Genomic DNA, 72,089 nt, shown 5'->3' with positions numbered 1-72,089 from the left:
ATGCGGCCCGTGGGCCGCGGGTTGGACAAGCCTGCTTTATACGGATTTCCCTAGCTTCACATACCTGAATCGTCTCTTTTGCATCGTCTACAGATGTTGTTTGTTACTATCTATGTGCCTGTAGACTATGGAAAAGAGACAATCAACCAGCCGAAAAGAGAACAAAAAGATTGCTCCACCAGTAATCAACAACCAAATCAGTAGAGATTAATTCCAAGGTCAATTTCAGACCGACAATCAAGGGAGCAATACCCCAATCGAGAAATTGCCAAAGAGCTATCAGTAAACAGCCCAACCAAAGAATCTGTAAGGCTGCCCCATCCACACAGGCAGGCGAGACGCCAGAATATAAAATGACACTCTTTACTAACACTGATGATGTTATCTAGTTGGGTAATGAAATGTCTGCGAGAAATCAAGGAAGCTCAGAGGGCACCAAGAACCCAACAGTTCTCCTCCTCCTCCTCCTCCTCTTCCTCCCCTAACTCCACCCCCTTCTAGCACTGATGATGTTACCTGGTTAGGGTCATGAAATGTCTGCAAGAAAACAGGTTTTTGTGGGGCTGTTGGTGCTGCCTGAGCTGGGCTGTTTTCTTCCAGACATTTCACTACCCAACGAGCTAACAACATCAGTGTTCAAAGAGCTGTAAGAGCTAATATTAGTACTAGAAACTAAAGTCCACTTTTTTCTATCACTGATGATGTTACCTAGTTAGGTAATGCAATATTTGTAAGAAACCCATCAAGCTCAGAAAGCAACAAGGACTCCAAAGTCATTCTCCTCCTCCTCTTCCTCCTCCTCCTCCTCTTCCTCCTCCTCTTCTCTACAAACCCCACTCCCTTCTGAAACTGATGAACTTACATAGTTGAAACTTCTGCAAGAAAACGACCAAGTTCCAGAAGCACCAAGGAACTCGCAGTTCTCTCTTCCTTTTCCTCCTCTTCTCCTAACTCCACCCTCTTCTACACTGATGATGTTTACCTAGTTAGGGCGATGAACAGTGGTGGGATTCACAAATTTTTACTACTGGTTCTGTGGGCGTGGCTAGGTAGGCATGGCCAGGTGAGCATGTGACTGGATGGACATGGCTAGGTGGGGTTTTTTCCACAGCATCCACACCACACAGCATTTTTTTTTTTTGCCTACTGAGCCTCAAGGAAGCCTCCTGGGAGCAAAAATTGGGTGGGGGGAGGCGTGCAACACTCCCCCCTCCTCCATATTTTGCCTACTGGACCTCAGGGAAACCTCCCTGTGGCTTAAAAAAAGAAGCATTTTGAAGGTAAAAACAACAGCAAGGAAGGGGAATCAGCTGTGCCGCACGATTTAGATTAGCTAGAAAGCAAGAAATCTGTTGATTTCTTGCTTTCTAGATAATCTAAATTGTGCGGCACAGCTGATCATCCGAAATACCAGTTCCGCTGAACCGGTGGCATTTTTTATTTTTTTTTTGGCTACCCCTTTGCCTGAACTGGGCTGAACCGGTAGAATGCCACTGAAATGTCTGCAAGCACAAAGCAAGTTCAGAGGGCAGCAAGGACCCTTCCTATCAACCCTGAGCTACAAATATTCTTTATTGCTTCGTGGCTTGTGCCAGCTGAAAACTCCATGGTTCAGCAAACCCTCTTCTCACATATATAAATCTTTCAGCCTGGCCCACGGCTCTTCAGTATATATACTGTATATATAGATATATATGTAGTCTGGTCCAATTTTCAAAGGCACACACACACACATATATATATATATATATGGAATTGCCATGCAGTAAACCCATCCCACGTTTCCCAGCCTGAACTGGCTTCCACTGAAACAGAATCTAACCCCTTGCAACCCTAATTTGCAAGCAGCCTTGGTATCCTAGGTTTCAAGTGTCAGTCAAAATAATCTTATATTCGCACTCCCATCATCAAAATGTCTGAGACCTATTGTCAGCTTCCCATTAGCAGGGAAAAATCTGTTAAAACGGAAGTTCTCCTCTGCTCTGTGAATTATCTTCTATTTTAAACAGGTAATTTATATGGCAAGCGATCTGCGTGACTTTTATGTTCTCCATCGTGGTTTAGCCTTAATTGGGGGAGGGGAGGAGAGGACAGGGAAGTCTAGAAGTTTAATTAATTAATTGATTGATTGATTGATTCGAAGTCAATTAATTGCTAGAAGTACCTTAAGGAGCACTATTTCTCGGCTATACTATTTTTTCCCTAGGCTTTGATGAGTAAGAGCATAAGAAAGCACGAGGTTGTATGGCAGATAAGCTCAGAATCGTTGTTGAAAAGATGGTCTGTTTGGTTCTTGAGTCTCTATGGCATCCAGGAATTTGAGAATCCTCCAGCTTAAGGCTCAAGTACAACACAAGAAGAAGAAACAGCGAACAAGCAGCTAAGGGAGGAGTTTAGCCAAATTGGTTTTTGTCATGTCACCGATCGCAAAAAGGAGACGCGAGACTCAGTGACCTTTTTTAAGCTCTTTTATTTAGTTCTGAGATCAGCTCATCTTTCCTCGGATCGGTGGCGGCTTATATTGAACTTGCCTTGCCAGCCACGGCCAATGACACCGTTTCGAATCCCCTACGATCGGTTTCCTCCAATCGCGGGTGATTCGCAACGGGCCAATCGCTGCGGCTCACTCAGCCAATCCGAGTGCCGTGCGTCCTGGCCAATCAGGACAAGGGGTTAAAAGAATGCTAATGTAGCAATACAGAACAGTTTTACCAATAGAAGGGAAGATTTATAGCACAGAGTTGAACTGTGGGGTCCTTGGTGCTTTCTGAACTTAGTTGTTTTCTTGTAGAGTGCCTTTTACCACTGATGATATTAGCTAGCTGGTTAATGAATTAATGAATTGTTTGTCAGAAAGCAGCTTCCTCCTCCTCCTCCTCCTCCTCCTCCTCCTCCTCCTCCTCCTCTTCTTCCTCCTCCTCTCTTTCTCATTCCTCCACTCCCTCAACCCCACTCTCTTCTAGATTAATTATGTTCCCTCATTGGGTAATTAAATGTCTGCAAGAAACCAGCCTCCTCCTCCTCCTCCTCCTCCTCATCTCTTTCTTATTCCTCCACTCCACAAACCGCACTCTCTTCTAGCACTGATGACATTCCCTGGTTGGATAATGAAAGGTCTGCAAGAAAACATCCAAGATCACAAAGGGAGGCAGTCGCATGTAGAGGACATGGAAGAGGAAGAGAGGGTCCAAGGTGACAGCTTCTTTATATCTGTTATTTTTTTAAAAAAAAATCCCCAAACAACAGGTGCTTTTTACAGGCTTTGTTTTATGTCAGTTTTCATAAACAAATGTGGGAAAATGTGTAAAAAGAAAAAAAAAAGAAAGGAAAAAAAAAAGCCAAGATCAGAGAGCACCAAGGACCCCACAATCCCTCCTTCTCCTCCTCCTTCCTCATGTCTTCTTCCTTCACTCCACAAACCCCTCTCCCTTCTAGACCTTATGATATTACTTTCTTGGGTAATAAAACATCGGCAAGAAAACAACCGAGCTCAGAGAGCGCAAAGGACCTCATTATATGATGATGATTATTTATTTATTTTTGCTGATTCTCCCCCATAGATCCCAATTTATTTCAAAATGTTGCTTTTAGGCCAAGTCAAGGCCATCCACAGCCTTCATGGAGCTCTTTATAAATTGCGGGACAGCCTACATAGAAGCCCCAGTGCCTCATGTATTTCAAAGGCACGGTTGGTTAGATGCCATGTAGCATGTGATAAAATCCAAGAAAGGTATCAATTACTGGGACTGAATGGAATTTGGCACTGGGTGAATAGTCACTTCCTAAGCCCAGACCCAAAAAAAAGATATATCCAATTAATAAGTGAGAGCTACCTGGATTGAAAGGGATGTGGTGGCTCAGTGACTAAGACACTGAGCTTGTCAATCAGAAAGGTGGGGCAGTTCGGTGGTTTGAATCCCTAGCCTCACATAACGGAGTGAGCTCCTGTTACTTGTCCCAGCTTCTACCAACCTAGCAGTTCAAAAGCATGTAAAAATGCAAGTAGAAAAATAAGGACCACTTTGATGGGAAGGGAACAGTGTTCCGTGCACCTTCAGCGTTTAGTCATGCTGGCTACCTGACCACAGAGACATCTTCGGACAGCGCTGGTTGTTTGGCTTTGTAACAGAGATGAGCACCACCCGCTAGAGCCAGAAACAACTAGCATGTATGTGCAAGGGGAACCTTTATCTTTACCTTACCTGGATTGATGCTGTGTTAACACTGCAAGAACTATCCTGGACCAATATTCTGAGTTTCTGTGTGAGAGCTATCTGAGATTCAAACACCGTTTGCTACTATGCAAGCAATTTTCCCTTAAATCCAAATAAATAATGAGTGAGTGCTACCCTAAAGTGAGACTGAGTCAGAAGGGTAAAAAAGCTCAATGGCCTTTATAAAATTTTCAACGTTTGCAGAGTTTATTGCAGACACATCTCAAAGAGCTTCCTTAGCTGAGCCTTAAGATTCTTCAGCGATGGTAAACATTGAGAAGCGCTAATAATCCTTTTTAGGATTATTTTAATTGGGTTTAAAAGCACCAAAACTGTATGATAATTGCTGCCTCTGAATGGCACCTGTGCTTTCTATTTTTTAATATATGGATAAGCACCGTTACTAATATATAGATAAGCACCATTGCTAAAGAAAGAATTGATTGCTTCCTAGATTCAGGCTTACAACATTCATTTAGAGGACTGAAACTCTAACTTAAAAATAAGAAAGGTATCATCTACTTAATTTTAACAGCTCAAATAATATTTGCCCAACCTTGGAAAACTTTAGATAATGCAACATTTGAGATGTGGATTACTATGCCTTCTGTAACTGTCACATTGGGGGTGGGGAGGAACAGATACACAAAGCTAAAATAATAAAGTATCAGAAGCAGGGAACACAATTCCATCAAATCTGGGTGGGTTTTATAATACTCAGGACAGCCAACAAACCACTGGATCATTGAACAAATTAAACTTAAGAGCTCTCTTTCTTTCTCTCTCATAGCATAAATGACAAGTTTCAAATTTTCCTACTTCCGACACATTATGCAAAGATCCAGTCGTCAGGAGAAAGTTCTGATGTTGAGAAAAGTAGAAGGAAAAAGTAGAAGTAGAAGAATATAAATGCTTCCCTTCCCTACGATGAATGAATGAATGAATTCAATAATTCATTCATTAATTCTTTGTTGGCCAAGTGTGATTAGAAACATAAGGAATTTATCTTGGTGCATGTGCTTGCAGTGTACATAAAAAGAAAAGATACATTTGTCAAAAATCATAAGATACAACACTTGATGATAGTCATAGGGTACAAATAAGCAATCAAATCCTATTAGGAAACAGCCAATGTAGATTGTAAGGACAACAAACAACAAAGTTGGCGTCATACAGTCACAAGTGGCAGGAGATGGGTGAAAGGAATGATGAGAAGATTAATAGTAATAGTAATGCAGACTTAGTGTCATAGCTGAAGAAGCTTCTTGGATGAGAAGCAAAACGTCTTCAAAAGAAAAAAAAAACCAAGAAAGTCCAGTTACCTCCTGAAAAAAGCACCTTTTGGGACAACCGTGATCTGGATGACTGAGACTCTCTACAGACTTTTAGAAGGAAAGAGAAGGAGAGGAGAAGCAGCAAGATGGATGGATTCAGTTACCATGGTAATGACTGCAAAAACTCAGTTCCTGCAACCTCCTCACGAGAAGCAGCTGTCTGGAGTGCAAGCTGGCAATCCCATGATTTCTCCTTTTCCCAGAGAGACTTCTCCAGTCAGTATTTGTGGTGTAGCTCCTGATTTCCAGCATAAAAGCCATGGCGGTGCCGTGGTTAGAATGCAGTATTGCAGGCTACTTCTGCAGCCTGTCAACTGCCTGCAATGTGTTAATTCGAATCTCACCAGGGTCAGGGGTTGACTCAGCCTTCCCTCCTTCTGAGGTGGGTAAAATGAGGACCCAGATTGTTGAGAGGCAAGAGGCCGACTCTGTAAACTGCTTAGAGAGGGCTGTAAAAGAACTGTGAAGTGGTATATAAGTCTAAGGGTTATTGCTATTGCTATAACATTGCCTTTGCTCTTTCAAGGATGTCCAGTTCACCACAAATCCTCACTGGAAGTTCCCTGCCCTTCTCTTAAGCTTGCCACTATTTATGAAACCCACCATGAATCACCAAGATAACACAACAACAACATGACTGGCAGCTTTCAGGAAGAGACTGGACAGCTATTTGTGTGAAACGGTGTAGGGTCTCCTGCTCATGCAGAGGGTTGGACCAGATGACCTCCAAGGTCCCTTTCAGCTCCGCTATTCCATGAACATGCTTCAGAAACAGCATCAGTGTTGCCTTTTTCAGGTGGCTTACAAAAAACTGAGTGTAAATTCACGACATTTTGCTTGGATTTCCAAACATGATCCTGAACAGAAAGCACCACTTTTGGAGAAGGTCAGTCATATGAGGACCTAAGCCCATTTTGAAGATAACATTTTGAACAAGAATTTGAAAGAAGGATCATACCTAGGGAAGAATTACTTGGCAAGGGTTAAACACCGCTTCAGCCCAGTTGGCTTTCACTTATTAATGTGACATAGTTTTGGATTTAAGGGAAGACTGTGTCCACATCTGCAGTTTCTGTTTGTTAATGTTTCCTTCTGCATCCAGCTTTCCAGTAAAAAGATAACCTTGAAGAGCTTATGGCATGTTATCCCCTTCTTGAGATGCTCCAGAAATATGATTGAGAGAGAGAAAGAGAGAGGGAGAGAGAGAGGAAGAAGGAAAGGGGAGAGAGAGAGAGAGGAATAGATGGTAGATGATAGATAAGATAGATAGATGATAGAGAGACAAATAGAGAAATAGACAAAGAGATAGATAAAGATACCATGTAGTATTTATATATAAATTTACCTTTTAAATCTATTTATCACCTATCTACCTATCTACCCACCTTATCTATCTATCTATCTATCTATCTATCTATCTATCTATCTATCTATCTATCTATCTATCTATAAATTTAGAAATAATGTCCTCTTCTGCCTCTGTATGTTTGTATGTGTTTGTCCATCTGTACTCACGTTGTATGTGATGAGGTGTGATGAGTCCAGAAAGGAAGCAGTGCAGAGAGAGAGTTTAGATGTCCACCAACCGTATCACTAACCCTACCACTAATTACCCCATCCTGACCAGATCTACCCCCATCTGATTAATTTTCCTTGTGAATCGATGACCCTTCAGGGGACATCCATCGGTCCCCTGTTCCGCTGACCATTTCTCCTAAAAATCCCCGAGCATCTGCCAAAGGATCCCATTTCTAACTCCAAATTAAATTAGCCTCGCAATTTCCTTGATGGATCCTCCGGCGGTCTGTCCTCCCTCGGAAGGGCCTAATGGTGGCCCTGCAAGCAATTTGGGAGGAAGGGAGATAGCTCTGCATTAACAGTTTACGGTAATTGCTTTCTTTAAAAAGCTTGTAAATAAATATCAAGTGCCTCATTTCTCTCCGGGCTGAATGAATCTCCTGATGGGGGGGAACTCCAAATACGGAAAATAAACCTCCAAAATTAAAGCCTCATCAACTTCAACCCTCCTCCCCCACCCCTCCTCTCCATTAAGTCTTTCCTCAGATGGGAAATACTCCACACAGTCACCCAAGGAAATATTACACGTATATAAACAGCTAATGGTTGTTGAGCAAGCACAACAAGAACCAAATCCAGAGGCATTCAGTTTCCTTCACCGTCTTAAAACCCTTCAGGGTAACTTCAGAGACTCCCAGAGAGAATTCAAATGAGCCTTTTGCTCCTCTGAACTGTTTGCACTTTGAGAAGAACAACTTGTCTCGAGTCTCATGGAGCAGACAATTAGGACAAGAAAGAATCTCTCTGGAAATAAATTAGGAAGCTGCTAATGAAGGCTGCCCGGTTGGTGATGGGTGTGCAGAAATGCAACAAATGCTGGAGATGTAGGAAGTGTTTGAATTGCAACTATTTGTTGAGTGATCGTCTGAAGTTTCAGGGTGGGGACAGCAAGGTTCTCTGAGCTGGGTGGTTTTCTCACAGATGTCTCATGAGAATATCATCAGTGCTTGAAAGGAGTGGGGCTTGGGAGGAGGAGGAGGAGGAGGAGGAGGAGGAGGAGGAGGAGGAGGAGGAGGAGGAGGAGGAGGAGGAGGAGGAGGAGGAGGAGGAGGAGATCAATGACTTTGGAGTCCTTGTGCTCTTTGAGCTTGGCTATTTCCTGCAGATATTTCATTACCAAGCTAGGTGACATGATCAGTGATGCTCCTGGAGATGTTGAGTTCTAGTCCCACCTTAGCCATTAAAGCCAGCTGGGTGACTTTGGGCCAATCATCAGGAGATGGAGAGTTCTAGTCCCTAGCCTTAGTCATGAAAGCCAGCTGGGTGACTTTGGGCCAATCATCAGGAGATGGAGAGTTCTAGTCCCAACTTAGTCATGAAAGCCAATTGAGTGATTAAGGGCCAAACACCAGGAGACAGTTCTAGTCCCTCCTTAGGCACAAAAGCCAGCTGGATGGCATTGGGCCAATCAATAGGAAACAGTGAGTTCTAGTCCTGCCTTAAGCATGAAAGCTGACTGGGTAACTTTGGGCTAGTCACCAGATGATGCTGAGTTCTAGTTCCATCTTAGCCAGGAGGGCCTGCTGGGTGACTTTGGGTCATTCACTCTCTCTCAGCCCAGCCCATCTCAAAGGGTTGTTGTTATGAGGAAAGCAGGAAGAGGAAGTTCTGTTGAACATATTTGCTGCCTTGAGTTATTAATAAGAATAATGCAGGTGAGATATATATGAATGAATGAATGAATGAATGAATGAATGAATGAATGAATGAATGAATGAATGAATGAAATCTCTACAAGCAATCAACCAAGCTCAGAGAGCACCAAGGACCTCACAATTCAGCCCGGAGCTACCAAATTTCTCTTCTACTGTATTCGTTCCTCATTGATCATTGATCACTGTCAAGGATCTTGGAGTATTCATCTCTAATGATCTAAGTGCTAGAGCCCACTGTAACTACATAGCCAAAAAGGTGTTAAGAGTTGTTAACCTAATCCTACGAAGCTTTTTCTCTGGTAATATTGCACTAATAACTAGAGCATACAAAACATTTGCTAGACCAATACTCGAATACAGCTCATCAGTCACCCACATTACTTGTCTGATATTAACACAGTTGGGAAAGTCTAGAAATATTTCACAAGAAGAGTTCTCCTCTACTTGTTGCAGAATACCTTATGCCACCAGACTCGAAATTCAAGACCTAGAAAATCTAGAACTACGCCGCCTTCAGTCTGATCTAAGTATAATATATAAAATCATACATTGCAATGTCCTACCAGTCAATGAATATTTCAGCTTCAACCATAGCAATACAAGAGCAAACAATAGATACAAACTCAAGGTTAATCGCACCAAACTTGATTGCAAGAAATATGACTTCAGCAACAGAGTGGTCAATGTCTGGAATACTCTACCTGACTCGGTGGTTTCTTCCCCAAACCCCAAAAACTTTAACCTTAGACTGTCTACTATTGACCTCACCCCTTTCCTAAGAGGTCTGTACGGGACGTGCATAAGCGCACCAAAGTGCCTACCGTCCCTGTCCTATTGTTTCTTTTATATTTTATTTTATTTTTCTTATATGTATCCATGCATTCATAACTATGTTTTTACTTTTACCTATTATCTTGTAAGCAATTGACAAATAAAAATAAATAAATAAAATAAAATATCTGTAGGGCCAGCGGAGCTCGCTATATTTCTTCCACCCCCTATCTGTATTCAGCCTACTTTCCTCCAGCAGCTATTCATTCTTCACTCTTTTGTTCTTACGTGACCTGTTCTCATTGCATTCACATTTTTATATTTTTTTTCCCCTGCCCAGGCCATTCTCTCTTCCTTTAGTAGAGCAGGCAGCACAGTTCTTTCATTCCCTTAGAAAAATATTTGGCTTTCAAACTAGATCACATTCAGGCCATGACCTTTCTTTTGGCGTTTGCACACTTCATTTTCTCTGTCACGGCACTTAACAGAATAGCAGAGTTGGAAGGGACCTTGGAGGTCTTCTAGTCCAACCCCCTGCCTAGGCAGGAAGCCCTTACACCAATTCAGACAAATGGTTATCCAACATCTTTTTAAAAACTTCCAGGGTTGGAGCATTCACAACTTCTGGAGGCAAGTTGTTCCACAGATTAATTGTTCTAACTATCAGGAAACTTTCTCCTTAGTTCTAGGTTGTTTCTCTCCTTGATTAGTTTCCATCCATTTCTTCTTGTCCTGCTTTCAGGTGCTTTGGAGTATTGGAAGAATTATCCTTCTGGGTTCAGTTCCAAGTGGGGTAAAAGGCACTGGAAACATGGAGGCTGTTTGGAAAGATGGTTTAATGGTGGACAGAACCACATGCCTTGGAGCTCCAAAGAAGGAAGGGCCGAGATGTTGAGAGTGCCTGGGTTTTATACCCTCTGTTGGGATTTGAATTTGAACTTGTGTTCTGATTGGCTGTCAGACTCCCATGAGGGTTTGCAGTGGCAACTCTGTAGGCTGTTTTGAGTCCCAGGCTTGGTTGAGCCTTGCTGGATGATGATGTAATGAAAGGGCTTTGGGCAATTTCTATAATTCTACTTGGAGAACTTTGTTATGTATAATATTCTGGCCCAGGCCTTAATAATGGTCCACCCATTAACAAAGGTGGGGGTGAGCTTCTGCTTCTGAGTTTCTACTCTTTTGAGGGGAAATATTCTGCCTTTTTAAATATTTCCTATGATATTTCAATTTTCTAGGAGAGAGGTGGGTTTTAATGTCCAACAATAGAACAGCGTGACTCCCTTTCCTTTGAGGCAGTCACTCAAATACTGGAGTACCACTATCATGTCTCCCCAGTCCTTCTCTTCTTTAGACTAGACATATTCAATTCCTGCAACTGTTCTTTATATGTTCTAGTCTCCAGGCCTTTAATAATCTTACTTGCTCTTCTCTACACTTTTTTTCAAAGAGTCAACATCTTTTTTATATTGTGTCAAATCAGTCTCCACCAGAAAAATGTTGAGCCTTTTTGGAAGTCATGGAGGGGGCCTAGATGTTATCCCCTTTCATAATATTTCAGGCAAAATTCAGACACTTTTCCAGGCATGCTTAATAAACTCACCTCCCTGTCATGGTGTTGCTATTTTCCCCTTTCAATAGAAGAATGTTTGTCAATTTTGGTGACTTTAAGATGGATGGACTTCAACTCCCAGAATTCCCCAGCCACCGCTAATTCTCCTTATTGTTCAACATAGGCAAAGTCTTCACATCAATTTAAAGCAATTCCACACACTTCTTCATGAGCAAACCCCGTTTATATTTTAACCATTCTTCAAGCACACGACTATACTTGCAGTTTTACTATATCTCACAAGAGATATGATATCCTTTTCATCATTTTCCCCCTGAGGTAAAAGATGTCAGTTTCATTCCTTTAATATGTTTCCCTTCAAGATCTTAAAAAGAAAAAAAAATCTTCCCATGTCCTATCATTTCAGTTTAATCTTAAATATTGTACTACTTTCTTTCATTAGTTAGAACTGATGGTGTTACCTAGTTGGGTAATGAAACATCTACAAGAGAACCACCAAGCTCAGAGAGCACCAAGGACCCCATAGTCCTCCTCCTCCTCCTTCTTTCCACAAACACCACTCTCTTCTAGCACTGATGATGTTACCTAGTTGGGTAATGAAAAGTCCACGGGAAAACCACCAAGCTCAGAGAGCACCAATGACCCCACAGTCCTCCTCCTCCTCCTCTCCACAGATCTCACTCTCTTCTAGCACTGATGATGTTATCTAGTTGGGTAATGAAATGTCTGCAAGAAAACCACCAAGCTCAGAGAGCACCAAGCACCCCATTTCATTCATGTGCTTAAAACATCTGTACAAGCCATTTATCCGAATACCAAACTCTGGATGGCTTGCGACCAATGAGATCAATATATATCTTTATAAACACAAAAAGGCATTAAAAAATGTTCGTATTTAATTCACTTTTTGAGTTCCTTCTCTTCACCCAATTCTGCATTTTTCTGTCTCTTTTAATCTTCAGGGATTTGGGTTTTGTTTTGCTTTCCTATGCACCATCCTTCACTAGTATCCTTCTTCTACCTGTACACCTTATACAGGTAATCCTCCACTTACAGCCACAACCGAGCCCAGAATTCCTGTGGCTGAGCGAGAAATTTGGTGACTTTGTCCCCATTTTATGACCTCTCCTGTCACCGTTGTTAAGTGAGCCACTGCAGTGGTTAAATTAGTCACATGGTTGTTAAGTGAATCTGGCTTCCCTATGGACTTTGCTTGTCAGAAGGTCCCAAACTCTGGGACACTGCGACCATCGTAAATATGAGGCAGTTGCCAATCGGCTGAATTTTTGATCACCTGACCAGGGAGATGCTGCAATGTTTGTGTGAAAAACAGTCAGGAGTCACTATTTTCAGTGCCGTTTGTAATTTTTAATGGTCACTATACAAACCCTTATAATTCAAGGACTCCCTGTAAACATATTTTAGATACACATGAAAGGGCTTCCTATCAGCCTCCTTGTTTTTGCTATCCAGAGCTTCTTATCACTCTTAAATCCTTCACTAATTCTCTCCCTCTTTCATCCCGAACAATTAAATTTATCAAGCTTGTAGGTTCGTAGTTGTTCTGTGGAAGGGGAACTTCACCAGGGCAGGGGTGACATCCAAGTAGGAAAAATGCGAGGGGAACATCAGGCTAGCCATAAAAGCAAACTTGCATAGGAAAAGAGATTTGATAAAAGGTATTGAAAGAAGCCCCCTAGACAAAAAGCCAAGTAATTAAGAAAACTAGGGAAACAAAAAGAAATCCCTTACAAACAAAAGGCCATGCCAAATCAGCAAAACAAATAGAACAAAAGACACATAGCAGACAGGAGATTGCCACTAAACAGATATAAGAAATGAAACTAATAATCCAATCAAACCACCCCGCAGAGTTTACCCTCTGACGGAAATGGAGACAACCCCCCCTGACAGGATTTAAGCACTCACACACAAAAGGAGAACAGGTATAAAAATCAGGAGTTTATTACACAAAGCTGGCTAGCCCCAGGAACGCAGACTTCTTGCTATCTCTCGCCTTCCTGAAAATTAAAGAAACTTGCTTCCAAATAGCTGCCTGTCTGTGTCCTTACTCTGAAAGCACTCCCAGCAGGAAAAAAGAACCCTTGGAAGAAAGGCATTTGCAAGCCTTTCAACAGTTCCTTTGCTGTCAGGAATGTATGAATAGACATCTGTTTAAACTATGTATTTAACTGAGCTTTTCCTAGGCAATTACCCACCAGTCACTATTCCCATGCTTTCATCCCGTAAATCACTTTTCCTGTAAATTTTTATTTCATTCCTCCCTATTTTTACAGGTCCTGGTAGAATAATTTGTTTCCCCTTGGGCCACATGCATTCTGAATATGGCACATTTTCTGTCAAAACAATAACAATAATAATACCTGGCTCTTCTATTATCAATATTCACAGAGTGTAACAGGCAGCTATTACCAATCTATAGGTTTCCAAATTTTCTATATGCCCTCAAAACCATGAATGACACACGTTCACACCTACAGTACTGGTGCATGTCATAACCCTCTAATTCTTAATTAAAACTATATTATAACCCTGTTATGCTTAATTAAAACTGTGTCTTAATTGCCCAGCAGTTAATCAATTATACTCAGTTTCCGTTACGTCTTTTGCTTTTCTCTTAGTTTTCACAGGCTTTGCCATCTACTTTTCTCCTCTCGCTTTATTAATTTACTTTTATTAGATTAACCTGCCTTTATTATTTTTATAAATAACATATGAGGAACATATATCTTTCCTTCTCCTGTTTTCCCCACAATAATAATGCTGTGAGGTGCTAAGGGCTGAGAATCAGGCCCAAAGTCACCCAGTCAGCTTTCAGGCTTAATGCAGAACTAGAATTCACCATCTCCTAGTGATTGGCCCAAAGTCACCCAGTCAGCTTTTGTGCTGAGTACAGAACTAGAACTCACTGTCTCCTGATGATTGGCCCAAAATCACCCAACTGGATTTGTGCCTAAGGCAGTACTAGAACTCAGGGTCTCCTGGTTTGTAGCAGGATGTTTTAATCACCAGGAAACTGAATTCTAGTCCCCCCTTAGCCAGCAGGGTGACATCAAAACAACCTGTCTTTCATGGGGTAAACTCAACTAAAAATAATTATTTTGCATATTATCAGCTTTGTTTTCAAAGCCAAGCTATGTGGTTCAATGCTATTTAAAACAGTAATAAAAGATATTTCTTAGGTATCTGGGATCCCACCTCCAAGACAATGGTGATATCAGTGATGAGGTATGAGCAAAGATGAATGCAGCCTGGATGCATTGGCAGAAACTTATTGGTGTGTTATGTGACAGACAAATGCCAACCCATCCTAAATCTAAGATTTACAAGACAACTATCTGCCCTGTTGCACTGTATGGCCCTGAATCCTGGGCAGCAACAACAGGGACCGAAAGCTCTCTCCATGCCATAAAAATGCAGTTGGGTATCGGGCATCTTCCTTCTTGACCACATCACAAATCTCACCATTTGATAGCATTTTGGTGTGCACCAATTCTCAAGAAGACGAGAGAAGACCGATTCCACTGATATGGACACGTCCAAAGAGTAGCACTTTCTACCGTGGCCAAGACAGCCTACCAACTAGAAGTCAATGGCCGGTGACCTCGTGGGCATCCAAAATAGAGATGGCAAGACACCAACAACAAAGATATGCAAGCTGCCAGCCTGTACCCTGGAGACACAGCTGACCATGCAAAGTGGTGTTCAATGATCTGAAAAATGGACCCTGAGCCTGCAGGAATATACTAGGAAGAAGGAGGAGGAGGAGGAGGAGGAGGAGGAGGAGGAGGAGGAGGAGGAGGAGGAGGAGGAGGAGGAGGAGATCATGCTGCAATTTTTGTGCCTATTTTTTTCTTCAAAGTAATGAAACATTATCATATATCAAAAAGTAAATCATTTAGCATCAGAATGATTTTTCAGAGCATAGAGTAAGCTGAGCATCACCCACAATTTGAATTATAGAAGAGACAAATTGTCAAGAGTCATAAAATATACGTTTCTTTAATGGTCAACATAATACTTCTTGACCAAGTAAGGATCCTTTGATTATTTTGCTTAGTAGGACACTGGATTTTTGCCCCCTGATGGTGTCACTCTTTTGGAAAGAAAATGAACTCATATCTCCCTAGATCCAGAACAAAACTGTACTGTTGTGTGTGCATCAAAGATGCCTTTTCAAGATGTGTTGCTTCTCATCCAAGAAGCTTCTTCAGCTCTGTAAAATAATGTGATTCTCCAGAGCTGAAGAAGCTTCTTGGATGAGAAGTGAAATGTCTTCAAAGGAAAACCAAATAAAGTCCAGTTGCCTCTTGAAAAAACACTCTTGGGACAGCCACGATCCAGATGGTGGAGAATCTGCATAGACATTCTGCTATGTACCATTTCTTTGTTTTCCTCTCAATTATCCCCATTTAATTATATTATTGCTGTGGGGGTCACTGATGTTCTCTGAACTTGGACATTTTCTTGCAAACGTCTACAAGAACACAACCAAACAAACTCAGAGTCATGCACGCACAAGGACCCCATTGTTCAATCCTGAGCTACAAATATTCTCTCCTCTCTTGGTGCATTATTGCTCAGTTCCAAATGGTTTTGCAGCATAAATTGATACCACCACGATTGCCAATCTTATTTCTTCATCTTGTTTGCAATCAAATCCAGAAGTTGTGGGTGCTCTAATACGGGATGTCTATGGACAGTCCTCCAGGACATGGTTGTGCCAAATATGTTTTTTTGTAGAGGCAACTGGACTTTCTTTTTTTCAAGACATTTCACTTCTTGTCCAAAAAGCTTCTGACTTGAAGTCAGAACTGAAGAAGCTTCTTGGATAAGAAGTGAAATGTCTTCAAGAAAAAAAAAAAACAAAGAAAGTCCAGTTGGCTCTTGAAAAAGTACCTTTGGAATCTCTAACACTGGAGGTTTTCCCTAAGAGATTGGACAGCCCTTTGTCCAGAATGACATAGAATCTCCTGTTTGAGCTGGGGGTTGGACTAGAAGACCTCCAAGGTCCCTTCTGACTTTGTTTTTCTACATTCTGTAAATAGTTTAGCCACAGAACTGCTGTGCAGGCAGTGGAAAATGCTTCCTAATGATCACTAAAGCTAGAGATACACTCCACATCTGCCCCGCCATCAGGCCCCCACAAAATGACTCCAGAAGGAGAATCAATTTTCATAGAAGCAGCTTTAGGACATCCATCAACAAGGCCTGAGAAATTTAGGCCTTGCCAGCAGCAAAAATAGCAGGCCAAACTACCCTTTCTGGCTAGCATTCAGGGTGAGTAATGGGATAATGCAAGGTTAGGGTCATTATCTTATATCTGACAAGGGATGAAGGGGGGGAAATACAGCTCCTATCCAGACAGGCCAATATTTTCATTTCAAATGCACTTGGACTGCTGTGGCAGGTTCAGTATTTTATAGCAAATGGCATTGTTTCCAGAGCTTCTTTTATCGTGCTTGCTTTGGCACAGCGCTGAGAGCAAGAAATATGAATCAGTTACTTTCATTTGGTCCACCAAAGGCCAAGGAAGTAAATGTTAGCTGTGGGAATTGGACCCAGAAAGAATGCAACCTGCTGTGGAACTTCTACGGGGAACTTTTGAAGGCCAGTAAGGAGAAGAAAGGCGAATCTGAACAAGGAAGAAACTATATTTGGTTAGAAGGGGGAATATGGTACAGATTCTGCGATTACACCCATTCATTTAACAATACCAATAGTACTTAGAACTTATCTATCACTTTGCAGTGCTTTACAGCATTCTCTAAGTGGTTTACATACAGTCACCGTGTTGCCCCCAACAATCTGGGTCCTCATTTGCTGACCTTGGAAGGACGGGAGGCTGAGTCAACCTTGAGCTGGTCAGGATCGAACTCCTGGCAGTTGGTAGAGTTAGTCTGCAGTACTGTATTCTGGAAGGAAGGAAGGAAGGAAGGAAGGAAGGAAGGAAGGAAGGAAGGAAGGAAGGAAGGAAGGAAGGAAGGAAGGAAGGAAGGAAGGAAGGAAGGAAGGAGAGACAGAAGAAAAGAAAGAGAGAGAGAGAGAAAGAAAGAAGGAAGGAAGGAAATGAAAAGGAAGGGAGGGAGGAAGGAAGGAAGCAAGCAAGCAAGGAAGGAAGGAGTGGTGGTATGGTACCGGTTCGGCCTGGTTCTACCGAGCCGGTAGCGTCGGTGAGCAGCAGAGACCGAACTGGTTCCGCTGCTCTGCTGTTGGGCCCACCTGCCCACCCGGGCTTCCATACTCAGTTTTATCTTCTGCTTTTGAGGTGTAGCAACTTCCGAAGACAAATCTTTTCACTGATTACTTGTTCTCACAGTTAGGAAGTTTCTCCTTAATTCCAGGTTGCTTCTCTCCTTGGTTAGTTTCCATCCATTACTTCTTGTCTTGCCCTCAGATGATTTGGAGAATAAGTTGACCTCCCTCTTCTTTCTGGCTTCACCATCAGTTCTAAAGCTGGCTGTTCTACCTGTTCTCATTTGTTTGCTCTTTTTGATAAGTTAGTCTTATTTTTATTTTTTTTGCACACAGCTCTTTGACATTTAGCACAAGAGCTTGTAGAGCTCTAGTGTTTGATAACCTAACTTCCAATAATTGTCGATTTTAATGGCACATGCCATCTTTTACATCTCTACCTGTGACATTTTCCTTTGGTCTCTGCAATTCTCCCAGCTGTAAAGCTTTACTTTCTGTTTGGCATGGCTATAAGCCATCCAGAAAGTATCCATGATTGTTAGGGATACACCCTAGCAGAATCCGCACGGCAGTCAGGCAGGCAGGCAAAATATGTGAGATAAATGTTTTTGTAGCTTACACTCAGTAAAACAGATACACTGTGCCAGTTAAATAGTTTATTCCAGTAATAGTTTTAGCATAGTCAAAACAGTCCATATATCATTCACTAATTCAGTCCGTCCGGGGATTATTCAGTTGCAAAGTCCAGTGTCGAAAAAGTGAGGTCAGTAAACTTACAAATATCAGTCCAGTAATATATCTCCTCGCAGTGGAGATATGAAGAAGTCAAACCTCCTTTCTTCCTCCAGCAACTCAGCAGTAGGGAAAACACGCAGTTAGCAAACCATCAATCCATCAAACCAGCAATCGTCAGGAATCGTCAGGAATCGTCAGCAATCGAGCAAGTTCTCTTGCTCCCTCTTATGGTGGTTCAACACCGCACCCAAAATTACATGCTTTGCAGTTTAAAGTGACACACACTTAAACTTACAATCATAATTTATAAATATTATTTTACCCAAACCACATTAGGTAACCTTGTTATTCCTAACAATGATATCAATCACTCCGAGACATTTTCTCTTCAATTGATTTATTTAGAAACAGATCTGACATGTCAAAGGAAATTTCTCAAAGTGAAAACTTTTTGTGCGTTACACAGAATCCACCTTCTCTCCTCCCTTCTCTCCTCCCACTTCTACACTTCATAAACCATGAGAACCAATTAACTGCCACTGGAATTTCCTAATATGCCATACAGAATAACCTTGAACTTTTCAACTCCTCCAACTCTCTTAAAACAAATGTGGCAGCTGAATTTCAAAGCTGACAGGCATCCCCCCCTTGAAAACTCCTCCTCCTAAAAGAAAAGAAAAAAAAACAGATAGAGGGGTTAACACATTGTCCTTAACCCCCTGTCCCCTCCCCATGAGGATCCTTCGGTTTGTGTGGAAAATCCTCATGGAATTGGTTAACCAATTGATCAGCATGAACATCCCAACTCTTTACCCATCTAGCATCTGAGAGGGGGTATCCTTTCCATAAGACCAAATATTGCAATCGGCCATGGTGTAATCTAGAATCAAGAATTTTTTGAATCTCATAATGCGTTTCCCCCTGTACCATTAACAGTTTAGGGGGAGTGATTGGTGGTCGTCTTATCATTGATGTAGTAGCTGGTTTTAATAAACTACTATGGAATCCTGGATGAATTTTCCCCAATATTCAAGGAAGACATAATTGGATAGTGACTGGATTGATTATCTTTGAAATTGGGAATGGACCCAAGAATTTTGGACCCAGCTTCTTACTGGGCAGTTTCAACCTAAGATACTTGGTCAACAAATATACTTTGTCCCCTACTTTAAAAGGCGGTTGAAGGGATCTATGCTTATCCGCCTGTTTTTTATAATTTTTTGCAGCTTCGGTCAAAGGTTTTTTTTTTTTGTATCTTCCCATCCTTTCTTTAATGAGTTCATCCATTCTGTTAGGGACATAGATGAGGGAGGTTGTCTAGGTAACTCTGGCATTGGGACAAAATCCATTCCAGTGTTGATTTGGAATGGAGTCAATCCCACGCTGCTATGTACTGCATTATTGTAAGCAACCTCTGCAAAAGGAAATAACTCAGCCCAATTAGTGCCTCGGGCTCTAATTCTATGGTGCAATCAGTGGCTTGATGGGGAGGTAATGCTCTTCTTCACTGAATGCTTCAGCCAAGTCTTTGCTTTGGTTGGGTACCTGGGCGTTATCTGGGAGAAGGTGAGATGCCATGGATGCTGGCTCAGGCTCTGGGTTCAAGCTGACTGGCTTTGTAGTGGGTGGAAGAGGGGGCAATGGGCCCAGTCCAATGAAGATTTTTCTGAATCCATCCTCCCATTTGATGTTGGGGCCCATTTGTCTAACCAAGCAAGTCCCAGTATGATTGATTATGATATCTTGGGGGCCACTATGAAGCGTATGAGTTCTTGATGGGGCCCTAATTCTATCTTGATCAATTCAGTCATCTGAGTGGCTGGCGGGGCCCCAATTAAGGTTCCATCCACTTGCTCAAATCTGATTGGGCGTTTTAGTGGGTTAGTCTTTATGCCCAATTGTTCAACGATGGGGAGTCCGACAAGACATCTAGAACACCCAGTATCAATGACAGCTTCTAACTCCCTGGCTTCCCCTGTGTTTGGTACCACTAGCTTGACCTTAATTGTAAAAGGCATGATGGAATCACTCACCATTGGGTCATCTTTGCAGGTCAGGTTCTTGGGGACATGGTGTTAGTCCGGTTTCCTTTGGTCCCATCTGCACAGAGGGGGCTTTCCCACCCGTGTTTGGCAAAGCCCCCTTACCCAGAGGTCTTCCTTGATTCTTCCAACCTCTAACAGTTGTACTAGGCTTCAACTGCAGAGCTTGTGGTACAGGAGTGTCGCGTTGAGCGACCGGTCTGTTGTTTCACCTTTCTGGTTGATTGCTGAATTCCTCTCAGAAAATAACCCTCTCCAGGGTGAGATTTAAAGTAGCCCTCTCAAGGGCGAGACAGTGGGACCCTCGCAAGGGTGAGGCTAGGCAAGACTCACAAAAGAGTGATTGCCAAGCAAGCACAAGAAATAAAACACACAAAACACAAGAAATCTTCAAAATGAGGCAGCACTTTGAGCCTGGGGGAGATGGGATTCCCTGGCTGCCCTGGAACAGATGGAAAAATGTCCGGGCTCTCTGCTTCTTCTCCTGCTCCTTTCTTCTGCTTCTCCTCCCCAGGCTTTTTGCTGTCCTCTTTTATTGTGCTAATTCAAGGGAGGGGGTCAGAGAGGAAATTTACAGAAAGGTAAAGAGATACAATGTTAATCTTTTTTGACCAGTTTACGTGACATGAGTCACATACTCTATAGCTGCTATAGACAGGCATATCTTATTTGAATACACATTATTGTCTCGGGTTATTCTTTTATTTAACTTCCTTCTTGTCAGTGCTTTCCTGCTGAGCTGAATACGTGCTTTCCAGCAAGATTTCTTCTTGTGGAAAAATACAAGACAGAACCAATGTAAAATAGTCACACAGGAGCAGGGGCCAGACAGTCTGCTGCCCTATGACCAGCTTGTCCACATCAGTAACATTTCAGCACCCTGGTGGGTTGGGCATAAGCAGTTTCGGCTGGTCTGATTGGCAGTCTCCTCACCACAATTCTCTTAGTCGGGGCTGCCTGAAGGGGTTTCCTGTGCGGGTTGATGATGCAATCTAAGCTGAGCAATGCGACATACCATGATTGTAAGGTCTCTGGGATTCCTCTAATTTCACAGGCCTTCTTTACTTCTGGATCAATGGCTTTTTTAAAAATAAATTGGTAAAGTCATTCTTTCAGGCTGATCCATGAAGTGGCTTGCGACCCTTCTAAAGTCCCAATTCTGACAAGGGTTTCTTCCCTTGCCTCATTTCCATTAACTTCTCTTCATTCTCTGCTACCCTGTCTGAATCTTCAAATCTGAGTCTTAATAATTGATTAAATCTGTTTACATCATATAATTTGGGGGCTTGTTCATTGTGTAGTTGAGCCACCCAATCTGAAGCATCCCCTTCATTCATCCCATTTGTTATGGCCATAACCAAATTGCGCTCTGTGGCGTATTGATCTCCAAATTGTTCTATATGGGATCGAATTCAAGTGAGGAAGTAATTGAAATGTTCATGGCAGCCATCAAATGAAACCTTAAAGGTATTTGGTCCAACCTAGGTCGTGGTTGCAGAGATGGTACAGGCCAGGTCCCTGCAGGTTGTACTGGAATGAAAGGAACTGGCCTGGTGGCGTATGTAGGCTGGGTAGGCCCCCTGTATCCTGGCTGGGTGGTGCCTCTCTGGAATAGGGGTCCCTGTGGCCTCACTGCCGGTTGAGGCTGAATTTGTGGTTGCCAGGAGGAAGATGGGTGTGGTCTGGTTCCCTGGTTGGGTGGAGGGGAAGTGGCTTTTGTCTGCTGTCTGGGCAACCCCCCTTCAGACCAGGGCTGTGTTGGTGCTGGCTGCCATTGGCATTGAATCCACTCCTGGCCTGGATAAAATCCCCACCCTGGAGGGATATTGTCTGCAGGGGGCAAAATTCCTTCTGGAAGATGAGGGGATTGCCCGAGGGGCTGCAACATACCTCTGTCAGTTGATGCTTCTTTCTGGCTTCCACTAACTGGCATCTGTATAATCTCCTCGTGATATTTGGGTAAGTGAATATGGGTGGTCTCAAGCTTCCACCCATCCAAGCAGACTGTGAGACCAAACCTGTCACCTTTAAATTCTGGAACTGTTGATGTAACTCTGCCCTTGATAGACTTCCAGGAATAATCTGGGGGTTGTCTTCTTGAGAGAAATCTGACCCCAATTGTCTCTCTTCCCTTCAATTTGACGGAATAGCCATATGCCTGGGGCTAAAGAAAGATTTCTCTTCAGACAGCTGGGTTACATCTGGGTTATCATAACTTCTTGAGTTGAAACGCTTCGGTATAGCTCCCAAATCTCTTTCTCCTACTGCCATCCTAAAAGCATCCATCATCTTCTCCAAACAAGGGCTGGCAGGTTCAATTAATGCTCTGGAGGGAGGGCCCCCACACGCTCCCCCCTGCACATCTCCAACTTCAGCTGATTGTTGATCTCTCTCCATTTCTGGGAAAAGAACTTCAGGGTATCAGCCAATCCTTTCAAAAAATAAAAAGTCACTTTGGGAAATAAATGTCAGGCATCCAGAAAGTATCCATGATATCAATCACTCCGAGACATTTTCTCTCCAATTGATTTATTTAGAAACAGATCTGGCATGTCAAAGGCAATTTCCCAAAATGAATTTTTTTTTTTGCGCATTACACAGAATCCACCTTCTCTCCTCCCACTTCTACACTTTATAAATCACGAGAACCAATTAACTGCCACTGGAATTTCCTAATACGCCATCAGAATAACCTTGAACTTGTCAACTCCTCCAACTCTCTTTAAAAAAATGTGGCAGCTGAATTTCAAATGGATAGTGGCACCATCCATGTTAATTTGGGGTGCTGCTAATTGATAATTGCACACTGCACATTGCAGTGGTTACAAAGGCTGCTGTTCTACCGTGAATCAAGATTTTCCACGTATCTTCAGATCCGCCGATAAATATTTGAGCAGCCTGAGCTGGCTTTTCTCTCATCATTCTGTAACAACATCATTTGCGTTAATTAGATTTGAACTTCATTTAAGTCACAGATTCTTGCCATTTGCTTTAATTTGCTTAACTTATCTTAATTCCCCTGATCTGTTTAATTTATCAGTAGGTAAATGTAAGGGAAGCCAAGGCTTTCCAGGAAAAACACTGCTCCGAGCTCATAAATGTCATATTTATTTCCTTTCCTTCGCAATTAATGGTGAGATCACAGCTGACCATAATCAACATAGCAAAAATGATTAAATCAAGCTAGGTTCAAAATTCTGATCTGTTTCTTTTTTCCTATGCTAAGTATCCATGATGTATGAGCTTTAGCCATCATGTATTTATAGTTCCAAGAGCTTCATTTTTTAAGAGTTATAACGTAACTATTGCAAGGAGATCAGTATTATTACCCCCTATAATGCAGATGGAAGACCATGATTAAAATCTAGCATTGAGGCCGACATTCAAAAGCCTCGGGCATTCCTAGGAAACCTTCTGATATTTTTCCAACAGTTATATTGTGATATTCGATAAGCGATAAAGGAGGAAATAATATTAAGTGCCTAATATTAACCGGTTGTAAAATCAATCTATTCTATAAACGAGAAGACAACCGTATGTAGATTTTACTTCAGGTACATTCTAGAACGTTCTAGTATCCAACCCTGGCAACTTTAAGAAAGACTTCTGGCCTTCAATCCCCAGAGTTTCCCCAAATTCCCACAGATCTTAAAGTTCCCATTCTTCCTGTTCTAGAATGTTCTGGCTGGGGAATTCTGGGAATTGAAGTCCACCATTCTTAAAGTTTCCCCATTTTAAAAATCAAGGTCCTAGAATCTCAGTAGAGTACCAATCTGACTTCTATCTGTAAGGTCCCAGAAGTTTCCCCAAGCCACTGAGATGCTAAAGAGAGGCTTGCAAAAATAACAGCTTTTTTCATTCTTTGGCCAAAGCAAAAAGTCTGGGTGAATACTATGTCCAAAACATACAGACAAAATGCATGTAAGGAATAGCCACAGCCTGCGAAAAGGGCTCAGAGTATTATATATATATATATTATGCTGATAGAAACAAAGTTTATCCAATTAGAGACAAAGGTTCAAAGGTTATTCAATGTGGGCAATGTCTTGCCCGTTCCCTCTCCTTCCTTATCCATGGAGCGTTCTTTGTCCATGCTTTGTTATTTTACACAGTAGCCCTTGTCCTTGTGTGTTCGTGCGCCTAGGCAGCCCCCTTTATCTATGGCAGCCCCCCTTATCTATGGATGTTCCTGGGAACTATCTCCAAGGATGTGCCTAGCTCTGAAGCATATTGCAGAAATGAGAAACCAGATAGAAAAGGATACAATTCTCTTACAGAATGAATTCCTAACAAATGATTCCCAACCATAGCAAAATGGTACAAGCAACTTCTTTAACAGAAGCAAAGAGCAAAGGTTATATTGATTCATGTCAATATGTCCCTTCATACTAATCTTAATGATTCCAGGATTTCATATTATCCACCCTGCTTGGGAGCCATCAAAAATCTTCAACTTTCTTGTCTGTTTTCTGAAGCCCATTTAGCCAGAAATGTCAGAGACTACCTAAACTGGTGTCATGCCCCTGTCAGAATCTGATTCTGAGGGGGATGCTGAGCAGCTGACAGCGAGGGGGAGTATGGCTCCATTGGCTGTGGAAGAAACTGGGGAAGGGCAAAGTCCAGCTGGGCAGAGCAGGGGAGAGGTAGAGCAAGGGAGAGGGAGTTCAGAGGCCCACCCGCTCTTCATCCCAGGGCATGCAGGGAAGAATGGAGAAGGGAGCAAAGTGAGTTGCAGGACTTATGGGGGAGGAAAGGGCCCTGATTCCCTTCATTAGCTGCAGCTGGGAACACAGTGTATAAAAAAGGAAGGTGCACACAGCAAGCTGTTGGGAGCAAATGTGAATTATCTTGTATCTTCGTGGCTTATCTGTGTTCCTGGCATCTTCCCAACTGTGTGTGTGTATGGTTTTTATATATATATATAAAAATTTTATTAATTTTCAATAAACAAACATACGCAAACAAAATACAAAACATGAAAAATATAAAACTTCTTTTTGGAAAATGGCTTAGTCCCAGGTTACATCTTTTTATACAGACATAAATTCGAGTTCATGCTCACTTTATATACCATTTCATATCTTATTCACCATTCTACATTTTCTATATAGCTTCTCCCCTCTTTTCACTCTCTGAATTCTATTTTATTTATTTCATCTCAATTTAAATCATTATGCTTATATCTTTTGTCTGTTCTGTTTCAATTATCTATTATCTTTTCTCATTAACACAAAATTTCTCCTGTAATCACTGATTGAAGTATGATGCCTTTATATCTTTCCCCTAAGTTTAACACTTAAAATAATATATAATTTTCATTCTGATTCTGCTTAGTACATTCTAAAGCTACATACTAAATTTTAAGATAAGGAAAAATAATAAGTTTATAGTATAATTAAAACAATAATCCATAGCAAATTAAGCTCTATCATTAAATCTTAGACATTTTACACATTCCTTTTGGTATTTTATCCCATTTTATAATCATATAATGTTCCAGTTTTCCAACATTATTTCAAATATAGATACAACAATACAGTCTTATGTACTTTTGCAGAATCTCTTTTTTAATTATATTTTTACCCATTATCTCTGAAAAAATCCTGTTTCTTTACATCTTGTTTCAAACCTTTGTAACTTCTCTTCCCTTTTTCCCTTCCTTTCTTCTCCAATCTAGCCTTTTTACCCCCTTGCCTCTTGATCTCCACCCTCTTAATCTCCACCCTCTTCTGTATTCCTCTTTTCTGTTGCTTTCTGACATTGTATCAATTTTTCACCTTATTTTTCCCTTTTTGGGTTGTTTTTTTAAGCCTTAAATTCTCCATTCTCTTTCCCTTCTTTCCCTCTTCCCCAACTAGAGTTGCTTGTTCATTAAAGATGGCTGCTTCTTCATCCCAATCTTCTTGTTCTTGTAGTTTCTGGTAGGTAAAAATCACCATTTCTAAGAAATGGAAAACAGATCCAGAAGAGCCCTTCTCTTCTTGTTCCTCTTCTTTTAGCTTTTTAAATTCTATTTTCAGTTCATCAACAAATAATGACATTGTGGAAAAAATTTTTAAACAACCCAAATGTTTTTAGTCTTTCAAATAATAATTTCCAAAAGTCCCAAAGTCACCAAAGAATCCAAATATACACAGACTATTTCATTTAGCACTTTCTTCTTTTTATACTTTCTCTTCCTGGGGTTACAGTTCAGTTGCAAAGTTCCAATTAAAATGTATCCTTTAGAAGTCTTGTTACAATTTAACTCTAGTATTATAAGTTCCAAGCAGCCTCCTCCAGCAAAATTTTAATATAAATTCTTTTCCTCTCCCTTCCCACTTATAGCAAAGAAAATTTTCTTTTTCCAGTGTTCAGAAATCTTTATTGTCCCCTTGGCTTAATTTTCCAATTTAATTACCTGCTGTTGCCAAAACGGGTTTTTCCAGTTTCTTATTCATCGGCTATCACCATAAGGAAGGAGAGTGAGAAAAAACAAACTTTCCCTTTTACTTTCATCCACCACTTTTTCCAAGTCTTTGGGAGCGATGTATCTTTAATGAAGTTTAAATTCCAGGGTATTTAAATGTTACTTGTTATCCCAGTCAGCCAAAAACTTTCACTTCAGCTTCCTCCTGCACATTCTTATCTGAATGAAAGCTTCTTTGTGGCGGCCATTGCTGAACCACTGCTCCACTGCTTTAGGAAAAGGGAGTTAAGCCAGCTGAGGAGGAGGGTTGTGATTCTCCCCAGACCCCTGGTGGATCTCCCCTGTCTTCAGTTACCTCTACAGGGTAACTATAACCCTCAAATCCGGCTGGATCGGGGGTACTCCAGCAGCGAGCGCAGCAGAAACTGTGCACGATCACGGATTCCTGCCGCCGCTGAAGCCTTGCAAACCGGAAGTCCAACTGTGTGTGTTTTGCTGGCCTTTCAAGTCTGCAATTCCTTCTCCTGCCCTGTCAAGTTAATTACTTCAGCTTGTTTGTTTGGATTTTAAGTTACAGTTTGTATGTACCTTGTTTTGGACTGAACTTTTTACAGTTAAAGGCTGTTCCTGGGAGAGTTTTTCTCCAGCCAAAGGTAAACTGGACATTGGGGGCAAAGTTTGAGATAAGGGACTCTTATTGCTTATTTGACTGTGTTGCCTTTGTGCCATGCCCTGAGTCATCACAACTGGGTTCCTTGGACTAGGTTTGGATAAGAATTAATTCATCATCAATTTAGCTTTTCAAAATGGTGTAACCTCTCTCTCTGATATCCGGTGGTTAACAATCTATGGGGTAGCACTGATTATTTTACCTAGTTTGGTCATGAAACATCTGCAAGAATGCAACCAAGCTCAGAGACCACCCAAAACTCCTGAAATGACTCCTATAGAAGATCTTCCATAATTTGTCAACATGACCACCATCATCTCAGACACATTTCATTGAATAGTTAACACTGAATTTTGAGCTACTTTTTCAACACATTTTATGATCTAGGTGCAACACCTATCATGAAAATGCTTTAAAAAAAGTGTATTCCAAGAAAGCAATTTGGTTCCTCAACCTTCTCAAGAACATTTAAAACACCAAATCAACATAGAAAAGCAAGTGAAATTTGGCCTTTTGCTCCTGGGGTTGAATTCTATAGAAGTGACTCATCCTTTGTGCAAACAGCATGTTTAGAAGATTATCCTATCTTGCTTCAAAGACTTGTTCATAGAGCAGAAAGGGAGCCAATGGCCCACTTAATACATCAAGAAAATGTTTATGATATGTAAATCTTTTAGACAGCAGTCAAGAAAGGCAGTTTCTGCTTGGGTTAATGTGTTTGGAATTGGGTCAGTTACCAGAAAACCATTAGTTGCATCATCAACAGTATTTCAGGATTAATATGGAGGAGTTAAAAGGTGAGTAGATGAAGGGGGGTGGGGAATGCAGAATGGACTAGCCATTTTTCATTATGGTAATATTAACAGCCTTAAAATTCCTGGGTGGCTCGGTTTTTATCAATCGAGTTTTATTTTATTTCTCTTCCATACGTAGCTATTTGCAAATCATCCTTATTTTGCAGCTACAGCTTTCCTAATGTAGGAAGCCTGTCTCACCCCAGAAGTATAGAATAGTTTGGGAAATATTTAAAAACAAAGGCAGGATAGAATATTTCCTCTAAAGGAGAAATAAAACATCTTAAGGGAGGCAGAAACCACTCCCAGTCTCCCTGCCCCCCTGCAGAAACTGAGGAAGCCAGCTTTTAGAAATACAGATTTGGTAATCCACTCAGAAAGACTGGGTCAGTCAGAAACTCCAGATAAGCAACAAGCCAAAGATGGACAAGATTAGCTCAGACAAATATCTAGGATTTGCATTTTATCTTTTGCTTATAGAGCCAGCCATGACCCCATAGGAATCAGATAACAGCCAATAGAATATTAAAAGGCATGTTCCTGCACAGGAACAGGAAGCTCAAATACAAAGCCCAAAGAAGGTATAAAAACCCACCCACTCTCAACTCCATTTTGTTCAGCTAACCCAGAACTGTCTTTGTGGTTCTGTTCAGTAAACCATATTTCCAATCAGCCTCTGTGTTGTTTCCACTGCCTTTCTCCCAGATTGGAATCGAACCAAATGGATTTTCCTTCCAAAAGTTTGTAAAGGTTTACCTCCAAGTTTGGTGCAACCTTTCTAATGTTTCACTTTCCTGCAATTAATGCAACCCAGAAATTGGCAAATAAGTTGAGAAATCAATTTGATTTCAGTTGGTACAGTCATGTCAGGGGAAGCAAAGACATGAATTTGGGTAAGAAGGAACTGGTTGTCTGAATCAGAAAAAGAGTGAAAAGGATCATGGGAAGAGACACAATAACATAGTTGGAAGACACCTTGGAGATCCCTGCTGAAGTGGGAGATCTTATACCACTTCAGACAAATGGCTGTCCAATCTCTTCTTAAAATCCTCCTGTGTTGGACTTCCGGTTTGAAGGGCTTCGGCAACAGACAGAAATCCGTGATCGTGCGCGGTTTCTGTCTGGGCTCGCTGCTGGAGCGCCCTAAGCCAGCTGGTTTCGGGGCTAAGCCACCCCGTAGAGGTGGTGAAGAGGGGGGAGACCACCAACAGCCGCATCTCTCCTCCTCAGCTGGCCATTACTCCCTTTCCTGAAGGCGGTAGTAGTGGTGGTCAGAAATGGCCACCAAAAAGAACTTGACCAGAAAAGAATGTGCAGGAGGAAGATAAAAAGTGAAAGTTTTGGCTGACCAGGTTAAATTGTAAAAGCAACAACCAAGGTACCCTGGAATTTAAACTTACAAAAAATAACATTGCTCCCAAAGAAGAGTCGGAAGCAGCAAAGAAAAGTGAAAAGGGAAAGGTTTGGCTTTTTTTTTCTTCTCTCTCCTTCCCTATACTGACAACTAAGAGACTTAAATAAGAAATCAGAAAAATCTGCTTTGACATCAATAGGCAATTAAGCTGAAAATAAAGCAAAATGCCAAAGGGATAATAAAGATTTCTGGACATTAAAAACTTTCTTTTTCATAAGGAGGAAGGGAGAGAAAAAGAATAAGGGCAGGATCTGGAAGAGGGAAGAGACTGCCTGGAATTAAAAAGAATCTAAAGTAAAACTTCAACAAGACTTCTAAAAGATACATTTTAACTGAAACTTTGCAACTAAATAGTAACCCCTGGAAGAGAAAGTGAAAAAAAAAGAGCAAAAAAGAAACAGCTTGCGTGTATTTGGATTATTTAGTGATTTTTGGATTTTTGGTTATTATATTTGAATGAATAAAATCAATCGGGTGGTTGTTTAAAAATTTATGCAATGGCACCACTTCTGGATGAATTGAAAATGGAACTTAAAAAGTACAAAGAAGATGCACAAGAAGGGAAGGGTTCTTTTGGCTTCGTTTTTCAATTCTTAGAAATGGAGATTTGGAACTATGAGAAACAACAAGAAAAGACTGCAAAACAAGAAGACTGGGACAAAGAAGAAGCCATCTTTAATAAACAAGTAATTCTATGTGGGGAAGAAAAAGGAAAGGGGAGAAAGAGAATGGAGAATTTAAGACTTAAAAAAAACAACCAAAGAAAAGAAAAATAATTAAAAAAATAAGTATAATACTGGAAAGCAACAGAAAAGGGGAATACAGAAGAGAGAAATAGAGGTAAAGAGACAAGGGGGTAAAAAGAGGAGAGAGAAGAAGAGAGGGAAGAAGGAAAGGAAAAGAAGTTACAAAGGACCGGGGCAAGATATAGAGAAAGGACCTATTTAGAGATAATGGGTGAAAATCTAACTGAAAAAGGGATTCTGTAAAGGTACATAAGATTGTATTGTTATATTAGTAATAGAAATAACTTTAGAAAATTGGAAACAACGTATGATGAAAATGAGGGATAAAATAGTTAGTGTAATTTAGTGAAATGTTTGTGAATAAAATAAGTGAAATAAAATAAATGAGAAAATAGAATTAGGAAGGAACGGGAACATTTTAATTAGTCAATGTTTTATAAAATATAAGTGGGGGGGAATTAACTATGGAAAGTTTATAATTGTTCCCGTAGAAGTATGATATTTAATTGAAAAGTAATGTTAAAGATGTTAAGACTTTAATGAATATTAATATTAATGATAGAATTGAATTGGAATGGAATGTTGTTTTAATTATATTATACATTTATATTTTTTTCTTTTTTTAAGAATACAGTGTGTATTTTAAGAATGTACCAGGCAGAATCTGAATGGAAGTTATGTATTATATTGAATGTTACAACTTTAGGGAAAAGATATAAAGGTGTCATACTCCAATCAGTAACTAACAGAGAAATTTTGTTTAATGAGAAAAGATAATAGATAATTGAAACAGGACAGACCAAAAATATAAATACAATGATTTGAATTGAGATAAATAAAATAAAACTGAGAAAATTAAAAGAGGGGAGAAGCTATGCAGAAAACGTAAAATAGTAATAAGATATGGAATAGAATATAAAAATGAGGATGAACCTGAATTTGTGTCTGTACAATGAAATGTAACCCGGGATTATGCTGCTTTCAAAAAAGATGTTTTATTTGTATTTTTTTTCTCTTTGTGAAAACTCAAATAAAATTTACAAAAAAAAAATAATCCTCCTGTGTTGGAGCACCAAATTCAGTTCTAGATTATTCTGTCACGTTTTTAAGAAGAGATTGAACAACACTGTGTCCGAAATAGAAAAATTTAGGGATGGAAAAATATTTGGATTACGTTTAATTTCATTTGCTATAATCTGAGGACAGAGTAAATTTTATCTTAATGTTTCTTCTCTCTCCTCCTCTTTTTTTGCCACTCTCATCACCCATCGTGTCATAATTTCTCTCTTTCATAAAATAGGTTGCTTCCAATGTCCTTTGTGGTGGTCTGGCACTTGAAATGAGACACAGGGAAAATGTCTGAGCAAATGCCAGCTCTGAGCGAACTCAGGTAGCAGTATTTATTGAAGAGAAATCGAAAGTACAGAAAGCATATTCAGAAAACAATGACCTCAACAGGATATTACCTCAACAGGATGAGAACATACAGCCACGGAAAGTCCCATGAGAACATACAGTCACGGAAAGTCCCATGGGAAAGTCCCTGCTGTGTACCTTGAACTTTCACCCATTTCCCTGTTCCTTCTAAGCCCGCAGATCACAACAGGATGAGACACTCACTGCGAAGGTACTCCTACCCCCACCAAGAATGCCTGCATATCCCTAGATCTATGCAAAATGGCTGTACAAAGGACTTACAGAAAATGACCAATAAAATATATTACCACAGTCCTTTTAACTTGAAGGTCATGCAAAGGTTCTTTGAGGCTAGACCTGACTTTTCCACTGATGGTTGATAATTCACTCCTAAGGACACTGACAGAATAACAGAGTTGGAAGGGACCTTGGAGGTCTTCTAGTCCAATCCCCTGCTCAGGCAGAAAGCCCTATCTCATTTCAAACCAATGGCTGTCCAATCTCTTCTTTAAAAACCTCCAGTGTTGGAGCATTCACAAGTTCTGGAGGCAACTCTTTCCACTGATTGATTGTTCTAACTGTCAGGAAATTCCTCCTTAGTTCTAGGTTAAAACATACAATGAACAGTTGCAGGAATTGGGCAGGCTAGTCTAGTGAAGAGAAGGACCAAGTGAGACATGATAGCAATCTTCTGATATTTGAGGGGCTGCCACAGAGAGGAAGGGGTCAATCTGTTTTCCAAAGCACCCGAAGGCCAGACAAGGGATAGAAACTGAACAAGGAGAGATTCAACCTAGAAATAAGGAGAAATTTTCTGACAGTGACAGCAATCAACCAATGGAACAGAAAGGGAGAAACAGTGAGGTGGGGGATATAATGGAATTTTAATTGGCGGAGAGATCATATAACTGTGCATCTCAGCCTCACTTTCAGCACAATGATAACTGTCTAAAATTGCTGTCTAAGAACTGCGGTTTGTCTTCAATGAATTGCCAAAGTTCCTCTGTTAAGCTCTATTAAAGCATTTGCTCAACATTTTTTCATGCAATTCTGAGCCAAGGCATGTGAACTGAATTAGTCAACTTGAGACATCAAAATATACACAGGAAGAAGGCAGTTGGTAGATTGTATCTGAGTCAGAGCAAGCAGGGAGGGAAGGAGAAATTTTAATATCAAATTGAGGCCCAACAGTTGTCAGAAGTTGACCATGGTGGAGTGAGATCTGACAAATTCAATCTTTTAGTTCTGGCTTAGTGTTAGACCTGGCCCAACCTTGGTCCCTTAGGAAAGAACCACTCTCCACTCCATTTGTAGTGGAAAAGTTGTCTTTACTAAAAGCCAAGTGGTTACACTACTGCAAAGCCAGAACTAAAAGTCTGAGCATGAAAATCCCTCAGTTAACTTCCCCCTCCCCAAGCCACCCCTCTCGTTATCTCCCCATTGTCTAGTCACATTTAGAGAAGATATTTTGGTAATGGTCCCTGTTCCGGACTAGCAGGCTTGAAAGCCTGCAACTCTGATTGGCCCGTGAATAGCAGATCGTGATTGGTCACCACAGACTGATGCGATTGGCTAGTAAACAGGCTGCCACGATTGGCCCAGCCAAGAGCGGCAAACTCAAATTGCCTTCATTGGCTGCCTAGCCACAGCCAGCCCTATATAAGGGGCTGCTGCGGCTGGGATTCTTCACTCAGATCTGAAGTCACAAATAAAGAGCTGTTGTTGTTATCTGAGTCTTGCCTCTGTTCTTGAACCATCCTCCCAGATCTAACAGTCCCTGTCATCTTTGGTAGATGGATAGGTGCTGCATTCCATTCCCAGGACCACGGCCTTGAGGGGGATGGTCCTTGGCAATGGCATGACTATTGCTTTCAGTTTCTTGCTTGCAGATCTAATTTCCCCCTGGGTTCCCCTCCCCCATAACATGTGGCAGGCTGGCATCTAAACAAACCATAGAAGTGGGCCAAGGATGAGTCAGCTCTGACACTATGTCCCAAAGGTGGAAAATGGAGGATTTGCAGTCTGTGAAGCATTATACGATATCCTAACCTTAAAAAAATTAAAAATATCTAGTGGGTTAGTGGCAAAAGGTACTATCTGAAACACAATCATAGTTGCATTGGAGCTGCACCATTTCTTTAACGGGGAGCCAAATGAATGAATGCCACGTCTCTGTTTATCACTTATTCCTTTAAGTTCATTGACAGAGACAATGTGGACAGTATAATAATTTTGAACAGTGCACAATGTTTGTTTTGCATAACCAAAGATAGGTAAACATCTCTCTGAAGCTCTTTTGTCTTTGGAAATCCAACAAAATTAATTTGAAGCTGAGGTTTTAAGCTCCATCAAAGCTGAGGGGGAAAAGGAGTTTAATTATCTGTACATTTCAATCAGTCAACTTGAAGTATCAAAATACCCATGATCAGTGTATATGTGAATTAGAATTCTTTTTTTTTTTTGAATTAAAATAACTTTTTAAATGACTTTTTATTGAATTTTAGTTGATGGAGAGAACATATAATTCTGTGCATATCAACCTCACTTGGGGCACTAGGATCTTAAGCTCCATCAAAACTGAGGGGGAAGAAGGAACTTAATTATCTGTACATTTCAATCCATCAACTTGAAGTATCAAAATAACCACGAACAGTGTATAAGTGAATTAGAATTCTTTTTATGAATTAGAATTAGAATTCCTCTTTTTATTGGTCACATGTGATTGGACGCACAAGGAATGTGGGGGATGTAATGGAATTTTAGTTGATGGAGTGTACAGAGCTTAAGAAAGAACCTTGGATACCCCACTGCATTCCTCCCTCCACATACGTGCAGTTCCATTGAGCTTGGAGAGACGGAAGGTCTGAGAATTAAAAGATTTGCTGAAATATTGCAGTAGTCTGGAAGGGAGGACACAAGGGTCTCCAGGTTTGGAGACCGACTCAACTGGTGTACCACCAAATGATGACTAAAGTGAATCAGGAGGAAAATGGAGGATTTGCAGTCTGTGAAGCATTATATGATATCCTAACCTTAAAAAAATTAAAAATGTCTAGTGGGTTAGTGGCAAAAGGCACTATCTGAAACACAATCATAGTTTATAGTATCAATCAAAATACCCACGATCAGTGTATATGTGAATTAGAATTCTTTTTATGAATTAGAATTAGATTTCCTCTTTTTATTGGCCAAGTGTGATTGGATGCACAAGGAATGTGGGGGATGTAATGGAATTTTAGTTGATGGAAAGAACATATAATTGTGTGCATCTCAACCTCACTTGGGGCACTAGGATAATTGTAAAGAATTGCTGTCCAAGATGTTCAAACTTTTTTCTTGATTTAACAGAGATAACTTTTGTTTTAAGCTCCCTCAAACCTGTGGGGGAAGTAGGAATTTAACTATCTGTACATTTAATCTGGGGATGGAAACACCAGGTGTTTCACAATAAGAAAATTACATAGTAAAATTTCTTTTTTTCACCATTGACTTTAATTTTGTTAGGAAGGTCCCAGAGTTCAAGTCATCTGGATCTTGAACCTATCTTCTGGAGTGCTGGCTATTCCTGCCAGCCTAGTGTTGTCTGCAAATTTGATGAGTTCCCCTTCTATTCCTTCATGTAAGTCCAGGGGTGGTATTTGGCCCATTCAGACCTGTTCAGCAAAACATTTATGGACATTTTGAGTAGTTAAGAGAACCGACAAATACCACTATTACTAGGCCTGCCCCTGCCTTCCCGGTCAGCACTTACCCAGCCCACCCCGCTCGCTCACCCTGCCCCACTCAGTCACTCATCACCTCCCTGGCATAGCATACTGTGTGGCTCCTTGCATTAACCAAACAGTCTCTGCCCTATGGCTTGCCTGCCTTCCGACTCGGTGCCCGTGGCCCAACCGAGCACCCTTGATCTTCCTGCCTGAGTAAGTAAGCATGTAAGTCACTCTAATCCCTCTGTTTCTGGCCTTTAGCATGTCTGGGTTGCCTCACCACAGCAGATGCATCCCACGCAACACAGCAAATCTCCTTGGTTCACAGGCTGGGAGAATGCTCTTCCCATGCGTGGGAAGCCACATAGTTGTGCTGGCTAGGAGAGCAAATTCCCCTAGGATTTCTTTGCCTACCTGATTTCCATCTCCTTTGCATTTTTCACCCTTCATGTGCAGAGAAGCAATAGTTTGTTGAGGGAGCGGGGTAAAAAATCCACTCAATCAATTCCAACTTCTCGCAAAAGAAAAAGATCTCACAAACTTTAATTTCATTTGAAGAGTTTCTCTATTACATAGGTTAATAGATCTTAAAAGCGTAACTTCAATCCTTGACTAAAGGCAAAGTTTGCACACCTTAGGCAGCAATCTTTGAAAGATACTGTTGTTCTCAAAATGAGGATGAGACACAAAGAATTGCATGATGTATATCATATTTACATGAAGGTAACTATGATATAGTTGGAATAAACAGAAACTTGGTGGGATGAAAACCATGACTGAAATATACTGGTAGAAGCTTACAAACTATTAAAAAAAAACAAAAAAACAGAACCCTTAAAAGAGGAGGTGGAGTTGCACTGTATGTAAAGGACCACTATATTGCTACACAAATGCATGAAACCAAAGATGAAAACCACCTAGGATGCATAGGGGTCAATATAAAAGAAAAAAAGAATGACATGGCCATAGGTGTATATTATAAACCACCCAATCAAGCAGAAAAATTAGATGTCCTTTTTGCCAGCCAACTAACAAACATATGCAGGAAACACACAACAATAGTAATGGGAGACTTCAATTATCCTGATATCAATTGGAAAACTAATTCTGCACCAAGTGAGAAATATTTTGATCCTTTGGGTTGACTGATTGAGTTAATAACCCTTTTTGCTAAGAACACTTGGTATATCTCCAAGTACAACGGGACTTGAGAGAGATGTGCACCTGTCTTTGCTTAGAAATGAGAATCAGGACATCACAACAAAGAAGTTTTATTTAAAGGAAAGCAAAATGAGATGTTGTGTTATAGACAAATGCTGCAAATCCCAAGGAAGCAGATGAGCTAATAGCAATAACAATAGCACATAGACTTATACACCGCTTTATAGGGCTTCACAGTCCTCTCTAAGTGGTTACTGTATTATTTATAATAATACAGGCCTGGAAGATTCTCCTTCTTCCCTGGTTCTCTAGGTTTTCTCACAGCATTAAGAAGTTGTTTTTCCCCTGGTGAAAGAATTTCCGAGACCCCCACTTCATTCTCCCACCTCCCTTTTGGTGTCTGACAAAAGACAATGACCCATTAGAAATGGTCAGTGTAGGGATCTCCGATGGGAAACCTGGGATTGCCCTGGAAAACAGTTTGATTACATTTTTTGAATGTTCTTGACCGACAACAGCAGCAACCCAAAGTGTTTGTGACATAAATCTTACTTCACATAGCTTATGCTCATATTGACCCACTGTGTTCCTAGCGAATTTTACAGGTGGACTCTTGCACTGCTTGGGGTTAGGAAAAAAAACGTTACTCTGGCTTATCCATATCTCCAATATTCTTGATTGTGTAGATGAAGTTCTTGCTATTTCAGGCCACATTACAGTTGAATCTCATCTAAGAAGTTTGTAGAACCACAGGACGAAATTCAGAAGGAATAGATTTGTGGGTGGTGACTGAATAGAGTCCTGAGGAAATTCCTTACTTTTTTTCCGAGTAAAGCCACTTGATTCCACCCACCCTGGAATAGATCCTTATTCTTCCTTTGCATCTGTTTTTTTTATCCTTGTCTGGAAAAGTTTCCTTTTCCTCTGGATCTCTGCATTTTCTCACAGCCCTAAATAATCTGTTATACTTTGAAAAAGGATTCTCTGGTGCCCCCGATTGACCTTCTCACTTCCTCTTTCATGTTAGACAAAAACAATGTCCTGCTTATGATTCTAAGAATCAGCATACTCTTGACCTATTGTTGAAAATCAATCAGAACCAAGGAACTGAGCTACTGTAGGGCACAATAAAAGCCAGGTTTGATCTGTGAAGATCTTTTTTTATGAACACCTATCAAGGAGAAAGGGATTTTATGGGTGGCAAGACTATTCTGTCCTGGATTCTCACAGGTTTGAGGAATTTCTGGATTTAAAGTTGTTATAGCTCGGAAAAAAGGGGAGGCCACACCAGAGCATCTCAATAACACGCTTTATTCAGGGAATAAAGGGGGCTGTCGCGTCTGCATGCTAACAAGCAGACTTTCCAGCGAACAGCGACTGGCTCGACCTAGCAGCTGGCTTTTATAGCCGGCTGTCGAAGGGAGCCAGCCAATGGGGGCTGCAAACGCCCCCGCAGGATGAACGGACCTGATGGGGAACTTGTGTCAGTCCCGGAGACATAACACCCCTTCCCCCCAGATACGAACACGAATAGTCCTTTAAGTAAGCGGGTGGCTTGTGCGAGCGCCCTGACCGGCGCAATTCTGGCGAGACACAAAGTGGCATAGAGTTCTGGGAGTCAGGAACTGGCTTTGCCGGACAGCAGGAACGATCTGGGGTCCGGTCTGGAGTCTGGGAGTGGTCACAGTCCTCGGGTTGGATTGTTAAATTGTCATTGTCACGCAACCCGGTGGTGTCGTTGGTCGGTACGGCTGACGACTCTGTAGGACGGTCCCGGTCTACCGTCCGTCCCCTCGGCTCGGCTGGTGGCGACTGGTCACTCTGGAGGCTCCAGCTAGGATTCGGGTGCGGCGATTGGAGAGTCACCGGAGTCCCTGGGTCAGCGTTGGCATGTTCGCCCTGGCGACTTCTTATCTGATCCAGATGCCTCCGCCAGATACGCCCGTCCCCCAACTGGATGCGGTATGACCTTGGACCGGTGATGGCCACGATCTTCCCGGGTACCCACAGTGGATCGCCTGCGTAGTTCCTGACAAATACTTGGTCCTGTAATACAAAACTCCTGACCCTACTGTTAGAACCAATTGGTGTGTCAGGGCAATAGTGGGGATGCAGTCTATCTAGCACTGTCCTTAGGCGTCTGCCCATCAGTAACTCGGCTGGAGACTTGTTTGTGACAGTACATGGGGTCGAGTGTTGGCTTAAAAGAAAGCGAGAGAGTTTGGAGTGCCAGTCGTCTTGAGTGAATCTTGCTAACGCCTCTTTTGCTGACCTAACGGCTCTCTCCGCCAACCCATTGCTGGCGAGATGAAAAGGGGCCGTTAGGATATGCCGGATGCCCAGGTTGGTGACATACCGGCTGAATTCTGTGGACGTAAATTGGGGGCCATTGTCTGAGACTATGGTGTCAGGCAGACCGTGTGTAACAAATAAGCGGGTCAGAGCCTGGGCAATTGCTCGGGTGGTGGTTGTGAGTAGGAGGGCCACATCGATCCATTTGGAGAATGAATCCACGACCACCAAGAAGGTCTTGCCGTGGAAGGGCCCGGCCAAGTCAATGTGCAACCGTGACCACGGTGCGTTGGCACTTTCCCATTTGGTTGGGGTGGTGATCAGTGGTGCTGGCCTGGACTCTTGACAGGGGCGGCAGGAGCTTACCCATTTCGTGATCTCGTCGTCCATGCCCGGCCACCAGACGTAACTCCGAGCCAATGCTTTCATCCGGACGATGCCAGGGTGTCCCTCGTGTAATGCCTTCAGGACGGGTGTGCGCAGTGGCTTTGGAATGACAACTCTGGTCCCCCACAACAGGCAGCCCTGTAAACTGGAAAGTTCTTGCTGGCGGGTTTTAAACAGTGAGAATTCAGTTGAGAGATTACTGCCCGGCCACCCCCTCCGTACCCAGTCCAGGACCTGGGCGATAAGTTTGTCTTTTTTGGAGTGGAGAGCGATGTCGCCAGCGGTGACTGGGATGTTGAACTCACTGGCATCGAAAATGGCATGGACCGGGGCCGGGTCCTCCACGGGTGCTGGCAACGGGCAGCGGCTGAGGGCGTCGGCGTGGCTAAGGTTTTTTCCTGGGCGGTGAACCAGTTTGTACGAGTAAGCCGCCAGGAATAAGGTCCACCTAGTCATCCTGGGAGACAAGACTTGCGGTGTTTGTTTTTCTCCTGAGAGGAGCCCCAACAGTGGTTTGTGATCTGTGACAAGTTCGAAGTTGTGACCGAAAAGAAATTCATGGAATTTTTTGACCGCAGCAACGGCGGCTAGGGCCTCTTTGTCAATTTGGCTATAATTACGCTCGGTTGTTGAAAGGGTTCTAGAAAAGAATGCGATTGGAGCTTTGGAGCCATTGGGGAGTCTGTAGCTTAAGACAGCCCCAATCCCGAAAGGTGAGGCATCTGCAGCTAAGACTAGAGGAAGGTGCTGGTCGAATTGTATTAGGACAGCATCCGAAGTGAGTAGCAATTTGACTGCCTTAAAGGCGTATTCCTCTTTGGGTCCCCAATGCCATGGAGTGTTTTTGTCTAGAAGTCTATGCAACGGTTCAGCTACTGACGCTTTGTGGGGTAGGAACGACGCATAGAAGTTTAGCAAACCCAGGAAAGCTTGTAATTCTGACTTGGAAGCCGGAGTGGGTGCCTCGTGAATGGCTTTGACTTTAGACTCCACCGGGTGGATGCCAGAGGCGTCTATTTTATACCCAAGAAAGTCCACCTGCTTAGTGGCGATGGCACACTTCTCCCTTTTTAGTTTGAGGCCATGCTGCCTGAACCTATCCAATACCGCTCTGACTCTGAGGAAAAGTTGGGGTCTGTCCCTGGCTGAAACCAAAATGTCATCAAAGTACGGAACTACACCAGGGAGGCCTTGCAGTATCCGCTCCATTAATGACTGGAAGATACCTGGGGCGACGCTAACGCCAAATTGGAGGCGCTTGCATCGAAATGCCCCTCTGTGGGTGACAATAGTTTGTAATTCGGCCGTTTGGTTATCCACAGGGAATTGCTGATAAGCCTGTGACATATCCAATTTGGCGAATATGGTTCCCGGCTCAAATGTGTGTAGTAAGTGTTGGATTACTGGGACTGGGTACGCGCTAGTCTGTAGATAGCGGTTAATTGTGGTCTTATAGTCAGAACACATTCTTATACTGCCATCTTTTTTTAGGGGTGTGACAATTGGGGTCTCCCATTTAGCAAAATCTGTGGGCTCGATCACCCCTTGTTTGAGCAATTTGTCCAGTTCTGCATCCAGCTTAGAGCGCAGGGCAAATGGTACTCTACGCGGTTTTAAATGGACGGGAACTGCTTGGGGGTCCACCAAAAAGGAAATGGGCGTACCGTTATAACAACCCAATTCATTGCTGAACACATCAGCATAGTCTGAAAATAGTGAGTCGATATCGGAAGGTGAGACAGCATGTACTCCCGTTAAGCTAAGACCGAGATAGGGGAACCAATCCAACCCCAAAAGGCTAGGGAGGGCACCATCTACCACCACCAAAGGCAGATGGCCTTTAAAGGATTTGAATCTAACGAGGAACTTGCCTGTTCCGAGTACTGGAATATTCTTCCCTTGATAATCCCTCAAAGTGAGACGACTCTTCTGGAGTTGCTTCCTGGACAGGCTGGGTCGTATTTTCTTAAGTGTGCTCCATGAGATGATCGAGAGCGCTGGCCCGGTATCGACTTCCATAAGGCAGGGTTTACCTTCTAAATGAATAGAGAGTGTAATTTTATTAGGTGTCAAAAACGTGTGGTTAGCTTGGTAGCACGTATAACAATTTTCTACTTGCCTGGGTGGCCCCGGAGGGGAGTAAGAGGATGATGACTTTTGTGGAGCCGCGTGCGTTGCCTGGCAGGCCCTGGCGATGTGGCCTTTCTTGTCGCAATTGTTGCAGGTGGCGTACCTGAACCTGCAAGTCGTTCTGGCATGGGACCCCCCGCAGGAGAGGCACAACAGGATGTGTTTAGGCGCGTTGCCGTTTTTTGGCCTAGCTCCTACCTGTGGCTGCTTGAAAGGTTTGAGGCGATGAAGTTCTAAGTGTTCGGTGGGGTCTTCTTCGCTCACCGCTTCCTCGGAATGAACAGTGACTGGACTGGGTTTGGCTGCGCTTCCTTGTATTTCAGCGGCCGACTGGGTCGCTAGTTCTGCGGCCAAGGCTTCTTCGATCGCCTGGGTGAGGTTGAGATCTTTTCTGGCCAGCAAACGCCTCTGTAACCTTACATCTCTGACTCCACAGACGAGTTGATCAAGGAGCATGTCGTCTAGGTAATTTTTAAATTCGCAGTGGAGGGCTGCGGTTCTCAGGGCGGCCATATACTGATTGATAGATTCCCCATCTGCTTGCTTCCTCATACGAAAGGCAAAACGTCTCGCTATCTGCGATGGCTTTGGGGAATAATGGTTGGAGAGTGTCTCCAACAGCTCGGACCAAGGGACGCTCTTTAATTCTCTTGGGGTGAATAGCGCTGTGGCGGTATCGAATACTGTGGCCCCACAGTAACTCAGGAAGTACGATTTCTTCCTGTTCTCTGTAGCAACGGCCAGACCAATGGCATCAATGTAGTGATTGAAGCGGTTTCTGTAAGAGTCCCACTTGTCTTCATCTGGCTTAAATGGTGGAAACGCCGGATTTTAATTCATATTGGGTGTTCAGTCTGTTGGTAGACTGACCAATCTCACTGGGAATACAAGGCCCAGATAAATGTGGCAACTGCAGTTCGCAGTGCTGCTTCAGCTCTTAGAGGATCTCTCTGGGTTACACGCTCTATGTGGCTATGGCGGCTATGGCTGTAGCGCCGTAACTGACTTCAGTTTGAATTTCACGCCCTTACAAGGGCGTAGGCGGCTATAGCTGTAGCGTCGTGCTGACAGCTATTCAAATTGCGCGCCTAATGTGTTCTGGCGGCTGTGAGCGCAGCGCTGAAAGCTTCGCTAACAACAGAATCCGAACAGCAGCGGTTGAATTCTGTGCTCAAATGCTGGGCGGCTGAGGTTCTCAGTGCCCTACTTTCTCACGTAGCTTTTTTTAACTGAGCGGCTACACGCTCCACTTTCACTTCCGCAATCTATGACTGACCAAGCTCTCAACGGCGTGGCTACGGTTCAGCGTTTTGGTGTGTGTTTTCAGCTCTTTTGATATTTGCTGCTGGTTGGCCAGATCCCACCTTCGTCGCCAATGTTATAGCTCGGAAAAAAGGGGAGGCCACACCAGAGCATCTCAATAACACGCTTTATTCAGGGAATAAAGGGGGTTGTTGCGTCTGCATGCTAACAAGCGGACTTTCCAGCAAACAGCGACTGGCTCGACCTAGCAGCCGGCTTTTATAGCTGGCTGTCGAAGGGAGCCAGCCAATGGGGGCTGCAAACGCCCCCGCAGGATGAACGGACCTGATGGGGAACTTGTGTCAGTCCCGGAGACATAACAAAAGTCATCAGTAAGGAGATCTTTTCTTTGCAGGAATTGTTGACTAATGACTCAAGGCATCCCTTGGAATCATCTGTCCTGCTGTTCCTGTTCATAGTTTTGTACCAGAAACCCTACTGCCGTGTTTGATCTGTCTCCCTTGTTTATTCTGACTTTTGTATCTTGTGAATCCTTTAGTCCACAGGATAGTTTTGGAGAGAGCTACTCATGCGCTGATCTGCTCAAAGGAGGCCATGTTTCTTGAAGGAAGGCAGATCCACAGTAGCATCCTGAGAAGTTAGAAGATTCAGAGAAGCTGCTCACTTGGTTAACTGAAGTACAAATAAAAATAGGAAGGCGCTGAACTTGCAGAGAGATATTTTGTTTAATTTTGCGTTATGTAAGGATTGTATAATCTTTTATAAATACAGGAAAAGATGCCAATTGTCCAGGTGCCCAAGTTTTGTATGCAGAATAGAAGCGTGTTCCTTGAAGTCGGGGAATGATTGGTTGATGCTTCACCTGATCTGATCTGGCTTCCGTTTTGGTGTCAGGGGCAAAAAAGCCACACCCCCGGCCTTCCCCTTTCTCCTGAATCTTCCTATGATTCTCTCTAGATATCCTAAATATACAACCCCACCCCCAACTCAAAGGGGTATAAATAAGTGTCTGCTTCCACCCTGGGCTACACTTTGTAGGCTGCAGAGAAGATCGCAAGATGAAAACTCTGCTGCTGACCTTGGTGGTGGTGACAATCGTGTGCCTGGACTTAGGTAAGGCCACCAAACTTTGATCTTGGGTGGCAATCAAACCCAAAACAAAAGGGCAGAGTAAGGGGGTGGTATTCAAGGAAGTTGTGGTCCGTTTTTGGGGTGGGACGTTCTCATTGTTCCGGTCTGCACAAGGAGGAAGCCTTTGGGGGAGAAGAGGAGGTCTCCGTTTGGAGAGAAGCCCATGGCTGAGACAGGGGCTGTTCCAGGCTGGCATTCTGGGGTAGACTGCCTCTGAAAGTAGAGGTTCCTTTGCGTAGTGAGTTCTGCCATGGGATTACTCCAGGGAATGAGGTGAAAAACATTTCCACTCACTTGTCTCTGGCTTTGCCATCCTTCAGTATTTTGGATGGTACAGCCAAAGGGGACCAGAGATGCCTCCTTCAAGTCAAGCCTGGACATTCCTCAACATCAACCTGACATTCTTTTCTGCTGCTGAGATTTCTGAGACTCCTCAAACTTTCATACAACATTGGGGGGTCTCCCATCCTAACATTAACCAATGCCAACCCTGCTTAGCTTCCACAGAGAGACCAGCTACTTAGGTTTCAATTTGCTTTTATTTCATGGCCTGTTTCACAAGAGGTTAGGGTTGTTCTTTTTTACCCTAGCTTTTATCCTAGCTATTGTGGCACAGTGGTTAAAATACAATATTTCATGCTAATTCTGCTTACTGCCAGCAGCCTGCAGTTTGGTAGTATGATCCTCACCCACTTAAGGTTGACTCAGTTTTCCATCCTTCTGAGGTTGGTAAAATGAGGACCCAGATTTTTGGAGACTATAGGCTGACTCCATAAACTGCCTAGAGAGGGCTGCAAAGGATTGTGAAGCAGTATAAGTGTCTAAGTGCTAAAGCTCTGTAGTTTTGTAATGACCCAAAGGAGCGAAGAAACCTAGTACGCCTTCCTCCCATTTTCCCCACAGCAACAACCCTGTGAGGTAGGATGGGCAGAGAGTGGGTGAATACTCCAAAATCACTTAGATATCTTTTATGCTTAAAGTGGGACTGGAACTCACAGTCTTCTGTTGATTGGCCCAGAGTCACACACTGTTTTTCATGGCCAAAGTGGGACTAGAACTCACTGTCTCCTGGTGGTTGCCCATAGTCACCCAGGTGGCTTCCATGCCTAAGGTGGGACGGGAACTCAGGTTTCCTATTTCTAGACCATTTGATCTTTCTAGGGAAATTTTCTCAGGTGATCTTGTATGAAAAGATCTATCATCTAATATGTAATAAGATTACAAGATCAGAAAAATAAAAATCAAGGTAATATTTCTATATATTATATCTTTCATCCAGGATACACCATGACATGTTACAACCAACAGTCATCGGAAGCTAAAACCACTACAACTTGTTCAGGTGGAGTGAGCTCTTGCTATAAAAAGACTTGGAATGATGGCCATGGTAAGCACATTTCTTATCTTCACTCACAGCTATTTTTCTTCTTGATCCCAGACTAGAGCTCCCAAATGCACTTGAGAACTGGAGGTCACCTAGGACCCGTCTGTGCCCTGCCTGGGTTCCCCTCAGGTCACATCCTGTTGCCGGACGCCCTAAGCAATGCAAGGAAAGGGGGGTCTTGGACTGGGGTGAACCATCTTTCTCAGCAACAGCCCAGACGGGAGGGGGAAACCTTCTTTAGAGAAAGGGGGAGGGAAATGCTGGGAGAGCTGCGGGTTTGTTCAGGAATTGAGGGAAACTGGACGAAGCCATGAAACATCCAAGGAAGGTGCCATTGCCCCTCAGTCATGTCGAAACAGGAGACTCCCCCAGAAATCTCTTCTTCATTCATTTACTCCCGAGTTTTGAGTAGGGGAGGAAGGAGGTCTGCCTTCCTCATGGGACGGGATGCATGAATGTGTTCAGTGTGGGTTTACCAGTTTGTTCAGCAACAGCCACAGGTCTGTTCTTTGCTATTTTTTAAGTAATCATTCTGCTTTGTGCTTCCTTCACAGGAACTAGAATTGAAAGGGGATGTGGTTGCCCTAGCGTGAAGCGAGGTATTGAACGTATATGTTGCGAAACAGACAAATGCAACCATTAGCTCTACGAGTGGCTAAATTCCTTGAGTTTTGCTCTCATCCATCAAGGACCATCCTTGAAAATTTATGCTTCTGGCCTTTACCACCAGATGGTCCATCATCCCCCTCTCCCTTGCTATCTTTGACACCTCAACATCTTTCCCTTTTCTCTCGTTCTGTAAGTTTCCTTCTGCTAGTTCTGTAGTTTGAGAATCAAATAAACCTCAGCATTCAATTCAAGTGTTTTGATTTTTTAATTTCCCCCCCTCAAAACATCCCTTTCATGAAACCCACAGGTAGAGAGTCTTTCTCCAGGTTTCAGCAGGCAGTGATGCTGGGATGAGCAGGATTAGGTCCAATCGCTGTTGAATCATGGCTTGGATTGCCTAACGGGTAATAATCTACCATTCAGAGAGGGTAAAGAAAGAGGAGAAACCCACAACTGAGTCTTTCCTCAGTAAAACCTCAAACTTCAAAGCCTCCCTTTCTTCTCTCTGGGCAAAGCTGAGGGGAAGAGTGTTGTAGAGCGGCGGTAGAGACTGAGACAGACACAGGCTTGACTTTTTACAGGCTTTATTCAAGCGAATAAAGGGTTGCTGCGGCTGCTGAGGCTAACTGGCAGTCAGCTGGCGGCAACAGCTGATGCCGTTTGACAGCTCCTTTTATAGCCGGCTGTCAAACGGCATCAGCCAATGGGAGCGGTTGGCGCTCCCGCACAGGGGGCGGACCGGAGTGAGGACCGCCGTCAGTCTTTGAACACAGCACTCCTTTCCCCTGGCCAGGAGCATGCGTAGTCCTGCAGCCGGGTAGGCCATCTTCGCTCGCGGCCGGATTGCCATAGTCCTAGGGACTCGCTTGCTTGCAAGGAGTCCCTCACTTCCAGGGCGTCACTTGGAGCTCGTCGTTGGCCCTCTGAAGTCCTCTCCTGAGTGTCCAGCTGCTGTCCATGTAGGTCCCTCCGATAGGCTCACTGTGGGAATGGCTTGGGGTTCGGCAGGTAGACTGGGTCGTCTGGAGGGGAACTGTTCGCTGCCGCTGGGTAGACTGGTTCGCTCGGCGGGTAGGCTTCACCATGAGGCTGGTAGACCAGGACCTCTGGCAGGTAGGCTTCAGGCGGCTGGTAGATCAGTGCGTCTGGCGGTCCCTGGGAGTCAACGGCAGCTCTTTTCTGATGCCTCCTTAACTGGTCGATGTGCCGGCACCATACTCGACCATCTTTGAAGAGGATCCTATAGGACTTGGGTCCTGTAACTGAAACTATTTGCCCTGGCATGCATAGTGGTTGCCCTGCATAGTTCCTGGCATAAACCAGGTCTTGCAGGGTGAATTCCCTGGCATGGCTGTCAGAGTCTAGAGGGGTGCCAGGGGCATAATGGGAGTGCAACCTGTCCAGGGTGGTCCTAAGGCATCTGCCCATCAATAGTTCTGCAGGGGACTTGTTGGTGGTGGTGCATGGAGTAGAATGCTGGGTGAGCAAGTAAGTGGACAGTTTGGAGTGCCAATCTGCCTGGCCGAACCTGGCCAAGGCTTCTTTTACAGACCTAACAGCCCTCTCAGCCATCCTATTGCTTGCAGGGTGAAAAGGGGCTGTGAGGGCATGCCTGATGCCCAGATTGGCTGCAAAAACCCCAAACTCACAAGAGGTGAACTGGGGGCCATTATCAGGTATCAAGGTGTCAGGGAGGCCATGCGTGACGAACAGTCTAGTCAGGGCTCTCGTGACAGCCAACGTAGTCGTGGAGGGAAGCAAGGCCACATCAATCCATTTAGAAAACGAGTCTACTATGACTAAAAAGGTCTGCCCATGCACTGGGCCAGCCAGGTCAATATGCAGCCGGGACCAAGGGACCCTAGCATCCTCCCATCGAGTTCAGGCAGCTGCTGGTGGTGCCGATCTAGTAGCCTGGCAGGGCTGGCACGTGCTTACCCAGCTGGAGATTCGGGCATCCAAGCCTGGCCACCATACGTAGCTGTGGGCCAGAGCCTTCATCCTTACGATGCCAGGGTGGCCTTCCTGTAGGGCTTTTAAAATTGTCTCTTGTAGTGTAGTGGGGATGACCACTCTTGTCCCCCATAATAAGGAGCCCTGTAGTGAAGATAACTCTTGCCTGCGGGTCTTGAATGGCATGAAATCAGGGGTGTACTGAATTTCAGGCCACCCCCTCCAGGACCTGAGAGATTACCTTGTCCCTTCTGGAGTGGGCAGCAATATCCTCAGCTGAGATGGGCAGGTTGAGTTCGTTGCAATCAAAAATGGTGTGGATGGGCGCGGGGTCTTCTACTGGTATCTGCTAAGGGCATCTGCATGGCACAGGTTCTTTCCCAGGTGATGTACCAGCTTATATGAGTAGGCAACAGGGTCCACCTGGTCGTCCGCAGGGATAGTACCTGTGGGGTTTGCTTGTCTCCTGCTAAAAGGCCTAAAAGTGGTTTGTGATCTGTTATAAGCTCAAAGTAATGACCATAAAGGAATTCATGGAATTTTTTGACAGCAACAACTGCTGCTAAGTCTTCCTTATCAATTTGACTATAGTTCCTTTCTGCTGCAGAGAGTGTTCTTAAGAAGAATGCAATTGGGGCTTCAGAGCCATTTGGTAGCCTATGGCTGAGTACTGCCCCCACACCAAAGGGGGAAGTGTCCGCAGCTAAAATCAGGGGAAGCTGTAGGTTAAATTGAATTAGTACTGCATTTGAAGTTAGCAGAGATTTGACTGCTTGGAAAGCATTGGCTTCTCTTTGTCCCCAGTGCCAGGGAGCTTTCTTATCTAAAAGTCTATGTAAAGGTTCAGCTATAGAAGCCTTGTGCAGAAGGAAAGCTGCGTAGAAATTCAGGAGACCTAAAAAGGCTTGTAGTTCCATTTTGTTGGAGGGTGTGGGTGCCTTATGGATGGCCCTGACTTTTGATTCTATAGGATGTATTCCAGAGGCTTTAGGTATTCCACAGGAGCTTTAGAAACTAGCTTGACCCCTTCCTCTCTGTGGAAGCCCCTCAGATATTGGAAAACTGCTATCATGTCTCCCCTGGTCCTTCTCTTCACTAGCCATGCCCAGTTCCTGTAACCATTCTTCTTCTATTATTATTATTATTATTATTATTATTATTATTATTATTATTATTATTATTATTATTATTATTATTATTGAAGCTTGGTGGCACAGTGGTTAGAGTGTAGTACTGCAAGCTACTTCTGCTGCAGCCAGCTGCCTGCAATCTGGCATTTCGACTCTCATCAGGCTCAAGGTTGACTCAGTCTTCCATCCTTTCAGACGGATAAAACGAGGACCCAAATTACTGGGGGGCCAGAGGCTGACTCTGTAAACCACTTAGAGAGGGCTGTAAAAGCACTATAAAGTGGAATATAAGTCTATGTGCTATTGTTATTGCTATTAGCTCATATGCTTCCTTGGGATTTGCAGCATAGGTCTATAACACAACATCTCAGTTTGCTTTCCTTTAAACAAAAACCTCTTTTTGTTGAAGTGTTTTTAGCAAAAGGGTTATTAGCTCAATCAGTCAACCCAAACCATCCAAATATGCATAGGAAGAGGACAAGGGGAGAATCAGTGAAGTGGGGGATATAATGGAATTTTAGTTGGTGCACAGATCATACAATTCTTTGTGTCTCATCCTCATTTTGAGAACAACAGTATCTTTCAAAGATTGCTGCCTAAGGTGTGCAAACTTTGCCTTGAGTCAAGGATTGAAGTTACGCTTTTAAGATCTATTAACCTATGTAATAGAGAAACTCTTCAAATGAAATTAAAGTTTGTGAGAAGTTGGAATTGATTGAGTGGATTTTTTACCCCCCTCCTCAACAAACTATTGCTTCTCTGCACATGAAGGGCGAGAAATGCAAAGGAGATGGAAATCTGGTAGGCAAAGAAATCCTAGGGGAATTTGTTCTCCTAGCCAGCACAACTATGTGGCTTCCCACGCATGGGAAGAGCATTCTCCCAGCCTGTGAACCAAGGAGATTTGCTGTGTTGCGTGGGATGCATCTGCTGTGGTGAGGCAACCCAGACATGCTAAAGGCCAGAGACAGAGGGGTTAGTGTGACTTGCAGGCTGAATTAGCCAGGCAGGCAGATCAGGGGCGCTCAGCTGGGCCACAGGCACCGAGTCAGAAGGCAGGCAAACACAGAGCAAAGACTGTTTGGTTAACGCGAGGAGCCACACAGTGTGCTATGCCGGGAAGGTGAGGAGTGACTGTGTGGGGTGGGGGCGAGGAGGCGGGGTGTGTTGGGCCGGTGGCTGGGCAGGCAGGGGTGGGCCCAGGGAAAGTGGTATTTGCTGGTTCTCCAAGTACTCAAAATATCCGTAACCGTTTCACCAAACCGCTCTGACCTTGCCAAATACAATCTCTGGACATGGACGAAAGAATAGAAGGGGAACTTATCAAATTTGCAGGTGACGCTAAGCTGGCAGGAATAGCCAGCACTCGCGAAGATAGGCTCAAGATCCAGATGAATTTGAAAAGCTTTGAACTCTGGGACCTTCCTAACAAAATAAAAGTCAATGGTGAAAAAAAGGTAAGGTTTTAGAATCAGGCGAGAAAAATCAAATGTACAGATACAGATTAGGTGAAATCAGGCTCAGTTGAAGTAACTGGGTGAAGGATCTTGGAGTCCTAGTAGACAGTTACCTAAACCTGAGCCAGCCATGCGAAAAAAACCCAACACAATCTTAGACTGCATTAACAGAGGGATAGAATCCAAATCATGTGAGGTATTATTAAGGATTTATAAAGCATTAATAAGACCTTGCTTAGAATATCGCATCCAGTTTTTATATTTGCCACAATTCAAAAAAAAAAAAAAGATGTTGAGACTCTGGAAAGAAGAGCAACAAGAATGATCAGGGGACTGGAGGCTAAAACATCTGAAGAATGATTGCTGGAACTGGATATGTCTAATTTACTGAAAAGAAGGACTAGGGGGGACATGATAGCAGTCTTCCAATATTTGAGGGGTTCCAACAAACTCGCTCCGGGGGTGGGGTGGGGGGGGGTGGGGGGGTCTTTTTCTTCTTTTGTTTTTTTTCCTTTTTGTTGGGTTTTTTTTTTTTGTGGTTTTTTTTTTTTTTTTTTGGTTGGGTTTGGGTGGTGTTTGTCTGTTTTTTTTTTTTTTTTGGTGGGGGGGTTTGTTTTTTTGTTTTTTTGGGGGTGTGCTGGCTTGTTGGTTGTTTTGGTTTTTTGGGGGTGCGTCCTCCGTCTGGGGGTTTTCTTTTTTTTGCCTGGGGTTCCTTTTTCTTTTTTTTCTTCCTCCTCCCCCTCTCGGTCCCCCCCCCCCTCTCTTCTTTTTTTTCTTTTTTTTTCCCCCTTCTTCCTTTTTTTTTTTTTTCCTTGGCCGGCTTTGGGGGGTGGGGCTGCTCTCCCCGCCCTCCCCCCCCCCCCCCCCCCCCCCCCCCTCCGTCCTCTTTTCCTTCCGGGGGGGGGGGGGGGGGGGGGTGAGAGCTGTGGACCATAAATGCAAAGCTTTTGCTGTGTCCCAGCATAACAGATACAGTGCCCTTGCTGACCTTAATAGGGACACTAAAGTGACAGGTCAAGATAGTTGTGATAATGATAACTCAAGTAAGCCAGGGATCATGGTCCTAGAAGAAGAACTTACTTTGGAAAGGAGAAAGTGTGAATCAGGTATTACGCACCAGTCACACAAGAAGAGCAAGACATTCAAAAAGGGAAACCACTTTCTGGCTGGGGACTCATTTGTAAGAGAAGTAAATTTAGGAAAGGATACTGAGGTTTTGAAAGAGGTCAGGTGTCTACCAGGTGCTACTGCCAGCAGAGACAAGAAGCGTATTCTTAAGATAATCAAGAATGCCAGCGAGGACTGTGATGTTGATGCTATTATACATCTTGTTACAAATGATCTATCCCAGAAGGATGTACTTTCTGTTTAGAAAGACTTCCAGAGCTTGGGGTATGAACTTAGTAATATGGACTGTAGGCTTATCTTTTCAGAGGTTCTACCAGTATACAAGGAACAAAAAGGGAAAGGGCAGCATGTAGCAGAGTTTAATGTGTGGCTAAAGGGGTGGTGTAAAAGGGAAGGCTTTGGTTTTATTAGTCATGATGTCTGCAGCTAGTCCAATGAAAACCTGTACAAAAGAGATGGTTTGCATCCATCAAAGAAAGCGACTGAGTTACTTGGCATTAAATTCACAGATTTCCTGGATAAACATTTAAACTGAACAGCAGGGACAGAGAATTAATGGATTCAGAACATTTCTATTCCCAGCAACCTAAAACTGATAAGGATACCAGTGCATGCAAAATAGATGTTTGTTCAGGTAAGATTATCAACCTTGATGCCAACCAAAACCGAGCACTTAATAGTGAGTGCCATACCATGTGAACTAATCAAACAGATGGCAAGAAAGTAGGGGCAGACAGGCACAACACAGATTATGTAGACAGAAAACACAGTGTCAGACATAAAGATCTCAAATGCCTGTATACAAATGCACAAAGTCTGGGTGAACTCGAACTACGAATACATGACGGTAAATATGATATAATTGGAATAACAGAAACTTGGTGGGATGAAACCCATGACTGGAATATACTGGTAGAAGGATACAAACTATTCAAAAAGAACAGACCCCATAAAAGAGGAGGTGGAGTTGCACTGCATGTAAAAGACCACTATATTGCTACAGAAATGCATGAAGCCAAAGATGAAAACCTCCTAGAATGCATATGGGTCAATATAAAAGAAAAAAAGAATGACATGGCCATAGGCGTATATTATAGGCCACCCAATCAAGCAGAAAATATCAAGCAGATGTCCTTTTTGCCAGCCAACTAACAAATATAAGCAGGAAACACACAACAATAGTAATGGGAGACTTCAATTATCTTGATATCAGTTGGAAAACTAATTCTGCACCAAGTGAGAAATCAAATAAGTTCCTAACCAACCTAGCTGACAACTTTGTTGTTCAACAGGTAGAGGGTGAAACTAGAGGGACAGCCATACTGGATTTAATTCTTACAAACAGAAGAAGTGATAGAGGGAGCTGAAACTGCAGGAACCTTGGGTGAGAGTGACCATGTCATACTAGAATTCAACATAACACAAACACAAGCAACAGATCATAATGACATTAAAGTCTTGGATTTTAAAAGAGCTGATTTCAATAAACTCAGAGAGACCGTGGGAAAGATTCCATGGATGAAAATCCTAAAGGGGAAAACAATTCAAGAATCTTGGGAAATTGATCATAGAAGCCCAGACCAGCACAATACCACTGAGAAAGAAAAACAAGAAATCCAAGAAGAAACCAGCATGGCTACACAAAGATCTCTCTGGAAAATTGAAAGAAAAAAAGGACAAGTACAAAAAATGGAAAGAAGGATATACAACTAAGGCAGAATATCAGCAGATCGCCAGAATCTGCAAAGACGAAGTCAGGATAGCAAAGGCTCAGAACGAACAAAGACTTGCAACAAAAGTCAAAGATAATAAAAGAAGTTTCTTCCAACATATAAATAACAAGAAAAAAAATCAAGGAAACAGTCAGTCCACTAAAGAGAGAAGATGGCAAGGAAGTAACAGGCAACAGAGAGAAAGCAGAACTGCTCAACTCATTCTTTGCATCCATCTTCACACAAAAAGAAACTGTAGCTCAACTCACCAAAAACATAACTGTAAAAGACAGATCAGAAATAAAAATTAAAATAAGCAAAAAATAGTAAGAGAACACCTGTCTGGTCTTGATGAAAACAAATCACCGGGGCCTAATGGATTACATCCCAAAGTAAGCAGTGGGGTGCCACAAGATTCCGTCTTAGGCCCAGTACTTTTCAATATCTTCATTAATGACTTAGATAAGGGAATAGAAGGGGAAGTTACCAAATTTGCAGATGATACTAAGTTGGCAGGAATAGCTAACACCCAAGAAGATAGGCTCAAGATCCAGATGGATCTTGACAGACTAGAACACTGGGCTGTATCTAACAAAATGAAATTCAATGTAGAGAAAAGTAAAGTCCTACACTTAGGCAAGAAAAACCAAAAGTACACATATAGACTGGGTGAAACCAGGCTCAATAGCAGTAACTGTGCGTCTTGGAGTCTTAGTGGACAACCAGCTAAATATGAGCCAGCATTGTGCAGCAGCAGCCAAAAAAGCTAATGCAATCCTAAATTGTATTAACAGAGGGATACAATCAAGATCAAGTGAGGTACTAATACCACTCTATAAAGCCTTAGCAAGACCACACCTAGAACATTGCATCCAGTTTTGTTCACCACATTATAAAAAAGATGTTGAGACTCTAGAAAAAGTACAGAGAAGAACAACCAGGATGATTAGGGGACTGGAAGCTAAAACATACAACAAATGGTTGCAGGAACTGGGCTTAGCTAGTCTAGTAAAGAGAAGGACCAGGGGAGAGATGATAGCAGTCTTCCAGTATTTGAGGGGCTGCCACAGGGAGGAAGGGCTCAAGCTATTCTCCAAAGCACCTGAGGGCCAGACAAGGAATAATGGATGGAAACTGAACAAGGAGAGATTTAACCTGGAAAAAGGAGAAACTTTCTGACAGTGAGAACAATCAACCAATGGAACAGCTTGCCCTTGGAAGTTGTGGGAGCGCCATCACTTGAGACCTTCAAGAAGAGATTGGACTCCCATTTGTCAGAAATGGTGCAGGGTCTCCCGCTTGGGCAGAGGGTTGGACTAGATGACCTACAAGGTCCCTTCCAACTCTGATTATCTGTTATCTCTTAATTAAACAAAAAAAAAAATAGAATGATCTAAGTGCCAAAGCTCACTGCTGCAGTATTGCCAAAAAGGCTTTAAGAGTTGTAAATTTAATTTTACGAAGCTTCTCCTCTGGTAATACTGTTTTGCAAACTAGGGCATTCAAAACCTTTGCTAGACCAATACTTGAATTCAGCTCTGCTGTCTGGAATCCACACTGTATATCAGACATAAATACAATTGAGTAAGTCCAGAAGTATTTTGCCAGAAGAGTACTACACTCCTCTGTTTGCAACACAATACCCTACAGCACCAGACATGAGATTCTAGGCTTAGACAACCTTGAACTATGCCAACTAAGATTGGATAGTACATAAAATCATATGTTACAATGTCTTACCAGTCAGTGAATACTTCAGCTTTAACCTCAACAACACAAGAGCACACAACAGATATAAATTAAATGTAAACCACTCCAAACCTGAATGCATGAAGTACGAATTCAGTAACAGAGTGGTTAATGTCTGGAACTCACTGTCTTATTCTGTTGTCATCTGCTCAAACCCCCACTCCTTTATCCTCAAACTAACCTCTATTGACCTCACCCCATTCTTAAGAGGTCTGTAAGGGGTGTGCATAAGTGCACAATCGTGCCTACCATCCCTGTCCTATTGTCCCCAATTATCAGTTCCTATTTCTTATATTTAAACTTATATTTATTCTTGTTTCTCTTTTTTGTAAGCTTTTGACAAATAAATAAATAAAATAAAAAATAAATAAGTTGTGGGAGCTTCATGACTGGAAGCTTTCAAGAAGAGACTGGACTGCCACCTGTCAGAAATGGTGTAGGGTCTGCTTGGGTGGGGTGGGGGGGTTGGACTAGATGACCTACAAGGTCCCTTCCAACTCTGTTAATCTGTTAGGTTGTTTCTCTCCTTGGTTAGCTTCCATCCATTGCTCCTAGTCCTGCCTTCAGCTGCTTTGGAGAATAGGTTGAGCACCTCTTCTCTGTGGCAACCCCTGAAATATTGGAAGATTGTAGCAGGACCCTCCTTTCTAACTGAGAATTTCACGGGGATGTGAGCAGAATTGAACAAGAGAATGGAAGGACAAGCAGCTCACGAGGGATCAATTTAGGAGAAGCAGGGGGAAAAAACTATCTCTGGTTAAGTCAGGAATGATTAGCCCTTGGACAACTCCTGAGGTCAAACAAGAAAGAGCCTTCTCTGAACCCCAGAAGGATGTCTGTAGGATTTCCTCTCTTCATGCATCTTTGAGGAAAAAAGAAAGGCGTTTCAAAGAAAAATGTACGTGGCCCAAGGCAGGAGAAACCAGCGGAAAGCAGATATTTTGAAAAATCATGTTTGTCATAAAAACACAGGTACATTTAGGGTTTATTCATCTGTATGAGGTTTTTTTTTAGTACAGTTTAATTTGGCACCAGCAAGCCCCACTCAGCAATCCTGCGTTGACAGCTTAGTTGCTTGAAATGGTCCTTTTTCTTGGATGCTGAGGGTTATAAATCATTATTAGTCACTCTGCCATAGAGAAATAGAGCCAGCAAAGGCACATTTAACAGGGTGGGGAAAAGAAGTAAGCAACCCTCTCCACCCTATAATCTACAATCAAGAGTATTTTTTTACAAGAATCTGTTGGCAGGGCTTTCAACGTTTTGAATGGTCTCTTTAAAAAATAAAAAGTTTTTAACCTTTAGCTCTAAGTGTGATGGGTAAGAGGAGGGGAGGGAAGAGAAGGGAAGGGAGTAAATAGATGAAGAAGGGAAGAGAAAGGATGGGAAGGGAGATTAAAGGAAGGGAAGGGAAGAGGAGAGGAGAGGAGAGAGGAGAGGAGGGAAGGGAAAGGAAGGGAAGGGAAGGGAAGGGAAGAGGAGAGAAGAGAAGAGAAGAGAAGAAGAGAAGAGAAGAGAAGAGAAGAGAAGAGAAGAGAAGAGAAGAGAAGAGAAGAGAAGAGAAGGAAGGGAAGGAAGGAAGGGAAGGGAAGGAAGGGAAGAAAGTAAGTGGATGAAGAAAAGAGAAAGGATGGGAAGGGAGATTAAAGGAAGGGAAGTGAAGAGGAGAGGAGAGGGAGGGAAGGAAAGGAAGGGAAGGGAAGGGAAGGGAAGGGAAGGAAGGAAGGGAAGGGAAGGAAGGGAAGGGAAGGGAAGAAAGTAAGTGGATGAAGAAAAGAGAAAGGATGGGAAGGGAGATTAAAGGAAGGAAGGGAAGAGGAGAGGAGAGGAGGGAAGGGAAAGGAAGGGAAGGAAGGGAAGGAAGGAAGGAAGGGAAGGAAGGAAGGGAAGAAAGTAAGTGGATGAAGAAAAGAGAAAGGATGGGAAGGAGATTAAAGGAAGAGAAGGGAAGAGGAGAGGAGAGAAGAGGAGGGAAGGGAAGGGAAGGGAAGGGAAGAGAAGAGAAGAGAAGAGAAGAGAAGAGAAGAGAAGAGAAGAGAAGAGAAGAGAAGAGAAGAGAAGAGAAGAGAAGAGAAGAAAGTAAGTGGATGAAGAAAAGAGAAAGGATGGGAAGGGAATAAATGAAGGGTGCCAGAATGGGTGGCCTGTTTTTTGGCTATTTTTCAGGTCATTTTCAGGTCATTTTTGGGCCATCTTTTGGTCTATTTTGGGGACATTTTCAGGCCACTTTTCCGATGAAAAATGGCTCCCAAAATGACCTGAAAATGCCCCCCAAATCCCAGTGGTGGGATTTTCAGGCTCAGTGAGCTGTACAAAATCTTAACTACCAGTTCAGCCCACCTCTGAAATACTGGAAAAAGAGAAAGTCAGGTGGCAGCAAAGAAATGCATTTCAACAAGTCGAATCTTTTCAGATCAAAATTGGATTGCGTTTAATCCACTCTCCTTAAAGCAGACTGCTGCCAATCATATATGCCTTAATGGGGTGTTTCAAAATCATGCTTTGTGATGCCCACTCTTCTCTTTCCAGTATTTAAGTTATTAAATGCTGGATTTGCAAGCTGCTTCCTTCCAAGTGGGCAACTGAGTTAAGTACATGGCGAGGGCTGAAAAAAGGGACACCCCCCCCCAAAAAAAACAAAATCAGGTGGGAGACAGAAATGAACAGGAAGAGGAATTAAAAAGCTAATAAGATGCATGGGTTTGGAAAGACCAAGACTGGGTGATCCAAACCAAAAACAAAAATGAAACTATAACAGATGACAGATAATCAAGAGTTGGAAGGTATCTTGTAGGTCATCTAGTCCAACCCACCATCCGAGCAGGAGACCCTACACCATTTCTGACAGATGGCAGTCCAATTTCTTCTTGAAAGTCTCAAGTGATGAAGCTCCCACAACTTCCGAGGGCAACTTCTGTTCCGTTGGTTGATTGTTCTCACTGTCAGAAAATTCCTCCTTATTTCCAGGTTAAACCTCTTCCTATTCAGTTTCCATCCATTATTCCTTGTCTGGCCTATAGGCTCTTTAGAAAATAGTTTGACCCCTTCCTCTCTGGGGCAGCCCCTCAAATATTGGAAGAGTGCTATCATGTCTCCCCTGGTCCTTCTCTTCTCTAGACTAGTCAAGCCCAGTTCTTGTAACCATTCTTCATATGTTTTAGTCTCCAGTCCCCTAATCATCCTGGTTGCTCTTCTCTGCGCTTTTTCTAAATCTCAACATTTTTTTTTTTATAATGTGGTGACCAAAACAGGATGCAGTCCTCTAGGTGTGGTCTTAATAACAAAGCTTCTGAAAATCAGCCAACTTTTTTTTGTCACCATTTGCTGCTTTCCTCCATACAATATAGGCTTAATTAATTAATGTTCTTGCTAGATCTTATATTTGAGGCTGATTTTAGCCGTGTTATTGTAAAGTAGGTACTGATGAGTCAATACAAATAGCTTGCATCTACCTCGGTTCCTCTTTTGACTGTATTGTTTAAATTGTTAAAAGGGACTAATTGTTTTAAACAACTTTTTTTTTAAAAAAAAAATTAAAACACAGACATCTGCCAAATGATGGCTTCGAGATGGTAATGGAAGGGGGGACAAACCAGAAAAGAGATATTAGAATATTTTAAATTTAGTAGCTGGAATAGTAACATGTATAATGGACCAGAACACATAGTTGTAGGTGCTTGGTTGGAGAATGTTGGCTCCTGCATTAAGCAATCTATGCTATGATTGGTTGCAGTAAGTATAAAGGGTTTTTTTCCCCCTTTTTCCCCACCTTTTTATCTTCAGCGTGTTCTGTATACTGTAGTGATTTACCTCGTGACGTTAATAATGTTTCTATCTAATTTGCTGTAAATATAGATTTTAAATATATTTATTTATATAAAACTACAAGTTCGGAATAGTAAAGGGTACGATGGGCCAGGACACACCATTGAACTTGATTGGTTGGGAGAGTGCTGGCTCCTGCATGAGGCAATCTGAGCTGTGATTGGTTGCTGTCAGTATAAAGGGCGGGGTTTCCATTTCCCCCACCTTTTTCTTCCCTGTGCGGCATACGCTCCAAGATTTACTTCATGATGTTAGCGCATTCAAATCTTGTCTGCTGTAAATATAGATGTTAAATATATTTATTCATACAAAGTTACAAGTTCATGGCAGTGTCTCTGACTTCAACACCAGCTGTATAATTCTCGGACAAGAGACTTGACAGAAATGAAAGTGGCCATTTTATCTATTGCTCTGAGGGAAAACTGCAGACTGGGATCAAAATGGTCAAGATGGTGACCATGTTGTTATGATCAAAACAAAGCCTGATAGGTGTTAACGAATATGTGGGTCTATGTGCACATGTCTCCCTTTGCGTGCAAATACATATGCAATACTAGACTTTATAAAGTAAATGGGGTCATCCTTGTTTAGTACTTGGATAAGAGACCACTCAGTGATCTAAACTGGGAAGATAAAATAACACCCTGGAAGGACAGAAGTGGTTAAGGCACCAGGCTAGAAACCAGGAGACTGTAAATTCTAGTGTCTCCTTAAACATGAAAGGCAGCTAGGTGATTTCAAGCATCGATCATCAGGAGGTTGGGAGTTCTAATCCCTCCTTAGCCCTGAAAGCTAGGTGGGTGACTTTGGTCAATCACCAGGAGGTTGGGAGTTCGTTCCTCCTTAGCCATGAAAGCCAGCTGGGTGGATTTGGACCAATCACTAGAAGACTATGAGTTCTAGTCCTTCCTTAGCTATGAAAGACAGCTTGGCGACTTTGGGCCAATCGACTTTGGGCCAATCGACTTGGAGTTCTAATCCCAATTTAGGCATGAAAGCTGGCTTGGTGATTTTGGGCCAATCACCAGGAGAATGTGACTTCTAGTTCTACCTTAGGAATGAAAGCTGGTTTAGGTGACTTTGGTTCAGTCACGCTCTCCCAGCCAAACCAACCTCACAGAATTGTTGCTGTGGGAAAAATAGGAGGAAGAAGAAATAGTAGATTTGTTTGTCACATTGAGTTCTTTACAAACAAACAAACAAGGGCTATAAAATAAATATTACTACCAAGAGATGTCCACAAAGGCATCTGGAGACTGATTAACCTGATTCAGACTCTGCCCTGTGCTAACAGGCATTTTAACATACATTTTTGCCCTCAATATTTCCATTCTCAGTCTAAATCTGTGCATTTTAAAGTGCATTATTTGGGGGGCAAGACAGTTTCCTTTCAAAGTAAATAAAGTATCTTTAGCTCAAGACAAGACTCCGTGCATTTGACACGGGATTGTAGCTCATGACAGCTCATCCTGTCGATAAATTTGACATCCGTTGTCACCAGATGCTCTGCGGTTGCTCTTCCCTGCCTATAAGTCATTTTGGAGACATCCTACATTTCAAATTGTATCACAAAATAGTCAACAGACAGTTGGAAATGATTATTTACATAATGTTAGCAGGGCATATTTTCTTGTCGAAGTTCTCTTGAGACTACCTTCGCCAGGTAACTCGGTGGATTGAAAAGGAAGGGAAAGATGAAGAAGGGAAGGGGAGGGAAGGAAAAAATGAAGGATGGGAGAGACAAATGAAGAAAGGAAGGAGCCGAGGAGAGGTTAGAGGAGGAAAGAAAAGGGAAGGAAAAGAAAAGGGAAGGAAAAAATGAAGGATGGGAGAGACAAATGAAGAAAGGAAGGAGCCGAGGAGAGGTTAGGGGAGGAAAGAAAAGGGAAGGAAAAAGAAAAGGAAAGGGAGAGACAAATGAAGAAAGGAAGGAGCAGAGGAGAGGTTAGGGGAGGAAAGAAAAGGGAAGGAAAAAGAAAAGGGAAGGGAAAGATGAAGGATGGGAGGGACAAATGAAGAAGGGAAGAGAAGGGAAGGAAAAGCAAAGGGAGGAGAGGAAAGGGAAGGGGAAGATAAAAGATGGAAGGGACGAATGAAGAAAGGAAGGGGAGCAGAAACGGGAGGAAAGGGAAGAGAAGGGAAGGAAAAGATGAAGGACGAGGGGGGACCAATGAAGAAGGGAAGGAAAGTGAAGGGGAGGGGAAGAAAGGAAAAGGGGAAGGGAAGAGAAGGGAAGGGGAAAAAAAAAACCCTAAAACCAGCTCCTTGTTTGGAAGTAGCCAAAATTTTAATGCAATCCAAGCTTTTCAATTCCCAGGAAAATCTTCAGATGTAAGAGCTTGGGAACAAAGCTAATCTCACAATTAGATCTTGGCTTGATTTGATCCTGGTGGAATTATTTCCGATGTAAAAGCTTTCAAACTCCATTTCTGACAGAGAGAGAGAGGGAGGGAGAGAGAGAGAGAGGGCTTAAGCGTATAAGTCAAAGTGGGTGTTTGGATTCATAAACCTTTTTTAAACAAAGATTAGGATCTTTCTCCTGCAACTTCAGAAGAAAAATGGGAACTGGAAATGAGGCGGATTTATCATAATCAAGAGATGCCTGATAAAGAAGAGATGAGAAAATAGGGATGTAGGGGCTTTTTTCAGTGTAGGTTCTACTTTTTTGTTCAGTGCATAAGCACACCAACATGCCTACCGTCCCTGTCCTAATGTTCCCTTTTATTCGTCTCCATTTCATGTATTAATAATCATGTTTATACTTATATCTGTTATCCAATACGTGCTCGACAAGTAAATAAAATAAAATAAATAAAATACTTCAAGAGCTGGATTCTAAGAAAGGAGACTTTGGAGTCACGACCAAACATATTTGGATTTAATTTGTATTTACATAGAATGAATGGTTGTTGTTTTTTAAGAAAAGGGTTGACCACGAACCCTTTCCAAGCCTAAATTGAATGATTTTTTTTCTTTTCATGAATTAAAAATTAGATTGTGGCCATAAGGTTAGTAGTGTAATTTGAGGCTAAAGGAATTCTTTTTTTCTATAGCACAGTTTTCAATTTGATCAGTTTAAGATTCCCATTTCAGAGGGATAAATGGAAAGACATCCAGATGATCCTTTCTTCAGATTTTTTTAAACTTTATTTCATTTTTTAATTTCTTTTTTATCTATCTTTATCCTGCCTTTATTACAACTAACTCATGGCGAACATATCCAACATACCTCCCTCTTCCTATTTTTCCTACAACAACAACATTTGAGGTGAGTTGGGCTGTGAATGAGTGATTGACCCAAAGTCATCTAACTGACTTTCATTCCTCAGGCTGGACTGGAACTCACTGTCTCCTGGTTTCTACCTTCAACATTACACTAGATCAAACTTGGATTCCTTCCCACCGGGGGTGGGCTTCAAAATTTTTAGCAAAGGGTTCTCTGCCCGGTTGCCAGGTGGGCATGGCCATGGTGGGCGTGGCCTAGTCTGCCTCCTGCACTATGGTGGGGCGGGCATTTTTGCCCTCCCTGGGCTACGAAGGCTTTCCTCAAGCCTCCGGAAGGGCAAAAATGGCCTCTCTGGGCTCCAGAGGCTCTCTGGAAGCTAGAAACGGGCCCATTTCCGGCCTTCCCAAACTTCTGGGAGGCCGGTTTTTTGCCCTCCCTGAGCCTCTGTGCATGCCCTGCACTTACCTGCATCCAAAACGAACTGCGTGGGGATTCCTGGGAGGGGTGGGGTGGGTGGGGCCAGCCAGGAGTAGGATTTGGGGGTTCTCCAAATTGCACAGAATCTTAGCTAGAGACTCTCCCGAACCTTTGCGAACCCCCAACAGTCCATCCCTGCTTCCCACACCACTCCCTTTGTGGAAATTTGACTGGAAATGCTGAATCTATTGTCCACATTCCACTTTGAATTTTTGTTTTCAATTCACATTCAGTATATTTAATCCAATCCTGTTCATCCAGGTCTTCTCTTTTACTAAGATGTATGATTAAAAATGGAGCAAATTGAAATTGCCTCCTCCATTGCATTCGGATACCTTCTGAGGGTTGTTTTCAGGATGCAAATGCACACATTCATGACAAGAGGAATTTTGCTTATTCTTGGTTGATCTTAAAATGCTTTTGCTCATCTAAATGGAAAGTAGCATGAAGTTGGAAATGTTTGTTTGATCTTGCTTTTATTTCCTATATGTAAGTCCACTGACTCAATATCTTGAATCACAATGAAATTCTATGTATTTAACATTATTTGTTTTTTAGGAATATTATGAAAGCCCTTAAAATGGAGTTGACATTGGTTGGTTACTGAAACAATTCATTACTTCTGAGCATTTGACTTTATAGTTCAATTGTTGAAGAAAGCTTAAATGAGCGTTTCAGATCTATTGAAGAGTACTAGACGTAGCAATTTCATGTCCTATGTATGTCTAATATAACCAAGAGAAGGACTAGGGGTAAAATGATAGCAGTCTTCCAGTACTTGAGGGGTTGTCACTGAGAAGAGGGCGTCAACATATTCTCCAAAGCACCTGAAGGCAGGACAAGAAGCAATGGATGGACACTAATCAAAGAGAGATCCAACCTAGAACTAAGGAGAAATTTCCTGACAATGAGAACAATTAGCCAGTGGAATGGGTTGCCTTCAGAAGTTCCATATGTTTCATCTCAAGAAGAGACTGGACAGCCATTTGCCTGGAAGTGCATTTGTTTATTTAAGAAAATTTATATGACCACCTAACTCATTCATTTACTTTGGGCAACTTACAAAGATAACCTAATAAAAAAAAAAAAACATTGAACTGCAAACCAGGGCATACAAAACCTTCGCCAGACCAATTCTCGAATACAGCTCATCTGCCTGGAATCCACACTGTGTAACAGACATGAATACAATTGAGCGAGTCCAAAGGTATTTCACGAGAAGAGTCCTCCACTCCTCAGCTTGCAATAGAATACCTTATGCCACCAGGCTTGAAATTTTGGACCTAGACAACTTAGAATTACAATGCCTACAGGCTGACCTAAGCTTAGTACATAAAATTGTCTGCTACAATGTCCTACCTGTCCATGGCTACTTCAGCTTCAACCACAATAACACACAGACAAACAATAGATACAAACTCAAAGTAAACCACTCCAAACTCGATTGCAGAAAATACAACTTCAGCAACAGAGTGGTCAATGCCTGGAACTTACTATCCAACTCTGTTGTTTACATCCTCAACCCCCCCAAACTTTAACCTTAAACTGTATACCATGGACCTCACTCCATTCCTAAGAGGTCTGTAAGGGGGTGTGCATAAGCGCACCTACTGCCTACCATCCCTGTCCTACTGTTCCCATTTATTTGTACTCCTGGAAACTATGTCAGGATACTTTTCATGCTTTGCATCCTTATTGAAAAGCTGACCGACTTGGATTTTTCCTCTTCCATCTGCGACTGGATCAAAGATTTTCTGAGGGAGCAACCACAAACAGTGAGGACTGGGTCTCTCACATCCACCTCACTGAAGCTTAGCACTGGCTCCCCACAGGGCTGTGTACTCAGTCCCTACCTATACTCACTGTACACACATGATTGTGTATCGTCTCACCCATCCACTGTGATCATTAAGTTCACAGATGATATTACTGTATTGGGTTTCATTACACGTGGAGATGAAACAGCGTACAGAAGGGAGGTTCAAAAATTATCCTCATGGTGCCTAGAAAACAACCTGCACCTGAACATCAGTAAGACAAAGGAGATAGCATTAGACTTCCGGAAGAAGAGAGAGAAACCTGCCCCACTTTACATCAAGGGGGGCTATGTGGAGAGAGTTTTCTCCTTTAAATTCCTGGGAGTCTACCTCAGTGAAGATCTTACCTGCAAATCAACACAACCCAGGTGGCCAGAAAGGCCCAACAGAGACTCCATTTCCTTAGGGTTTTGTGAAAGAATAAAGTGGAACAATGACTGATGACCTCCTTTTACCAGTCCACAATAGAAAACGTCCTCACACATTACATTATGAGGTGGTATGCTGGCTTGACAGCCGTAGATAGAAAGACATTACAGAGGGTGGTGAGCACAACACAAACATCATGGGCTGTTCCCTGACTAAAGTACTGACAGCCAACGGCTTCCACAAAAGCAAAATCACTGGCTTGATCCACAAAAACACACTGAGACATAATGGAGACCTAGAAGATGAACAGACCTATGGAACAGCTGTCCTGCCCTACATAAGAGGTACTACAGACAAAATCAGTAAGATACTACACAGGCATCACATCAAGACTGCCTTCAAAACAGACAGAAAAATAGCAGCCATCCTTAGAAACCCCAAAGATAAAATTGACCTGGAAAACCAAGGCATATATGAAGTCCCCTGTGCATCATGCCCAGCCACATACATTGGACAGACCAATAGAAGAATAAGTACCTGCCTGGATGAACACAAAACTGCAGTCAAAAAGCTGGAACACACTTCCTCACTAGTCCAACACATGAAAGCCATAGGTCATAGCATCAACTTTAATGGCACCAAAACCCTAGCCATTATAGAAAACCCCAGCCACAGAATTATCAGAGAAGCCATAGAGATTGAAAAAAGACCTGAAAGCATGAATAGAAGAGGTAATTCCACCAGACTGTCAATTATTTGGAAGCCTGCACTCACAAACAAAAAAATCTCCACATCACAAGCCAGGCAAACACCTGGGCACAAACAGATCCCCCCTGATACCTCCAGCTCAAACACACCCCAACCAGGCATCCAGATGAAACCTAGCTTCTTAACAAATGATAGCTGTCCATTTACTCGGAACCAAGCTGCACTAAAAGCCTCCAATACAGGAACACAATGTTGCCAGCCAACCAAGACAAAAAAAGCTACAAAACAGATAGAAGGTATTAGAAACACCAATCAAGCAGAACATAGCAAACTCCAAGACCAATAAACACAGACCAAGACTCCCAACCAATCAGGATGAAGAAAAAACCATTCTGGCACAGCAGTAAGCTATCCCCAAATTTAAAACTGAAACAATTGTAAAAGTCTGACTCACAAACCAACACAATACAGAAGCCTAATGATGGCAGATGAGATTCTAAACTAAATAAATAAATAAAAACAATAATTCACCCACCCCTGGAGACAACAGTTAATCAAGTAAGCCACTTGAGGGCTCCATCCCACTCATGATTCCCATTGACAAAATCAGGTCTTCTTGAAAAAAAAAATGTTGAAGTGGGGGCCAATTTTCATATGGGTGATGTTCCACAAGGAGGGAGCCATCATGAAGAAGGCCTTTCTCCTTGGTCCCACTAATGGACCTCTTTAGGAGAGGGGACTCACAGTATTCCTTGCCTCCCTGTTCTGGTAGGTTGGGTAGATGCAACCAGGAGAAGATGATCTTTCAAATAACCTGGTCCCAAGTCATGAAGGATGTTGAGGTAGTAACCAACATCTTGAATTGATAGAGGAGCTCCTGCATAAGCAGAAGTTGGATTACAATATCTCTATATTCTATGTTTGTAAGACATCATATGGAGAGAGGGGACATATTTTTCTCCACCTTGAGATGGGTACAATTCTTAAGCCTGCATTTTTACACAGAACCAATTTAATTTTAAACTCTATATTGAATGCACCCATCAGAATGCAATTATAGTCTTTGTTGGCTGATGCATTTCTTTGAGTTTTAAAATCCAGGGAGGTTAGTAGAAGTACCACACATTAAAACACTCATAGAAGGGAATGTGATATGCAAAATTGCACAAACTAGGAACCGGCTGTGTGTAGAAAAGGATACACCCTAGACAGCTGAGAAGAAACTGCAAACATTAAAATAAGTTCTATACACAGAAACATATGCAAATGTTTGCACTCTGATTTCCAAATAAAAGCCATGTTTCCTTCAAATTTAATTCAGCTGCTACATGAAGATATCTATGAGGTTTTCTTGGCATAGCTACATGTTGATGGCTGTTGTCTTTTGGAATTTATATCAGTCTATATTCCTGGGGTGTCATGGTGGTGTGCAATTGACCATAATTAGCATTTCAAGATTACCCAGGATCCCAATAGAAAAGAATATGTGTTGCTTAGGGTTGAACTGCAGAGTCCTTGGTGGTCTCTGCACGTGGTTGTTCTCATTACCCAACTAGGTGACATCCACGCTGGAAAGGTGTGGGCTTTGCTATGTGTTGATATACAAGTGTCTTGCACTGTCAGTGTTGGTGCAAGTAGTCTTGATGTTTATGTCAGGGTTTCAAGCAACACACCCAAAGAAATCAGAACTCTGAGGCAGGCAAGTCCCTCAAAAAACATGTTTATTGGATACATCATATAGGCACAACTGTTGAAACAACTCTGAAGTTTCCTGCATTTGTAGTGTAATTAAAAGCCTAACTGCGTCCCAAGTCACATTGTCCAATTAAAACAGTTAGTGGGCTCCCTGTTAACTCCTCTCCTCCTTCACTCACCACCTGTTGGGATGACCTTGGTTCCCATGGGAAGGTTCATTGCTTTGTCTGCAAGACAGTCTACCTACTCCACCTCCCTTTTAGAGCATATGAAGCAAGTAAAAAATGGCTTCAGCCCGGTTCGATTCACAGTTGACCGTTTCCTTGATTAGGCTGTTGTTACAAGCTAACAGTAAATAAGAGTCTGATCAAGGAGCCCCTAAGGCAGGTCAAGCCACCAGTATTTAAACAAGAGAGAGCAAACCAGTGGTGGACTGCAAATTTTTTTTTTAACAACCAGTTCTCTGGCTGGGTAGGCATAGCGGTAGGTAGTTGGTCATGTGGCTGGGTAGGTGATGTCACTCATCACACCCAGCCCCACCTCCCAGCTACTTGGCTCAAAGGAAGAAGTAAGGTTCAGTTGGTTGGGGCTAATCCCACCATTGGTTGGCCACGCCCTTGCCCATTTTGGGGTCATTTTCAAGCCATTTTTGGGCTGTTTTCAGGCTATTTTGGGCCCATTTTCAGGCTGTTTTTGAGCTGTTTTCCAGGCCAAAAACAGCTTGAAAACAGTCCAAAAACAAGCCCAAAACAGGTGGGGGCAGGGCCAACCAATGGTGGGATTTGCCAGTTTGCATGTAATCTTAACTACCAATCCGCTAGAACCAGTACGAACTGGCAGCAGCCCACCTCTGGAAAAAAAACCCATTCCTTCTAGCACTGATGATGTTACCTAGGTAGGTAATGAAATATCTGCAAGAAAACAACCAAGTTTAGGAAATACCAAGTTCAATCCTGAGCTAAAAAAATGTTCTCTTCCAATCGGATGATAAATGTAGGGTACTAGAAAGTTTATTCTGAGTGGTTCCCCTCCTCTCATCACTTCTCAGCAATTGTCCCATTCCGCAGATCCTGCCCAGTTGAAACAAAATGATTGGTAGATGTTTCCTCCACCCGCTGAGAAATTCACCGATGTCAATGCCTTGATGTGCTCCTCAGCAAGATTTCTGTCACTCACTACATATAGGACATTAGAAGGCTGAGCCTGAGGGTGGGATCAAATGCGTCATCAGTCTGGTGTCCCTTCACACCCACAAGGGATCTAAGTCCAGCCCACCTTGAATTCTGTTGACTAGTATCTACCGTCAATTTGCTTTAATTGTTAGTAGTTCATCTTCTAGCATAAGAGAATAACAGAGTTGGAAGGGACCTTGTGGGTCTTCTAGTCCAACCGTCTGCTCAGGCAGGAAACCATGTACCATTTCAGACAAATGGTTGTCCAATCTCTTCTCAAAAGTGTCCAGTGTTGGAGCATTCAGAACTTCTGGAGGCAAGTTGTTATTATTAATTGTTCTCACTGTCAGGAAATTTCTCCTTAATTCTAGGTTGCTTCTCTCGTTGATTAGTTTCCACCCATTGCTTCTTGTCCAGCCCTCAAGTGCCTTGGAGAACATGAATGAATAGAGTGAGCTGGAAGGACCTTGGAGGTCTTCTAGTCCAACCCGCTGCTCAAGCAGGAGACCCTACACCATTTCAGATAAGGGACTGTCCAGTTCCTTCTTAAAAACCTCCAGTGATGAAGCACCCACGACTTCTGGTGGCAAGCTGTTCCACTGGTTAATTGTTTTCACTGTCAGGAAATTTCTGCTTAATTCTAGGTTGCTTTTCTCCATGATAATTTTCCACCCATTGCTTCTTGTCCTGGTGCTTTAAAATTACATTTAATGTCTTCACTGGGCTTTCGTCAGCCTCTGCTGACATCGTCAGAGTTTTAAGCTACCATTGCAGAGATGTTTGCCTTTATATAACATTAACTTTAAAAATAAAGGCAAACATCTCTGTAATGGTAGCTTAAAACTCTGACAATGTCAGCAGAGGCTGACGAAAGCTCAACAAGTACATTAAATGTAATTTTAACTTCTGGAGATCGCAGGATGTCTGTTTCTTCTTTTACAAATATACCCGAAACTCGTATTTTTAGAATAATTTGGTGTGTGTGTATGTGTGTGTGTGTTTTATCCTTCAGCCCACTATTTGCCTGTTTTGTGCTTTTTGTAGAAAGTATTAGCATATAATAAACCTATATTCATTTGAACTGTCTGGATTCCTGATTTCCTGTGCATGATACTAACCTAATCAATGCAATGTATCCTGGTGTGCTTTTGAACTGATAGCAGTATTCTAGTATTTGAAGGGCCGCCAGAAAGCAAAGTGGGGTCAACTTATTGATGGATGGAAGCTAATCGAGGAGAGAAGCCACCTGGAATTAAGAAGAAACTTCTTAACTGTGGGGACGATGAGCCAGTGAAACAGCTGGCCACCAGAAGTTGTGGGTGCTCAATCACTGGAGGCTTTCAAAAAGAGACTGGACAGCCACTTGTCTGAAATGGTACAGGGTCTCCTGCACAATCTGGGGCTGGTCTAGAAGACCTCCAAGGTCCCTTCCAATTCCATTATTCTGTATTTTATGACTGCAGCAAGCTACAATCTATTAACTCAGCTGTCTTGGTATGTACTCCAAATAAATGCAAAGCAATTCCTTCCTTTGAATACTTTTAGCCTTCTTAGGTCAGTACCAAATGGTATTATTTTTTTCAAAAAAAAATGTAATATATTTGGTTTTGTTCCTATATTGTTGGTAAATGTATTCATTTTAAAGTTTCATCGTTGCAAAATGTTATACATGGCCTCTGGCTGACTTTATCAGGAGCGTATGAGCAGACTTTTTTAAAAAAATAAATAAATAAAGGAAATAAGGAAGTCAAAACAGTCCTTAGGGACTGATTTGCAGAAAAATGCAGAAAAATACACGCTTGGCGAGGAGTTGAAGGTTTCGTGGGCTTCACAGCGCTGTTAAGGTTCCCAGTATGTGATGGGGCAGCTCCTTGGAAATAGCACAATGTCTTTCCCTGCCAAGTATAGACTCCGGAAAAAGCCACAAAAATAAATGTAGCAGAATTTGAGCTGGGAAAATTCACTGGGCTAAGAAAAATGACATGGTGATTGTCCAGAGTTTTGCAGCATTAATTCAGCACCAGAAAAATAAACACAGATGCCTGGTGCTTCATTTAACATCTTTATAAGCATAATTAGATTTCTCCAACATGGAGCAAACTCAGACAGAAACATGTTGCAGGTAACTTCAGTAGCAACTCAGGAGCTCTGAAACAGGCATCAGTTTCACTTTAGTTCAGCAGGCAAGCAAGCAAGCAAGTTAGTTTCATCTTCAATAGACCGATTCGGAGCTTCACATAGCTGCAGAGTTGCAGAGCTTAATATAGAGCCATGGCTAAGCTACTTTTAGTTTCAGTTTCCAGCCTAGACTACTTTTAGTTTCAGTTTCCAGCCTAGACTACTTCTAGTTTCAGTTTCCAGCCTAGGCTACTTCTAACTGTCCTCATTGGCTGATTTAGTTGTTGTGCCTGTTCATTGTCTGACCTAGTTACCAAGCTCTATTCCAGTTCATGAATATACTCTGACAGTGATTTATATGTGTAATGCTACTGATGAAGATAATGATGATGATATTATCCATCCAGCTGTGCCTGACTTCTGGAGATTCTCTGGGCCAGGGTTCTCCAATCTTGCACTGCTTCTGTGAGTTGTCCTACGCTCTGTGTTCTGACCTAGGCTTCCCCAACAGCATGAAACCGACTCCTCATCCCGATAAACCCCTTTTATTAAGTTTACAGTGGATTCCTCTCCAGCAAAGTCCCGGCCAACAGCCTTTCAAGATATTTCCCAATTACAGATGTTTATCAGGCTTGGAGAGTTGCCAGGCCGATATCTTTCAGGCGCCACACTGTAGCAGACAATAATTGGCAAGAATGCAGGAACAAATCATCACCTAAATGAACTTAATTGTCTCCTGCAAAACCCCACTCCCCTTTCGCTCCTCTTTTATTCCCCATGGGAGGGGCCATTCACCATCCACCTGTGGCTTTACTCCCAAGTCGCCCCTTGTTCCTTAGCTGTTCCCTTCTTCTGGCAACTCTGCACATGCGCACATTGGGAACAGGCTCCAGCTGTTCTTCTGCCTCACTGATGTCTGACTCCAAAGGCAGCTGATAACTATCAGATGGTCCTGGCCCTATCTCTGCCTCTGACACAGAGCCCTCGTCAGAGCCTTCGCCAGACTCTAGGACTGGCCCATGTTCCTCCTCAACCTCCTCACTGTCTGAATCAGCTGCCAGCTCTGCTGGCCACTGTCAGGCCACAACGTCCTGGCTGGAGTCAGCTTTGATGATGTCCAGCCGTTGTGTTCTTTGACAGCCTGAACGTCTATGGAGATTCTTTCAACTTCAAAATGGTTCAGGCCTGATGCAGCCACCTTTCTGTTTCTCAGATTGCCACATAGTGTGGGACAGGGGAAGTCTGAAAGGTCACCCCAAACAACAACAACAACAACCATTTCATTGGAACCAAGGTCATCTCAACAGCTGCTGGCTGGAAACTGAAGGGAGCTGCCAAGGAGATGACCATTGGACCTCCTAATTGGACAATATGACCTGTGACCATGAGGGAGGGAATTAACTTTTCTTTATTTACACTGAAACTGCAGGAAATATTTAGAGCTGGTTTTATTTTCATTTGTGCCAAAATGATGTAGTCAATAAAAGAACCCTTTTTGAGAAAGCTGAAAGTCTTGGAGCAATGAATGGTTTTGGGCTCATTACTCAGAAACATCGACAGATTCTCTGTCCTCCCGGTCATGGCTGCCCCAAAGGTGCTTTTTCAAGAGGCAACTGGAGTTTCTAATTGAAGATGTTTCACTTCTCATTCAAGAAGCTTCTTCCGCTCTGACTGAATGGTGGGTTAAATATAAATCCTGGAAGGATTCGCACCACTTCGGGAGAATCGATAGTTAACTTTCTGAGCAGTTTGGTGAACTGGTTGTTGGAAGAAATAATTAGGGCAGAGAACCAGTTGTTAAATGATTTGAATCCCACCAAAATATATATATGTGTGTGTGTGTAGGTCTAGGTGTGTTCGGGTCTTTTCCCGTGTAAGATTAAGAGTATCTTGGTGACGTTCTGGTGAGGTCCAACACCAGACCC

The 72,089-nt window shown here is 42.6% G+C and overlaps 1 protein-coding gene and 2 long non-coding RNA genes across 3 annotated transcripts; 1 reads left to right on the top strand and 2 right to left on the bottom strand.

Annotated features, from left to right (window-relative positions):
- Positions 1–17,993: 17,993 nt before the first annotated feature.
- Positions 17,994–26,127, bottom strand: LOC148126486 (uncharacterized). The gene is made up of 3 exons (XR_015743326.1): positions 25,699–26,127; positions 22,006–22,546; positions 17,994–18,737 (listed from the first exon to the last, which is right to left on the bottom strand). It is a non-coding gene; the product is annotated as an uncharacterized LOC148126486 (long non-coding RNA).
- Positions 26,128–35,776: 9,649 nt separating this feature from the next.
- On the bottom strand, positions 35,777–52,257 carry LOC148126485 (uncharacterized). The gene is made up of 2 exons (XR_015743330.1): positions 52,175–52,257; positions 35,777–36,025 (listed from the first exon to the last, which is right to left on the bottom strand). It is a non-coding gene; the product is annotated as an uncharacterized LOC148126485 (long non-coding RNA).
- Positions 43,532–45,874, top strand: LOC113446371 (short neurotoxin 1). Its single transcript, XM_026716000.2, has 3 exons — positions 43,532–43,617; positions 44,915–45,022; positions 45,574–45,874. The coding sequence occupies exons 1-3, from the start codon at positions 43,563–43,565 to the stop codon at positions 45,660–45,662; spliced, it is 252 nt and encodes an 83-aa protein (XP_026571785.1). The 5' UTR covers positions 43,532–43,562; the 3' UTR covers positions 45,663–45,874.
- Positions 52,258–72,089: the final 19,832 nt, after the last annotated feature.

This window comes from Pseudonaja textilis, chromosome 3 (assembly GCF_049901715.1).
Source record: "Pseudonaja textilis isolate UNSWEBS1 chromosome 3, rPseTex1.2, whole genome shotgun sequence".
Taxonomy (NCBI): domain Eukaryota; kingdom Metazoa; phylum Chordata; class Lepidosauria; order Squamata; family Elapidae; genus Pseudonaja; species Pseudonaja textilis.
Note: the sequence above shows the minus strand (reverse complement) of the source record. Positions and strands in the feature narration are given on the sequence as shown.

Bases quoted from the DNA above. Each gene is read 5' to 3' on its own strand.
- LOC113446371 (XM_026716000.2), top strand. From the start codon at position 43,563: ATGAAAACTCTGCTGCTGACCTTGGTGGTGGTGACAATCGTGTGCCTG. The intron at 43,618-44,914 runs GTAAGGCCACCA...TCTTTCATCCAG, and splicing joins AATCGTGTGCCTGGACTTAG to GATACACCATGACATGTTAC. The intron at 45,023-45,573 runs GTAAGCACATTT...CTTCCTTCACAG, and splicing joins GACTTGGAATGATGGCCATG to GAACTAGAATTGAAAGGGGA.